Raw genomic sequence first — 60,948 nt, forward strand, 5'->3', positions numbered from 1 at the left:
GTATTCTCCTTGAATGCAAGGCATTCACTGCATGCGTTATGATAACACAAAGAACTGTCTGATGTACGCTTTTTTAGGTTGTTTTAAGTCAAATATTAACGATTTCATCTCTCAGAAGTTCAAAAGGTCCGCGCAACTGTACTAGTTCCGTTGCTTGACTACGTGTGGTGCTGGTGTAGTCTCGCCGTCTACTCCTCTCTAGGAAGAAAGAGACAGCATGGCGGAGTTAAGGATGCAAGGCATTCAATCTTAAAATTGCGTTCGGTGGCAGACGTAGTTCTGAAACCCTCCGAACGATGTCGCTGCAATTGAAACTTGGTCAGAATTTGTCACCCCATACCCGTGCTACCCTCTGCCATCTGTTAGCAACTTGGAGAAAGTCGACATGTTTACAGCGAACGGGACCCACAGATTATCCCCCAGCGAGAACCCAACGTGACGAAACTGACCAATGCCACTGAGGTGACTTTCCTCCAGTGCTTCAGTTGTGGCTAACTAGTGAGTTAATTCATTGTGTGTTTTGCTGATTAGTGAGTTCATTCTGTGTGTGCTGTTCCTGTGCTATTCGTCGCTTTCGGTCTTTTATTATATTTTGCGCTTATTGTGGTATTAACGATGGATGAGTCTAAAACGGATATAATTGTAAATCAGTTTACTGGCCGTTCGTTTGATGAAAAGATTCAAATAGTTCAAGCCGGGAGACCTCTACCTTCCCTCGTATATTTCTTCTTTACCGGGCGAGTTGGCCGTGCGTGTAGAGGCGCGCGGCTGTGAGCTTGCATCCGGGAGATAGTAGGTCCGAATCCCACTATCGGCAGCCCTGAAGATGGTTTTCCGTGGTTTCCCATTTTCACACCAGGCAAATGCTGGGGCTGTACCTTAATTAAGGCCACGGCCGCTTCCTTCCAACTCCTAGGCCTTTCCTATCCCATCGTCGCCATAAGACCTATCTGTGTCGATGCGACGTAAAGCCCGTAGCAAAAAATGTCTTCTTCTCCTTCTTCTTAATCTGCTTACCCTCCAGGGTTGGCTTTTCCCTCGGCTTTTCGGACTCAGCGAGGGATCCCACCTGTATCGCCTCAAGGGCAGTGTCCTGGAGCTTCAGACTCTGCGTCGGGGACAAAACTGGGGAGGATGACCAGTACCTCGCCCAGGCGGCCTCACCTGCTATGCTGAACAGGGGTCTTGCGGGGGATGGGAATATTGGAAGGGATAGACAAGGAAGAGGGAAGGAAGCGGCCGTGGCCTGAAGTTAGGTACCACCCCGGCATTTGCCTGGAGAAGTGGGAAACCACGGAAAACCACTTCCAGAATGGCTGAGGTGGGAATCGAACCCACCTCTACTCAGTTGACCCCCCGAGGCTGAGTGAACCCCGTTCCAGCCCTCGTACCAATTTTCAAATTTCGTGGCAGAGCCGGGAATCGAACCCGGACCTCCGGGGGTGGCAGCTAATCACACTAACCACTACACCACAGAAGCGGACTCTCGCAAATTTAAAAATAGAAAACAAGAATTGTGTACGCACGTTCAATCCAGGAACTTACAGTAAAACTGTTTGGCTCGAGTTCACTTACATGTAATTAGGGTGAGTAGAATTGAAATTTACTTAATATATTGTGTTAACTGCATGGTTACTAGTTGCATGCCTCAGTGGAGATTCCAGGATACGCCACAGTTACTATTATTCCCCACAGTTAAGGAACGTCAGTTTGAATAATCCATCACTCCGCAGTTTCATTTCACGGCGTTATTTTGGCAAATATCAACAAAAGTAGCCCTTAGAATTAATCATTTCCCATTATCGGCAGCCCCAAAAACGGTTTTTCGTAGTTTCCCATTTTCACACCTTAATTAAGGCGACGGCCGCTTCCTTCCCATTCCTAAGCATTTCCTTTCCTATCGTCGCCATAAGACATACTGTATCTGTGTCGGTGCGACGTAAAACAAATACCAAAGATTAATCATTTTTACAGTAGTAGTCAATGTAACATACCCCTTCTTTCCCTAAATTAAGATAAATCGGTAATCATAGTCAATACCAGAACGTCAGCTGGACTTCTCCATCTCTCCGCAGTTTCATTTCATGACATTATTTTGGCCAATATCAACGAAAGTAACCTTTGGGATTAATGATTTTAACAGTATTAACCTATGTAACATTGTCCGTATCTCTAAATTACGATAAATCGGCAATCAAAGTCAATATCTTTTCCATAGAGGAGTATGTATTTCTACCGCAAAAACTTAGGTCGCCAGCGCCACGTGTCGAGCTATGAAACTACTCCGATTACAGTGCTTGGACCTGCGTGGTCAAGATTGTCAGTGCCGGTAAGGAGCTACCTAGAGCTACGCATCAAGTCGGCCGTGGTGCAATCAGCTGTTGTTATGGCGGCAACATCGCTTCGTGAGCCACTGTAGTGTGACCCGTATTACCTCAACACCTCCTGAGTCCTGATCAAAGAGGATAGATTACCTGATTACCTACAGTTCAATCAGTGTGACCAACATTTTGCGCAGCTGTCATGTGCAACCTTTCGGCTGATCCATCTTATACGTTGTAGTTGCATGCTTCAGTAGGGAATCCGGATACGCCACTGTTCACAAGTTAAACACGCCAAAATTATCCAGTGGCACCAGATTGGTTATAAAATCGTTTAAAAAATCTACTTCAGCGCACGATCCTCACTGGGCGTGGAGCCGGTTTAAATTGTTTTGATCCCTCGAATATCAATGATACCCACCGACGTACCATTTCAGTTTAAAATGCTCCAGTTTCCAGTAAAAGTATGTTTTAATATGACCATTGATAAAACACAGGGCCAAACTCTAAACGTTACAGGTCTAATGTATTGTATTTTATTGTATTGTATTGTATTGTATTTCGTCCAACTGATCATACAGTGATATGGGACACGTCAATAATCATATTTACAGTAACAAAGGATAAAACAGTAATATGCATGCCATGATAAATAAAGAGAAATGTACAATGTGGTAAAGAGGCACAGATTTAAAAAAAATGATACATAACTTAATTTTCAAGAGCTAAGTATTCTTCAATAGAATAAAATAATAATAAATAATAATCGTATGGCCTCAGCTACCGTGTGCAGACATTTCGATTTGACGCCATCTGGCTGTCTGCTCGTCAATTTCGACGTTCAGTTTTACTCTAGGCCCACTAGATGGCAGACCGAGTAAACCGGATCTCTCTTGGGCGTCTATGGCTGAGATTTAATGAATTTTGTCGGGTAAATACCAAATGTATCACCAGAGGTCTTTTACATGCCGACATCGTACGACATGTAGTACCTATCGAATGGACTTTTTTCCGCCCTTCAAAAATCCGACTACCTCTGCCGGGTTTGAACCCGCTATCTGATAATTTATTAAATAAATGTACTCCATAACTCAAACTTGATTCATATAGCTTAGTTTTGTGTGGTTCTATGTGCAGACTGTGTCTATTTCTAGTAGTATACCTATGTACATCAGAGTTTATGGTGTAACTGTTTACATTCTCCTTCATATATACAAGTGTATGGAAGATATAAAGGTTAGACAATGGTAAAATAAAATAAAGTTTAAAGTATTTCTTGCAGCTTGTCCTCCTGCCGACACCGGCCATTCCTCGAATTATTTTCTTTTGTAACTTAAAGATTACTTCGCTATATCGTGAATTCCCCCAGTAAATGATTCCATAGGTTAGTATGGGATGGACATATGCAAAATACATAATTTGGCAAGCCTCTAAATTAAAACTATTTTCCAAAGATATTATCATGAAATAAATTCTTCTAAGCTTTTTCCCTATAAACTCTGTATGTTTTTCCCAGGTTAATGATTCATCCATCCACAAGCCAAGAAACTTTGTTGATGATGAGTACTCAATTATGTTCTCTCCAAATGATATTGGACTAATTTCCATATTTAAATTAATCTTATGGTGAAATCTAATCACAGAAGTTTTCTGTTTACTTAAAATTAATTTATTATCTTCATGCCAGCTTAGGATATTACTCACTATATTGCCTGCCTTTAATTATAACCCTTCAGAACTTTCATCAGCTACAAAAACAGTAATATCATCTGCAAACAAAGTTAATTGCACTCCTTGAATATCATTGACAATTTGGACGATATCAATAATAAATACTAAAAATAATAATGGCCCTAAAACTGACCCCTTGGAACACCATGATCTATGTTTCTGCCACAGGAATACACATTCTTAATTATATTTTTGCTCAAATCAGTACCGGTATATGATATTTCAACAATCTGTCTTCTATCCCCTAATAATAACAATAAAGTGTAATTGTGATGTATAGCCGGGCCGAGTGGCTCAGATAGTGGAAGCTCTGGCCTTCTGAATCCAAGCTGACAGCAGGACGAATAGAAGTACATAGTGTGACGACTTCTGCTGTTTGATATGTTCCTACACTACGCGGCGCTGGTGTAGGTAAACAGGGATCAGCTGTCCCTGAACACGTGATTTTAAATGAGATCTGATGTGATTTAATTCGGAATTTATCGTTTAAATAAATTATTCAAAACCGTGTGTTTATTATTGTTATGTTTCAGGAATGTGCATTCTCTTCACTGACCGTTGACTGCGATCTGTGTTTCGTGCAAATTAAGATTATAGTGTTCCTTGTTTTGAAAGTAATATGTGACAAATTCGTAGGAAATATTTTACATTTAGTAATTATTTAATGACATTACTTCTGAAATTGGCTCGTCAGTGTCTTAACGAATATGTCAAACGGGTATGTGTGTATAGAGCTATTTCATTAATTCACCACAAAATGAAACTCAGTGCAATTATCAGCTATAACCTTAAAAAGACACATGTTCGGCTGTTAGTGTACATGCTGCGTAATATAAACACATTAAAACTCTGCAGGCACCCACATGATGTTACGTACCGGTATGTCATACACATGTAATTCCTACATAACTACTTAAGTTAAATTATATATTAACATGCTCAAATTAATGAATCTTATCAGCACTTCACTCCATCAGTTAGTTAACTGGACACCTTGGACATTTTCCGGGTATGTTTTGCGGTCGTACAAGCTTGCATTTCTTTCCATACTTCTCTTGTTCGGAAATAAAATCGGCATCGTATATAATGAAAAAATAATTTTGATACCGGTACCAAGTCCTGAGCATGTTCAGTACAGCACCCAAGTCTATAAGAAACAGTAATTGAAGGTAAACTATCCAGGCATTCTTGAAATATTTCACCCCATATGCTTCTTGTACACTAATATTTCTCACAACTTCCTCTACATGAGAAAACATCAATAATAATTCACTCGATGGACAAATAAGATAGATGCGTTAAAATATTCTCCTAGACTTCTTAGGTCCTCCTCTGTATTGTTTTGCATAGAACCAATACATGCTGTACAGCCTATCACTTCGCTTGCATGTTTAACAATATGCCCACAGAACTTATGAATGACATTAATTTTTGAACTGGTGAAAGGAGCAATTTGTTCATCTTCCCAACTTGATAATGGTGGACCGAGCTAGTTGGCCGTGCGGTTAGGGGCACGCGGCTGTGAGCTTGCATCCGGGAGATAGTGGGTTCGAATCCCACTGTCGGCAGCCCTGAAGATGGTTTTCTGTGGTTTCCCATTTTCACACCAGGCAAATTCTGGGGCCGTACCTTAATTAAGGCCACGGCCGCTTCCTTCCAACTCCTAGGCCTTTCCTATCCTATCGTTGCTATAAGACCTATCTGTGTCGGTGCTACGTAAAGCAACTAGCAAATTAAAAAAAATGTGGCTGATCAAAGGTAAGCGTGCTGTAATTTTTTTCCCTGAGCTGTACTTGTGATTTTGGCATTCTCTTTGACAACCAGCTTTTGTCATGGCTCTAATCTGACTGAAAAATTATGTTAAGGGTACTATCACTTTAAGGCAGATGTTGACGTGGGATAGCCTTCGACCACTTTGAGAACAGAGTGGGATCTTTTGGGGGTGAAACAAAAATGACGCTTATCATTCGAATGTTTATTGTAACCCGAATTACAACCCGGGACATTGCAAGTTGTAGGCATATTCACATGCGGTAGTAAATTGAAGCATAGGGCCTATGCCAAAGTATACGTCCTACTTCTCAAATGCATAACCTTTTTCACTTTTCAGTTCATGAAAAGTTTAATGCCAGCTATTTTGCATTTATACAACTGGAGAATGTATAAAACTACTGAAAAATACCACATACTGTTTGCACACTTCCACAGTAAGCCGACGAAAAGCGCGCGTACTTGGCCCTTTTACCGACAGCAGCGCGGCAGGTGGCGGAGAACATGTACACCGTGTCTGTTAATATGTGATTCAGAGGAAGTCGTCACACTATTCATTTCTATTCGTCCTGCTGACAGGTTTGATCCTGCCTCAATGCAGCGGTATTGGAACGTTTTCAAATTAACCGCCCCGCTTCGTGTCGACAGCTCTGATTTACCGGTAATTACTTCTGAGGGACAACATTCTGGCACTGCGGTGTCTCTGAAAACCGTAGAAGTAATTAGTGCGACACAAAATAAATAACAATATGACTGTGGTCAGCGATTATATACAACGATTTTGGTGATTTTTAATCAATGGTTTGTTGTAGAGATGGGTAGTTCGTGAACGAGCAGTTCAAATTGAACTAGTCACTAAAGTGAAATATTGAACTAGGTCATAATTACATTTGACAGCAGTTCGAAATAAGCTAGAGTTCCTGCCGACTGCTCGTTCTCTCGAACGTAAATAACAAACGAACGAGATTCCACGTTGCGAGTGCAGCGCCTAATAGCGGATGAATGTCGGGACTTGGTCTACAAGAGAATAACAGATGGTACAATTCTGTATTACATTCTATTTTGTATATGCCGTCTACAACTACAGCCTGACAAGAGGAAATAAAGGCAGAATCCACAAATTATGTTTGCTATATGCACAGAAACTCATTTATTTTCTAAAGACTTGCAATACATGTGGATGCTCTGCAGTCGGTACATTCCGTGAATTGAGACCTATACGAACTGTAAAGAAACAGTTCGTAAAGAACTTATTTGCAGTTCAAGTCTTTCGCTTCTGTAAACGAACTGTAATGACAATTCATAAGGAACTATTTTGTTTGCAGTTTAGGTCGTTCAACCTGTTCCCTAAATAATTTATTTTGGCTCATAAAATAAAATAATGCAGTACAATTAACATGCGGATAGGTTTCCATAAATCAAACAGTAGGCCTATGCTTATTTAAATACTTGGAAAGGTATATTAAGCTCACTTTATAAGAGTTTTTAAAAAATTACATACATATACAATATTTACAAAATTAAGCTAAGTATTAAAAATATTACTAAATTTATGATAAACAAGAAATAAGAATATGCCGGCATGGTTGTTAGAAAAAACGTGATGGGCATGTTCATCTTATTATGTGCATTGAAAGCCATCGATGTGTATTGTGAAATAACAATTATGTATTTAGACCTAATCAGTGATTTCGTGTTAAATTTTAGCTGCTGTATATGTAAAGATACACAGTCGAACAAATTATATACATGACACGGCATAAGCCCAAAAGCCTATAATTATCATGTCTATATATACATGTGCATGCGCGAAGTTGGAGGAAATGGAGATGTGAACTAATGAACTAAACGAACTAGTTTTTCGAACTGTTCCTGGCAGTAAACTAGTTCACATTGATCTGATCGCAAGAAAGAACTACTATTCCCATCACTAGTTTGTTGGAAATTGATATATACGCATTGGCAACACTGCTCTTGCCTCACGGAAGTAGCACCCTGGTTTTCGGGATCCCTTTTGTAATTTCTACATTCATTTGTTCCTTCAAGTGTCAGGACTCTGGACAGGTTAGGATTTTTTTTTTCTTTTTTGCTTCAAATTTTTAAATAGCCTGTAGTTTAAAAATGGACCTCGACTTGGAGTTTACTAATCAGTCACAAGGTTTGCCATACATTTCATATTTTAATTTAAATACTGTAATTTCCTTTTTTTTTTTGTATCAAGTCCTTCGAAAACAAATTGCTCCAATGAAAAATAAATACAGAAAATGTAATTTTCTTACAGATATCGACATTTAAGGAATGGAGTCTAAATTATCTGCAAAGTTTGAAACTGTTTGGTGTCCACGGGAGAAAAAAGGCATGGTGAGTGTGAGTTGTTCGTGAAAGTATTATATAGTGTTCCAACGACGTGTTATTGGCTGCAAACTGTCTGACTAGTAGGCACAAAATCTGCTGGATGAATACTCTAATTCCTGATGGTAGTTCTACAGGGAACAAAACTGATCAAACATAATAGCAATACCAAGATTAATCATCTATTTCGTAATTAAGAGCGAGGTTAGGGAATACGTTTTTCACTATAATCGTTCTTGCTGCGGTGATTTGTATTGTGACATATTTATAACAGGGGTTCCAGGCCCCTGATCTATTAAGTTTCCTTAATGGGATTCTTGAAGAGATGGGTTATATAGGTATTTTACTTCAGTTTGCAAACAACCTTGTTGAATGGGTTTGTACCTTTTCAGCTTCTTTTCTTTAACTTTCTTCTAATTTCTTTCCTTAGGCAGTTGTATCAACAGCTCACGTGTGTCCTCATATGCTTTATTGCAGGTATCTTACGTTATACCATAGTTGGCCTACTAGAAGGAGCAGTTGTGAGCAAACATCTGTGAAATTAAATTTCACTGGTATCGGTGCATTTCTGTCACTAAAGTTCAATTACTTTGGCACGTAGTGTGTTCTGTCGTAGATTTCATCTAGAATTTTTGAAGGTTGCAATTATATTATTAGCCTTGTACCGTACTACACCAATACTATTCACACCTTCTTAATGAAACATGAAATATGGAGTGCAAAAAATGGAGGTAAGAGTGTTTTCTCTAAAATCTCCAGTTTGTCCTGTCAATTTAATTTCACTAACAATTTGCTGTAATCATTCGTCATCATCCTTGAGTTATATGATGGGCCTTTGTCAGTCACAGTGTTTGTATGCATTGTGCTGAAACTTCATCACTAACATAGAATCCTGTCAGAGAGAGGGGGGGGGGGTGGAGTATGGAAGGAACCCGTATAATAGGATGAACACAATGGCAGGTCAGTGTGGGAAGAGGGAGCAACAGAAAAAGGAGACGAGGGCAAACATGGAAACATAAGAGGACAAGGACAATTTCCACATCTTCATATGTTACTTACTTACTGGTCGGCACTACAGTCCATGTAGGTCCTACCTCCATTCGTCTTGGTCCTTGGCTTTCCTCCTCCAGCATTTAACTCCCTTCTTTCTAAGGTCATCCTCAACATCATCAATCCATCTCTTCCTGGGCCTTCCTCCCCTCCTCCTTCCTTCTGGTTTTCCTAAAGACTTTTTTGACAGTACGGTTTTCTGCCATTCTCTGCACATGGCCAGCCCACCAAATTCTTCCCTGCTTAATTTTAACAACAAACAATATCTGGCTGCCCAAACAATCCTTGCAGCTCTGCATTTGTCCTCATTCTCCATCCATCCTGGTCTGTAACTGCTCCAAATACCTTTCTCAGTATCTTTTCCCACCGTAACAGCCACTGTTCTTCTCTAGTAGTCATCACCCAGCATTCTGAGCCATACATCACTATAGGTCTTAGTACTGTTGTATATACTTTTATTTTAGTATTCCTACTGAAATTCTTGGATTTAAACATATTTTGCGAAGCGTAAAAGCATCGGTTCCCACTTGTTATCCTTTCCTGTATTTCCAAAGAGGTTTTATTGTCTGCAGTTATTATTGAGCCTAGCTATTTGAAAGATGTAACTCTCTGATATTCCTTCTCATGTATTCTCACTGTGCTCCTTTCTCTTGCTCCCTCTGTCTCTCCCATCTTCATATATTTTGTTTTATTTATTCACTTCTAGCCCGAAGTCCCGTGCTTTCTCTTCTAACACAACGTAGTTCTCTTCAAGAGCTCTTTCGTTTCGTGCAATAATTGCCACATCATCAGCATATGCTATCACTTGTGCTAATCTGTTCATGATGGTTCCTCCTGGGTTGATGGGTAGCTGGCGTATTATTTTTTCCAGTGCTAAATTGAATAGAAGTGTAGAGAGAACATCCCCCTGTCTCAGCCCCTTTTCAAATAAAAATGCCTCTGACAGATCCTGTTCCACTCTCACCTTGCATACTGATGTTTTTAAGCTCATTTCTGCCAACCTAACCAATTTTCTTGGGATTCCAAACACACTCATAATTTTATATATTTTGGCTCTATCTAGACTGTTGTATGCTTGTTTAAAATCAACATACAGCTGGTGAAGCTGCTTGTCATACTCATAAAACTTCTCCAATAATTGTCGCATTATAAAAATCTGATCCTGTGTAGAGCGATTTTTTTGTAAAACCTGCTTGGTAATCCCCTAGTATCCTTTCCATCCATGGTTCCAGTCTTGAGGCTAATATCTTACTGAAAACCTTCCAAGTTCCATCCAGGAAAGTAATCTCTCGGTAATTTCCGCATACTGTCTTATCTCTTTTCTTATGTATTGGACATATTATGCCCAATGTCCAATCCTTGGGCATTTCCTCCTTCACCCAAACCTCCTTTATCAACTCTTGAACAGCCTCTCTATTCCTTCTCCCTCATATCTCAACAATTCTGTCTCCATCCCATCTTCACCTGGGGCTTTGTTATTCTTTAATGCTTTAATTGCTATCCTGACCTCTTCTATATCTGGCTGCTCTATTGACTTCATTCAAATCTCCCTCTTCCCCATCATCACTGATGTTTTCCTCTTCTCTATCATTCTCATTATTTCCATTGAGACCCTTGTAAAAATACTCCTGCCATCTTTCGAGCACTTTGCTTTTGTCATCGATGAGGTTTCCATCCTCGTCCTTAAAAAAGACAGCTCTTGGTTGGAATCCTCTCTCATAAAACTTTCATTCCTCATTCCTATCCTTCATTTCATCCTGTTCTTCGATTCTCTTTCTCTCAAAAGCTCTCTTTTTGAATCTACATATCTTATCGGCTCTTCTCCGCTTCTCTCTGTACTCTTCCACTGCTTGCCTTGTCCTCCTTTGAAGCATTCTTTTCCTAGCTTCATTCCTCTCTTGAATTAGTGTTAAGCATTCTTCATCAAACCATTCTGCTCTCTCTTTACAAGTTCCTTATTCTCCAAAGTATCATCTGCAACTTCACTGATAATTGTTCTCAGTATCTCCCATTTACTTTCACTTCTCCTTTCTCCCATAACTCCTTTCTTATTTCCAAAGATTCTGCTATTTTCTTCTTGTATTTCTCTTGCATTTCCTTGTTTTTCAGACCCTCTACATTATGCTTCGTCTTCTTACTTTTTCCGTCCTTGCCAAGTCTATTTTTTGTCTGTATTTTATTCTTACAAGATAATGGTCTGAATCAGCATCAGCACCTCTACAACTTCTAACATCCATGATGTCTGATGCATGCCACCTGTCTGTGATAACATAGTCTATTTGATTTCTTGTTACACCATCTGGTGATATCCATGTCTCCTTTGTTTTTCCGTGGGTGCCGAGTACTTTTGATTATCATCTGCTTCCCACTCGCAAAGTCAATCAGTCTCAAACCATTATCATTACTGACTTCGTGCAAGCTTTCTTTCCCTACTATGTGTTTATACACCTCTTTTCTTCCAATCTTTGCGTTTAGATCTCCAAGGATTATTTTCACGTCATGTCTTTGAACTTTGTTAATTTCATCCTCCAATTTGGACTAAATACATCTTTTTCCTCCTCTTCTGCCTCTTCTGTAGGGGCATACACACAAAACATTGTAACATTGAAGAACTTTGCTCGAAGTCTCAAAGAGCACATCCTATTGTTGATTGCAGTGAAGTTGATCACACTTTGCTTTACAGACTTTTGTATGAGGAATCCTGTGCCATTACTGCCTTCTTCTCCTCCACTGTACATCAGGATATGTTGACCAGATATTATCATCCCTTGCCCCCTCCATCTTAGCTCCTGCAATGCTGCTATTTTCACTCCATACTTATCCAGTTCATTCCTTAATTCCTTCAACTTGCCAGGTCTCTTTAATGTCCTTATATTCGACGGTGCTACTATGATATAATTTTTCCTTCTCATAAGCCGTTTTTCTCGCCGGGTCGTCACCAAGTTATCCGCTTTTCCTGTAGTATGTCTTAAGGTATCCGTAACATTTGTCTTTTTAAGAGGTAGTACGCCCAACCCCCAACCTGGAGGACCAGGGTATCACTCTTAGTCTGGATCATCACCTTAGACCTGTCCGGCTTGGGTGGCCCTACCAGGAGCATCTGCTCCCGCCGGCATAGCTCTAAGGATCATTTGAACACGCAAGCCTCCATACATCCGGCAAAATGTATCTTACCGGGCGAGTTGACCGTGTGTGTAGAGGCGCACGGCTGTGAGCTTGCATCCGGGAGATAGTAGGTTCGAATCCCACTATCGGCAGCTCTGAAAATGGTTTTCCGTGGTTTCCCATTTTCGTACCAGGCAAATGCTGGGGCTGTATCTTAATTAAGGCCACGGCCGCTTCCTTCCAACTCCTAGGCCTTTCCTATCCCATCATCGCCATAAGACCTATCTGTGTCGGTGCGACGTAAAGCCCCTAGCAACAAAAAAAAAAAAAAGTATTTTGCCTTCGTCAAGATGGTGATACCTTCGGTAGGACATCTTTGTATGTTGCTGTCTTCACATAGATAAGCTCTCTCCTCATCAATTCTATTTCTTCTACATTCATCTCTTCTCAGCCCCTGACAAGTTCCACCTTTTAGGGCTTCCTCTCGCTCTCTTTCCCTCAAAATGCATCTCCATCTGTTTTGGTATTCTTTTCTCCTCCATTCTTTTTACATATCCAGGCCATCTTAGTTTACTTCTATCAAGTGTCTCATTTAGATACACCCACGGTATACCCTACCTGCCGTAAGAGGTGACTAAAAGGGACGACCAAGGGATGATTGTATTAGAACCATGAAACTACTTGTGATTAGTACCACCACGCGGGGAACACCGTGGGTCGCTTTTACTTGCGTGTAGTACAACTGTGTTAGGTACCAAATAGGTTTGTGATTAGTAGCACGCAGGAACACCATGCGGTCAGCCCCCACTTAGAGTGCACTGTCGGCTTTTACAGTACCTGTGATTAGTACCATTATATGAGCAACACCATGGGTTCTGGCTTGCCTATGATTAGTACCCACTATATGAGGAACACCACGGGGTAGTATGAGTCCCTGTGGTTACTACACTTATGTGATGAACACCATTGGTTTGAGTTGCCTGTAAATGGCGCTGCAATGTGCGAAACGCCATAGGTCTGTATTATATGTGCAAATTTCATCACCTGTGAGTAGTACCATAATGTGTGGAATACCGCGAGTACGCTATTTTGGGTTTTTACCGCACCATGACAGATATCATAGTTCTACTTTCCTAGTGATAAGTACCATTATGAGGGGCTGATGACTTCGATTTTGGGCCCCTTTAGACTGCGAGCATCATCGATTCAGCATTGTGCTTTAGAAGCAGTTCCTTGATCAGTAATACCATTGTTTTACGTCGGTTTCTGTGAGTGTGAGGCACTGCGGGTCGGATCCACTGATTGTTTTATATTCATTTGTGTCCATTCATTCTTTGTCCTCAACGTTTGGAATTCTGGTCAGTGGAGGATTTTGGACTTTTAATTTGTCATTACATTTCGTCTCATTTCGTACCATCATGGGCTGATGATCTAGATGTTAGGCCCCTTTAAACAACAAGCATCATCTCATTTAGGTTTTCCATTCCAATATCCTTCTTCAGTTTGTCTTTCCTATCATATTTATTAGGTATTTCATTTTGCTGGCTTGAATTTTACTCTCCTTCCTACCTGCTACTGTCCCGCTCTCATCTCCATTTTGTACATCATCTCTTTACACTTTCCTGGTACTTTGTTATTCCAGATAAGGTTTCTTACACTTTGGTAGAATACATTGCCCTGTTGCACCCTCTTGCTAATCTCCATTTCCAGCCTTGTATTCTGCATTAATTCACTCCCTAGGTATTTAAAACTGTCAACAATTTCAAGGTTTTGACCATCAATTTTCACAGTGCCTTTCCCTTGTCTTTCTCCTCTTGATATCATCATGGTCTTGCTTTTTTCTGTACTGATTTTCATACCATACTTTCCAATTTTCTTGTAAAAGTACAGTTAATAAAATGATCCACTTGACAGTCTGTAGTCGGGTCAAAATCAAAACTGTATTCTGTAGAGGTTTATTACTATCCTAGATAACATCTAAATATTCAAACATGAAGAAAGGATGTTTTTATGAAGTTAGTAAACCAAAGATTTCTGGAATGTACAGCTTGTTAGCAGGAAATTTGCGGTAGTTTCTGCAGTCCAGAGAAATATAGGCAACAAGATCTTACCATCTGTTTACATTAAACATCATGGAGAAGTGGGTGGTTGTCACTGATACAGTTTGGTGTGAAGTTTGCAGGATACAGTTTTATTACGTTGAAGTCTCATTAATGACAGATGTTTTTAATTTGAAGAATTTTAGTTGAATTCAACTCTTGGCTACATTCTCATTGACTGATAATAAATAATGTCATTTTGGCTGCATGCTTCTTTGGAACTCTGTTGGACTTCTCTATTTATTTTCTAAACAGAAGATTCGTCTGAATTTATTCAAAATTTTGAAGTGACTGCAGACAGCTCTTGAAGCACCTTCTGCAAATAAAGGCAGAGGATGACTTTATTCTCCTTCTTCCAATTTATTATGGTATTTCTGTCTTAATGCAGTATGGTAAAACGTCTGTTAACTGAAATAAAGGGGGCTGGGGGCTGATCCCATTTTTTATAAGCAAAATTTTGTATCCTTGGATTCGATTCCTAGCCGGGCCAGGGATTTTATCATTGCCTGGTTATTGCCTTTATAATAATAATAATGTTATTGTTTTTATGTCCCACTAACTTTTTTTTACGGTTCGCGGAGATGCCGAGGTGCTGTAATTTAGTCCTGCAGAAGTTGTTCTACGTGCCATTAAATTTACTGACACTAGGCTGACAGTCGCTTAAGTGCGGCCAGTATTCAGTATTCGGGAGATAGTGGGTTCGAACCCCACTGTCGGCAGCCCTGAAGATGGTTTTCCATGGTTTCCCATTTTCACACCAGGCAAATGCTGGGGCTGTACCTTAATTAAGGCCACGGCCGCTTCCTTCCCAGTCCTAGCCCTTTCCTGTCCCATCATTGCCGTAAGACCTATCTGTGTCGGTGTGACATAAAGCCAATAGCAAACTAGGCTGACATATTTGAGCACCTTCAAATACCACCGGACTGAGCCAGGATCGAACCTGCCAAGCTGTGGTCAGAAGACCAGCGCTTCAACCGTCTGAGTCACTCAGCCCGGTGGTTATTTCCATTAGGTTGGGTGCTCGATGTTTGCACTTGCCTTAATACACATCTTCATTTACATACAACTCATTACACTACAAACCAGCACAGAAACACACAGTAGTGAAATATCCCTCCTCATAGTGTTGGTGTCAGGAAAGGCATCTGGCCAAAAGAATGAGCTAAATCCATACAAAGTGCCAACCCCAGGTAATTGGAAAAAGGCCGGGGGCAGCAGCAGCAGAAGAAGAAGAAGAAGAAGAAGATGAAGAAGAAATGTATACCAACTTCAGAGTTAAAACTTTTAGAAACTGACTTGTGTTTGAAACGTATATATTTTTAAAATGCTGTTGATTTAATGCATGCAGTACAGAATTAAGAAATCTAAAAGTTTATTACTCAAAAAGTCCAAAATTTTCTTTTGGATTTATTTTTGTTCACATATTTTTCTGGTAGCAGTGTCACAACATTATTTAGGAGGACATCTGCTGGTGACTGCTTCTCTCTTTGTTTCACAAAGCAAAGGCAGGGGGAAACCTGGCAGCTATGTGGGAAGCAAGGGATGCGTTTAGCCAGCTTGCGTGAATAATAGCAAGCATTGTTGACCTTGCTTGCATTTCTAACTTGCTTAGTGGCCTTAACTACTTTTCTTCAGAACTGCTTCAATTTTCCCATTATATTTTGCCCATAAAGTATTGAAATTTAAAATAAACATTTTGTATTTCATAAACTCAGTATATAGAATAATATTTATTTTTTAAAATAAGAAAATTAGTTACAGGTTTCAATTAAACCAATTTTTAATTGACAGAGGTTCAGTTAAGGTTTTACTGTAGTTATAGGTGTGCTATAACTGATCCTTGAAAAAGCTGCAATGATGTTTTGGTAGAGGTGGTGGTGCATGTACACTGCTTCTTCTGATGTCATTATGAATTCTTGTTTCCATTCCTACCAACAGACACCTTATCCATTCCTTTCCCTCTCCCTTAGTGTTTGACAATTATACAGTATATTGAACACTGTCTCCTTCCAGCTCTCTTGTAGCTCCTCTTCTTGTTTTCAGCAGCTATAATTCTCTATGCAGGCATTATTTTAGACCTTATATCAGATGTTTTGCATCTTATTCAGCAATTAAATTCCTTATTTCAGATGGTTGCATTATAAGATTTACCATACCAACCCACAAATTTGTGATAATGTTGATTAAAAGTTGAGTTTTTCCTGTCAGATTTTTTTTTTTTTTTTTTAAGTATCTTCATATAACTAAGTACATTTTATAATAAAAAATTTCCTGTATCTTAGGTTTTTATTTGTTGCAGGGTTCAGTGGCAGAAATGGAAACTAATTTGGAGACTGATCCAGCAAGGTTCCTAGATGTTAAAATAGAGCCTCCCGATGAGGATGATATGCAGGTAATAAAAACATTTGGAAATACAAGGTGACTTTTTGATAAGTAATAATTTCTTCCAATGATGATGAATTGTGTTTTCTCATCATCGCTGCATCCTTGCTGAGTGGCATACACTTCGACTATTGTAAAACTATTCTTCCCTAAGTTTACTCTGGCTTTCATTATTCTGTCATTTACAAAGTTAAAATCTGTGACATGTGTGATGTCTTTGTGGAATACCAAACCTACTCCATTTTGTGCTTCCTTTCTATTACTATGCCAGTATAGTTTGTAACCTCCTCTTAATCATTTTGAATTTGTTCCTTTCCATTTTGTCTCGCTGAATCCTAGTATATGAATCTGCCTTCTTTCCATCATATCTATAATCTCTTCACTCTTGCCTGTCAGAGTTATCACGTTTGGAATTCCTATTCTCAGGTTATGTTTGCATTTTAGTCCAGTCTGAGTATTTGGTCTTTCATTGAAATTAACTCCTGTATTCCTAAGTTGTCATTCGTTCCAAGGGTATATGGAGTTTGGCTTAAATTTGGTTTATTCTTCCATCCGAGGCTCGTTCTTAGATTGAAAGCAACACATAATAACACTCTTCTGCTGACGTGCTAAGCTTTTGTTTCCACTTTCCACTGTGGTAACACAACCGGAGAATGTAGTAGGATACATCTCAGTGTCAAGGGGAGAGGGGCCTTCCTTGGCGCAGGTGCAGTAATACTCGCCTAGCTGTTAGAAGAGCTTCAAAGCCTAACCACCGCATGTAGTTGGTAACAGCTTTGACGGTGGCAATCTGCTAAATAGAGTTCTCGCGACACATCCAGACAAAGAAATAAAAATATTAAATGTTGATATTAAAGAATATTTGATTTTTATATTTTCAAACTGTAACAATGGATACTAGCACACCTTTGGTGTGACCATAGAATAATGTTTAATAACCCACTGCTTTGAAATAAAAAGCTTGTACTAACACTGGTTTTATAAAGAGTGCAATCTGTAATAATACTCTGATATTTTTATTGGCCCCGTGCAATGTTTTCATATTTGTTATGTGGTGTTTTTCGCAACTTTCACTGCACTTGTTATTTTATAAACCCCAGCAGAAAAAAATTTAATATTTCTCTCGTGCTTTTCACACCTTTTAATACTTTCCTCTCATCTTTAGATATGGTAGATATAGTTTGCACTACCCATGGATACACGACATAAGGTGCCCTCATGTAGGAAAAACTCTTATTTAGTGTCTCCATATCCCTATTTAGTTTTTATTTGTATATTCAGTAGTACGTTTTTTCGCTTAATAGTTCTCTTTTTTGTTCCCTGCAGAAAAATCTTAACAAGCTTTTACTGTATATGTATCTCTTCCTTATTATCTCCCCTTACCCAAAATCATTGACTCCCAACACATCCAGATACATCCTCCTCAGCCAGTTCAACTTTCTTCCTTCCAGAAGCCCCATTAATACTGACAGCTCCCCATCAAATTCCATTTTGTTCTCCAGGTTGTTTCCAAGGAGTCCCTCGCCTGTCAAATGGGAGTGGAACTCCTTTACTCTCATAGGCCTGAGGCTTGCTTAAAACATTCTGAGCATGCTCAGTGAAAATTCTGTGAAGCAGGATGCTAACCTTACTTACACATAGTCCCAGCGAGTATATTTCCTTTAACGGGTAGGCACCAACGGTGGATTGTATAGTCTTAGCTGCCTGAGCACAAGGAGTATGTCAGAGATGTCCACTCCAATTCCATAGCAACTAGTATCCCGACTCTCAGAACCACTTACAAGGTCTTTCAGCCATTGTGCATGGTTCATGAAGTAGGACGTGACTACAGTAACCTATACTACAAACCACATGATTCAGTACACATACATACATACATACATACATACATACATACATACATATCCCACGTCGTTCCATCTTAAGTGATGGGTCGGTGAACGAGGCTTCTCCACCACCTGTGGTCTCTGAATTTCTCTCCTTCTTCAATGCTTTCCGAAGTATGTCATCGCTGTTGAATGTCAACCTTCACCATGTCCTTGTACCTGAGTCTTGGTTGCCCTCTTGGTCTTTTGTCTTCAAGTTTTAGATCATACATTTGTTTCGATAATCTGTTACCTCCTATGCGTCGCATATGTCCATACCATCTCAGTCGCTGCGCTGTTATTCTGTCCTGCAGTCTTTCAACTTGAGCCTGCTTGTGGATTTCCTCATTACGCACTCTGTCCCTCCATGTTTTACCGATCATGCTACAAACAAATCTCATTTCTGCTGCCTGGATTCTACTAACATCTTTATTTCTCATGGTCCATGTTTCGCAACCATAGGTAAGCATTGGTACGTAATAGGTTTCATATATGACTCTCTTACATTTTGTTGGTATTTTCTTCTTCCATATTATGTCTTTAACTATTTTGTAAAAGTTGCTACCTGCGTGAATTGTGTGGGAAATTTCCTTGTCTATAGAACCAGTATCAGAGATAACACTTCCAAGTTATTTGAATTGATGGTTCATCTGTAGCTGTTTCCCTTCCATTTCAATGTGTCCCATTGGTTGTCTGTATCTCTTCATGACCATAACCTCACTTTCCTCTTGGCTAAAGATGAGTCCATATCCTTTAGCAGCTTCTGTCCAGGAGTTTATTCTGAAGGTCGTCTTTAGAGTCTCCCCACAAGCATAACTATGGGCCGCTGACCTTCGATGTTAGGCCCCTTTAAACAACAAGCAACAAGCAATATAACTATCATTTTCTTATCTCCAATGGTTTGGTGAACTTTTCTCTGAATCTCGTTCATCACAGTGATGAAAAGAAGAGGAAACAAAACACCACCCTGTCTTAACCCAGATTTTATATCAAAGGTTTCAGTCATCCCTACAGGTGTTTTGACTTTACTTCGGGTATCTTCACACAAATTCTTGATCCTGTGTATACCGAGCTCGATAGCTGCAGTCGCTTAAGTGTGGCCAGTATCCAGTATTCGGGAGATAGTAGGTTCAAACCCCACTGTCGTCAGCCCTGAAAATGGTTTTCCGTGGTTTCCCATTTTCACACCAGGCAAATGCTGGGGCTGTACCTTAATTAAGGCCATGGCCGCTTCCTTCCCACTCCTAGCCCTTTCCTGTCCCATCGTCGCCGTAAGACCTATCTGTGTTGGTGCGACGTAAAACAACTAGGAAAAATAAAAGATCCTGTGTATCATGTTGTCCTGTATTCCAATTTTCTTCAATGTTCCCACACCTTCTCTCTGTTCACAGCATCAAATGCTTTCTTGATATTCAGAAAGGCTAACCACACATGATTCAGTAATTGGAGTAAATAATAAACACTGTTCTCATTGCTAGTTTATGATGCAGTCATATAAGTTCTTACTTGCATTTCCAAATATACTCCTTCGAGGCTGGCTTATGAGTTAATAAGAGAGTCTTTCGTTAAAGATGATTTGAGATCCATGGTGATGTTACCGTCTAATTCACAAAGCAAAGCAATATTGTGAGAGATGAAAGAGAAACTCATTTGGTTGGAATTCTATTCTATGGTGGGTATGGCTTCTGTTGAGTGGACACAGTCAAGATTTGAATTGAGACACACTGTAACACGTTTTGCTGTGCATGGATTTCACTGCAGAATTTGTAACAAGAACTTTTATGAACTGTCTACAGAATGTATTTGTGAATAGTGTGAACAATTTTGCGACATTCCACGCATTACAGTTTACAGAGAGGGCATCATCTATTATACAACCATGTAGTGAATGATTCACTTACCCTGTTATGTTAATATTTTCTTTCTTTCTCATATATATGGCCATTGGCTGTAATAAATAAATATATTTTATGTTTGAGTTTGAAATATTCTTCAACATATCAACAAATGTTGAGCAACGCAACTTCAAGTTATAGAAAATACTGGTATATAACATGTAAAATGCACAAGATTCTGTCGAGAAGAGAAAATTCCTTCGATATATTGAAAATTTGAGTTACAGACTGTAATCGTTCTATAGTACGCGAAACTTTTCTTGAGCCCTGAGCTCCATAGTGCAGAATGGGAACTAGGGCTCAAGAAAAGGTTCGCATACTGTACATTATACTCTTATATTCAAGTGTAGATATAATCTTGCTATTGATTGAAGTCTAAAATTAATTATCAAATTGGACTCTTTGTTTTTATTTAGTCCCTTTTCCTGCTGCTCATTTTTAACATATTGTCTGATATGATAAACAACTTTTAATATCCTCTACATTCCTTTCCAATTTGCAGTTTATGAACACAAAATAAATTGTAATTGATTTTCTTCCAGGATGAATTAAAGGTAAAACTTGAATCAGAGGAAGACAGTTTACATCACAAAAATGGCATTGGAATTGAGTAAGTATAATTTCTACCAACTAAAGATATATCTTTCAAGTGTAATGCTAGGATGGACGGATGGATGGACTATAGGAAAAAGGCAAAGGGAAGAAGAGATTTAGAATATTGAAATGCTTGACGAATATAAATTATCATTCAGCAGTCATTCATCAATGCTCTGCATTTAGGGCTGTCGCCCAGGCAGTAGATTCCCTGTCAGTTGTTTACCTAACTTTTTCTTAAATATTTTCAAAGAACTTGGAAATAAATCAATTGTCATCTCCCATGATAAATGATTCCAGCCCCTACTCCTCGTCCTATAAATGAATATTTGCCCCAATTTGTCCTCTTGAATTTCAGTTTTATCTTCATGTTATGATATTTTTAAAAGCTCCCCTCAAGCTTATTCATCTACTAATGTCATTTCATGCCATCTCTCCACTGACAACTTAGAACATACCACTTAGTCGAGCATGTCATCTCCTTACTCCCAGTTTTTCCCAGCCCAAAGTTTGCAATATTTTTGGTAGAGTACCCCATTGTTGGAAATCACCCATAACAAATTGTGCTGCTTTCCTTTGGATCTTTTCCAGTTTTCGTATCAAGTATTCCTGGTGTGGGTCCCATACACTGGAACCATACTCTAATTGGCTTCTTACCAGAGACTTATATGCCCTCTCTTTGACATCCTTACTGCTACCCCTAAATACCTGACAACCATGTGAAGAGATGTCTAGCCTTTCTTTACAACCTTGTTAATGTGATTATCCCAATGAAGATCATTCCTTATATTAACACCTAGGTACTTACAGTGATCCCCACAACGTATTATCTTCCCATCAACATAGTAATTAAAACTGAGAGGACTTCTCCCCTTGGTGAAACTTACAACCTGACTTCTTATCCTGTTCACCATCATATCGTTGTCTGCTGTCCATCTTACAACAGTGTCTAGGTCTTTTTGCAGTCACTCACAATCCTGTAACTTATTTACTACTCTACACAGTATAACATCATCCACAAACAGTCTTATCTGTGATTCCAGTTCTTTACTCGTATCTTTATACAATGGCAGATCAAATATAAACAGGAATGTGAATGTACTGCTGCTGTTAGTAATAATTCTGAGGTGGAGCTTTGCTAGGATGTAGGTGGGGGTGTCTGGAGAAGGGATTTTCATGCACGAACGATGGTGGAGAGCTGGGCTACTTCAGTACGCCATGAGTGAGCAAGAGGTCCACACGTCTGTTGCGCAATGCATCATTATCAATTTTCTCACAAAAAAGGGCACAAAACCTTTCGAAATTTTGAGACTGCTCCGCGCACAGTTTGGGGAAGAAACACTTTCACAGACTCGAGTGTATGAGTGGGCTAAAAAATTTGAGGCAGGAAGAGAAGCTGTGGAAAATGGACCTCATGAAAGGAGATCGTGGACAAGCACCACTGCAGACAACATTGTTGCCATTCATGACATTATTGGTGAAGATCGGCGAATAAAAATTTCGCAAATTGTCTTAGCTATAGGAATAAGTTACAGAAGTGTTCAAACCGTTATCTGAGATGAACTCCATTTCAGAAAATTGTCTGCCAGGTGGGTTCCTCGTCTCCTCAACCAGGAACAAAAAACTTGATGCCAGGAAGTTTGTCAAAGACTCCTGTTTGGTTGCCTGCGTTTCGCCCTCGTGTGCTAAGTAGGGCTCATCAGTTGGTACTTAGCACACCTACCAAGATGCAAGGCGAGTGCAGACCGTGGAGGCCACTGCATAGGCTACTTCAAGCCACCAGCAATGCCAACGCACTATGAGAGACTATGGCTTCAAATAGCTTATTCAGTAGCCTCCACGGTATGCACTCACCTTGCGTCTTGATAGGTGTGCTAAGTACCAACTGATGAGCCCAACTTGGCACACGAGGGCGAAATGCAGGCAACCAAGAATGAGTTAGCTGGAAAATGTATAATGTCCAATAACGGACCATTATATTAGTATTATAAATTTACTCATTCAGGACAAATCTTTCATGTTCCCTATGGGAATCAGCATCTATATCAAAGACTCCTGCATCGCTACAAGGAAGAAGGAGAGGATTTCTTGCATCATATTGTGACTTGTGATGAAACTTGTGTGCATCATTACATCCCTCAGTCAAAGCAAGCAAGCATGGAGTGGCAGCAAAGAGACAAAGCAGGTCTGGTCAACCCCAAAACAGGCATTTTGCTGGTGGATTTTCTTCACAAACAAAGGACAATTAATGCAGCCTATTAATGTCGCCTTTTGGATGAAGCAAAAAGCTGCGTATCGCAACAAGTGGCGTTGGCAACTGATCCGAAACGCCATTCTTCTCCATGACAATGCAAGGCTGCATACTGCCGCTTTAACGTGGGAAAAACTGGATGAAATTCACTGAACACCTTTGGAACAGCCTCTGTACAGTTCAGATTTATTGCCCTGTGACTACCATTTGTTTGGACCAGTCAAATAAGACCTAGGAGGACAGCGGTTCGATGATGATGCAAGTGTAGAAGAGTTCGTGCGCAACTGGCTCCGCACACATCCCTCTTCTTTCTATCAGGACGGCATCAAAAACTCACCAATCTAATGGAGAAAATGTGCACCGTATCCAGGACACTGTAGAAAAGCGATCTCTATATGTGCATTTTCTTAGTTGATGCAATAAATTTTAAAAAATAATTCCCATTCATATTTGATCCGCCCTCAAAGAAAATGTAAAGATCCACTAATACTGCCCTGTGGGACCCCGCTCTTAATCATTACAGGATCAGATAACACTTCACATACTCTAATTCTCTGAATTCTATTTTCCAGAAAGGTAGCCATCAGTAGCATATTTCCCATACATGCGATTGATGTGTTGCATCCCTTGTACTCGTATTTTCAACGAAAAATAAATATTAATTGTTCATTTTTTATATGTCTTTTCACGAGAGTTTAATCCTGATGTAAACATATAGGTGGAGCACATTGCCTTTGCATGTGGACATGGACATAGTTGATTGGAGAAACAACCGTCGCACTCACTCGACTGTATGCGAGCTCGAAGAAAAGTAGTACGTATCATTAATTTTATTTTATTTTAGTTTATTGCATTTAGGGAGTTTGGAAGATTATGTAATCAAATTAAAATATGGTTGTCATATATACTGGTATATATATGTTTTTTAATATAAAATAGTGGTTAAATAACGAGAAATGAAGGCACAAGGCGTGGTGTAATACAGGAAGTCTTCTCGTAGTGAGGGAAAGTCCCAAACTGTACAGCATGGATATAAGGTGTTGCATCTTGCAGCAGCAGCAGCAGCAGCAGCCAGTGTCAGTATTCATAGTGAGAGAAATGGAGCAAGAGGTAGGACCATCGCGTGTAGTGAAACACAAAAGAGGAAAACCGCTCGGAAGTGACCATAGGCAGTGCATTGTGAATATGTTCAATAAACTAAATGAACAGAATCCAGATTTAGTCGTTTATTCAGAAGTTCAGATTTCCGCACTATTATCGTATGCGATGCGCAGCCCTGTACTCCCGAACACGAGACGTTGACGGGGTGGAGGTTGGCACTACACTCTCAGCAAATCACAACTCTGTCTTTGGTGGAGACGTGGACATACCATGTTTACATCAGGATTAAACTCTCATGAAAAGACATATAATGAAAGTTATATAAAATTCAAACGCACAGTTATCGATACTCAGAGATGGTTGAACGAGCGTCGCTGGCTAGTGACTGCTACTAATTGCCAAACTGCTCCAGAGATGGCAGTACCAGCATTGGACCCCTGTTGTTTGTTGATCTCCTTCGTGGGGTTGGAATGCGGAACGAAGAGCCACATCCGTCAAGAGGGTGGTGCGGGATGGAACCATGTACTGTATCGCGTGTGGCCGGGATTTATTTGCTATTTCGTGAAATACTGGAGTTCTTGCTTGTTAGTAGTTCTTTTCTTTTGCTATAAATTATGATACATGGCAAATGTATGTAGTTGTAATATAAATGATCAGTTTCGTGTGCTTGTAGTGTAAATATCAAACAAGGAAAATGCGGGAATTATGCAAATTTAAAATATCACACTGATCAGAGAGTAATTCAGTAGGCATGGATGTAGGAGCGCCAGGGTCACACATTTCTACCGCACATTCCGAATAGAATTCTAACATTTTTGTAATTGAACAATTATTAAGAGAACCATTTAGTATACTTACTTTTACGGAGAAAAGTAGAATTATAAATGGAGGACAACCACGTTCAACTCTGAATGTACCTACACAACTTAAGTCGTAAGTTGTGTGTTCATAGTCTGAGTAGAAATGTTTATGAAACAGACCATTGAATTAGTGGATGCGAGATCTTAAATAAACTTTTCTGTTGGCCTTGTTTGTTGTTTTCTCTTGAAAAATGTGTTTGGCATGACGGTCTGTTTGCGTTGATTTTTAAAACTTTTTTCAGTTACATCCCCTAAACCAGAAGTCAGGAGGCGCCACTGGTGGCCATCCATTTGTCTAGAATGGTAAGGACCCATTTTATTATAATAGGGAAATAGAGAGATCAAGGAGGAGGTGCAGATTAGAAAGAAATAAGAGGAATGGTTGCAGGAGTAAGATTGAAAGAGCTTACTAGGAAATTGAATTTATCAAAAAGTCAGCTGGGAATAACATGAGGGCAAACATAATTTGGCAGCCATACAAATTTTAGGGAGCAATGGATACTTTATATAATGGATAGATTAAGGCAGAAACAGGATCTAAGAATGATATTCCAGGGATCATTAATGAATAAGGGGAGTGTATATGTAGGCAGATGTATACAGTCAGCAGTATGTAAAGGTAGTTGGATATAATATAGACCTTCGTTATAGAAATGCATTGGCATGTTGGCTCCACTGAAATCTATCTAAGGATTAACAATGGTTCCATAGTAAAGGTGTACTCCACTAGCTACTCATTGTATATGATACACCCATTTAGAAGAATACATCATTATGATGACTGCAGACATACCGGGTGTCATATTGAAACTTGATACACTGACTGACAGAGCAAATGCAACACCAAGAAGGAGTGGTCAGAACTTTATGCCAATTGCAGGGTAGACTGACGTCACTGAGGTATGCTCATGATGTGAAATGCGCCGCTGTGCTGCGCACGTAGCGAACGATAAATGGGACGCGGCGTAGGCGAATGGCCCACTTCGTACCGTGATTTCTCAGCCGACAGTCATTGTAGAACGTGTTGTCGTGTGCCACAGGACACGTGTATAGCTAAGAATGCCAGGCCGCCGTCAACGGAGGCATTTCCAGCAGACAGACGACTTTACGAGGGGTATGGTGATCGGGCTCAGAAGGGCAGGTTGCTCGCTTCGTCAAATCGCAGACGATACCCATAGGGATGTGTCCACAGTGCAGCGCCTGTGGCGAAGATGGTTGGCGCAGGGACATGTGGCACGTGCGAGGGCTCCAGGCGCAGCCCGAGTGACGTCAGCACGCGAGGATCGGTGCATCCGCCGCCAAGCGGTGGCAGCCCCGCACGCCACGTCAACCGCCATTCTTCAGCATGTGCAAGACACCCTGGCTGTTCCAATATCGACCAGAACAATTTCCCGTCGATTGGTTGAAGGAGGCCTGCACTCCCGGCGTCCGCTCAGAAGACTGCCATTGACTCCACAGCATAGACGTGCACGCCTGGCATGGTGCCGGGCTAGAGCGACTTGGATGAGGGAATGGCGGAACGTCGTGTTTTCCGATGAGTCACGCTTCTGTTCTGTCAGTGATAGTCACCGCAGACGAGTGTGGTGTCGGCGTGGAGAAAGGTCAAATCCGGCGTAACTGTGGAGCGCCCTACCGCTAGACAACGCGGCATCATGGTTTGGGGCGCTATTGCGTATGATTCCACGTCACCTCTAGTGCGTATTCAAGGCACGTTAAATGCCCACCGCTACGTGCAGCATGTGCTGCGGCCGGTGGCACTCCCGTACCTTCAGGGGCTGCCCAGTGCTCTGTTTCAGCAGGATAATGCCCGCCCACACACTGCTCGCATCTCCCAACAGGCTCTACGAGGTGTACAGATGCTTCCGTGGCCAGCGTACTCTCCGAACACGTGTGGGATCTCATTGGACGCCGTTTGCAAACTCTGCCCCAGCCTCGTACGGACGACCAACTGTGGCAAATGGTTGACAGAGAATGGAGAACCATCCCTCAGGACACCATCCGCACTCTTATTGACTCTGTACCTCGACGTGTTTCTGCGTGCATCGCCGCTCGCGGTGGTCCTGCATCCTACTGAGTCGATGCCGTGCGCATTGTGTAACCTGCATATCGGTTTGAAATAAACATCAATTATTCGTCCGTGCCGTCTCTGTTTTTTCCCCAACTTTCATCCCTTTCGAACCACTCCTTCTTGGTGTTGCATTTGCTCTGTCAGTCAGTGTATTTAAATTAGTTATTTCGAGGTTGCCTCAGAAGTATTTTCTTATGTTCTGTTCATACGTCCTTAAGTTGCAATGCAACATGTAAGGTTGTTTTGTAAAGTTTTGCCTCCTAACTTTAACAATATGTGAGATACGGATACTGGTATAAAAGAAATCTCTGATCAATGACTATCATGATACCTCGTGGTGTACATCTAGATCATGCATTCCTGGAAACGGTGAGAAACGGGTAACGTACATGGACATGAAGTCTAAAGAACATGCTGTTATTGAGTTTGTGGCAAAACCATGTCATCCCTCCGTCACAAGAACATAGAAGGCAGCAGCTGGACCTTGCCACACTAGGCAATGCTGGTGAAAGCATGTAGAGTGCCAGTCATCTTTATGATTTTCCTGGCAGCATAATATAACAAGATGGCTGACACTTAAGATAAAGGTAGTAACCAAATACTTCGAGTGTCTTTCTATGTAATGTTATCTATGGACTTAATTGTAGGTAAAACAATGTAAAGTTCCGTGTAGAATAAAAATACAGTTCTTTTTAATGTTCTGTTTACTGTAACTAGCAAGTCAATAAGTGTAGTGATCCCCACAAGTTCCTTACAACAGAGGGTTGTGTTCCCATGGATATTAATCAAAGAAGGATGGGCGTTGTCTGTGTCAAACATAAGGACCTAAATACTGTGACTTGAGCTGATTTGCAGTAGTCGACGTGTTAAACACAAAGACTTTGCTATAGCAATTGGGATTTCACTTGAGCGAGTCCACCATAAGTTTGATGAATCGTGGATACATCATTATGACCCAGAAAACTAGCAATAGTCAATGGAGTACATACATAGGACTCACCTGACCCCAAAAGATTCAAAGTCACTGATTCAGCAGGGAAAGTATTATGATTATATTCTTGGATTTGGGTGGCATAGCAAAACTTGTTCGACATGAGTGCGAGTCTGTAGACAGTAATGACAGCTACATTGAAAAATAATGACTGTCTGATAGAGGGGATTTTATGGGCTTTAAGCAGACATACAGCTCATGTCAGTATCTCACATATTGTTGAAATTATTGGATTGGAGGCAAAAATTTTAAAAATGCCTTTGTGTAATCATTTACTGTTTTAAAGAACACGTAAAGACAAATTAATTTTGCATACTCCGCACCACACATTTTCTGCCATTTTACCATTTTATCTCTTCTCTGTCTCTTTTCCACCCAAATATAATTTCACTTCACTTCATTGCCCAACATCAGATGAGTGGCAGAATTGTCATTCAGCATGCTTCTTACAGTAGATTTAAAAATTGATTTTGGTTGGCATAATATTATCCAGCTTTTAATGTTTTTGTAACACTGCAAATAGTGGATAGACCGACACAGATCTTTTTATAGAATTTGTTTTACATCGCACCAACACACACAGGTCTTACGGCGACGATGGGACAGGAAAGGGCTTGGAGTGTTAAGAAAGCGGCCTTGGCCTTAAGGTACAGCCCCAGCATTTGCCTGGTGTGAAAATGGGAAAATGTGGAATACCATCTTCAGGGCTGCCAACAGTGGGGTTCGAATCCACTATCTTTCGGACACAAGCATACAGTTGCGCACCCCTAACCACACAGCCAATTCGCCCAGTCGTACCGAGTGTAACCGCCTGCCTGAATATTGGCGAGAAGTAGCTGGGGAGTTAGATAACTTTCTTCTTTAGCATGCCATTCCTCTGGTTCATAAATTTTCTGATACTACTGGTACGTAACACACTGGTTCATCATAGCATTCAATCCCTACACTGAAGCAATGATTGGAATGAGCAGTGTGCATATTTAACGGATTGGTGGTAGAGGAGTATTCACGGCTGTCTGCGGCCTGATCATTCCAGCTCCGGAACTTTGGACTGTTAGATCGGCACCGTAGTACTGTTCGCTCAAAGTGAGAAAATGTTCGGTTTTTCATTTGATCGATTATTTTGTATGATAACATTGTTTTTAATCACTACATTCCTACTGATGTTTTTGTAATGACCTATGCTGACTTCAGTTAGGAAAACCACAAAGTCAGTTTTTCCGAGAATCCCATAGCGAAGCACGGGTACATTAGCTAGTTATACATAAAAATGGAAGAAACAATAAGGAAATGAGTGAGGGCGGGAGACAAGTTGATTCCTCAAAAATGTTAGAAGCTTGATGTGGATTAAAAATGTCCCCCTAAACAGCAAGAGAGTGATATACCAGATGTACTATATCACAAAACTGACATATGCTTCAGAAACTTGGGAAATGAATGAGGGTAAGAGAGAATTAGAGGACCCAAGTCAGCGAGATGAAATTTTTGAGAAGTAGTTTACCCCCCCCCCCCCCGCTCACGGCACTTACGCCTTTCAAAGGGCTTTGGCCTGCGCAGCGACCGCTGCTGAGCCTGAAGGCCTGCAGATTACGAGGGGCCGTGTGGTCAGCATGACACATCCTCTCGTTTGTTATTCTGGGCTTTCGAGGCCGGGGCCGCCATCTCACCATCAGATAGCTCCTCAATTCTAATCATGTAGGCTGAGTGGACCTCAAACCAGCCCTCAGGTCGAGAGAAAAATTCCCAACCTGGCCGGGAATCGAACTCGGCCGAGAGGCAGGCACGCTACCCCTACACCACGGGGCCGGCTCGAGAAGTAGTTTATGAGTAACAAAAATAGATAAGGAAAGGAGAAGGTTAGAAATCTAGTGCTGTACAAGTGGAACCATTGCAGGATAGGGTAGAGGGATCAAGGTTTAGATGCTATGGGCACTTGAAGAGAATGGAGAAGAAAAGGATACCCAGGGAGATGCATGAGATGAAAGTGGAAGGCAGGAGACCAAGAGCAAGACCAAGGGACAGATGTCTGAAAGGAGTAAAGGAGTAGGTGAATCAAATAGGGGAGCTCCGGACCGGTGACAGAAAAATAGATGAGACAGAAGATGATGAAGAGGCTTATATGTGCTTAACAGACTTGGCAGTTGGATGGAACTTGTTCAAGATGATGACATGTAGCAAGATAAGGAGACGTGTCAGAATAAATACAGTGGCAGGTCATTACAGAAGAAGGGACAAGCTTTAAAACACAGAAAGGAAAGGGCAGTCCCTGCATTTTCATATAAAGACATTTCACAACCCTAGTTCTACATCACACATGTCAAACTGAGCCTAGGTGACATTGGCCACAGCCATGGCCAGGCTGTTTTACCGTGGCTGGCTTGTCAGACAGCTAACTTGTCAACAGCACAACTAAGCGAAACGTGCGACAAGGTCGCGTGTTGTGATGCCTGTGTTTTAAACAATATAAAACCAAAGATTCAAAGATTATTGTGAGTCAGAATAATTTTATTTATTATTTATTTATTATGGCTTCTTTCATGTGGCGAAGTTAGGGCACCTGGCTCTCTCTTACACTAAACCACAATACAACAAATAATATTAAGGCTGCCTATTACTAAGTATACTACTTATACTATTTCCTAATTAAGCTTAAGTTACACACCCACACAATATGCAGCTTATTAGCTTGTTAAATCAGTCCTCTTTTCTCTCTCACATAGACACTTGCGCACACACATACTTACAATTTACACACTTATCAACTACCCTTACGTTTACATTATATAAAATTAACAGAACCATTTTTAATTTTTCAATTACCAATCACACGTACATATATACGCTTCAATCGGTTACTCTCAACAGGAAGTCTCGGCAAGTTATTTTAAATTTGAGGAAAGAGTCAATGCCCCTGACACTTAGTGGCAGGGAATTCCAAAGCCTGGAACCGGTTACAATAAAAGAATTATTATACAGAGAAGAGTGGTGAAGAAGAATAGCTGAAGTGGAGCGCGAGCGAGTGTTACGGTTATGGAAGGAAGAGAGGAAATGAAGTTTAGATTAAATATACTGGGGGGAGTTACTATGCAGAAGTTTGTGTATTAAGACAAGTATATGATATTCATGTCTCTTATCAGGTTTTAACCAGTTCATTGCTTGATAGTAAGGAATAATATGCACATCATACCTTAGGTTAAAAATTAATCTAAGGCAACGATTCATAATACACTGCAATGTCCTAGTTTGTTCTTTAGTAGCGTCTACCAACAGTAGTCAAAGATAGGAAGAATTAGGGTCTGTGTTAGTTTTTTTTTTTTGCTAGGGGCTTTACGTCGCACCGACACAGATAGGTCTTATGGCGACGATGGGATAGGAAAGGCCTAGGAGTTGGAAGGAAGCGGCCGTGGCCTTAATTAAGGTACAGCCCCAGCATTTGCCTGGTGTGAAAATGGGAAACCACGGAAAACCATCTTCAGGGCTGCCGATAGTGGGATTCGAACCTACTACCTCCCGGATGCAAGATCACAGCCGCACGCCTCTACGCGCACGGCCAACTCGCCCGGTTGTGTTAGTCTTTGCCACATATTTAGTGGTATAATGTCTCTATTTAATTTCAGTGGGTGTAGAGTAGCAGACACCTTCTGACCTACGTTTTTGATATGTCCTGTCCAATTTAGAGTTTGTCATAGTCACCCCAAGATTTCTCACTGTTTTACTGTACGGGATTGTGCTATTATTTATTTGTAGAGGAGGAATGATTGAATCGTTGATCTTATGTATGAGCTTCTGGGACCGATAATGATAGCCTGCGGTTTTGATGGATTTATGAGAAATCTGTTTGTGAGAGCATAATCACCGAGTTGTTTCATGTCATCATTTGTACATTTTACTGTGTTCGGTAATTTGCTTAAACTGCAATGGTAATAGATTTGGAGATCATTGGCATATAGGTGATAATTACACGTTTTTAGAGAAGATGAAATGTCATTGATATACAATGTAAAAAGCAACGGTCCTAAAATACTACCTTGTGGCATGCCCACTTTCCTTGTACGCAATTCAGAATTTCTTTCGCGAGTTATCACCCGCTGCCTCCGATCTTTCAAATATGACGTAAAAAACTTCGGTACTAAAGGGTCAAACAAGTAAGATTCCATTTTCTTAAATAGTAGCTGTAAGTCTATTGTATCAAATGCACCACTGAAATCCAGTAGCATTAGTACTGTAACTTGTCGTTGTTCCATAGGTAGTCTGATGTCTTCTGTCACTTTAAGGAGAACCGTGGCAGTGCTGTACCCTTTCTTAAAGCCCGATTGTAATGGGTCAACGAGAGAATAGTTATTTAAATATTTCAGTACTCGATCAAACACCAGTCTTTCCAAAGCCTTAGAAAGCACTGGAAGAATAGAAACTGGGCGATAGTCAGAGGTCAGTTTAGGATCGTTTATCTTAGGCACTGGGATGACATTAGCTTGTTTCCAGAGTGCAGGGAAAGTTCCATTTCTGAGACAGTAATTGAATATGTGTGTGTTAATCGGGAGGATAGCGCCTATTATATTATGTACGAAATGCATAGGGATGTCATCTACTCCTACTGCTTTAGATTTAATAGAATATAGTACTTTTTTAATTTGGTTGCTTGTGACCTCTTGGAAGGAAAATTGAGGACGGATAAGTGGAGGGATGGCTGATTGATTCGTATTTAATTCTGCCTGATTGATTGGTTTAAATGTGATTCGTTCTTCAAAGAAATATCTAATAAGCTCTTCTAGGGGAACAGTTGGTTCTCATTGCTGTTGTTAGCCTTTTACAGTACCAAGTGAGCGTAGTTCTTTCCAGGAATTCCTTGCGTTCATTTTACCTGAAAGACAGTTTAAGTACTTAAATTTCTGATTTTTGATTTATTGCTTAATTCTGTTCCTGAGTACCCGATAGTTTTCAAAATCGGATTAATTGCGGGTACGTTTATACCGTCGGAACCATGAATCACGGCGAGCCATTAAATTCTTAATTTCGTCATTTAACTAACCATGGGCAGGGGAGGGGGGGGCACTCGCTTTCACTTGTCATTTGGAAGCATGTTTGTCATATAGGCTAATAATGAGGTTATTTAATTTGTCTATTTTTGCGTCAGTATCATCTAGTAGTAGAATATCATTCCAGGGTAGGTTGTAGGCGTCATACTTCAGGTGAACTGGATTAATATCTCTTATATTCCGACAAGTGGTGAACTTAGGTTTGTATTTGGGTATGCAAAGAGAATAAGATAAATAAACTACGTCTTCTGTTGAGATCGATGGAACAGGAATTTGGCCGTGATTTAAAACTTTCTGTGGATTGTTAGTTATTACTAGATCAATTAGTGAGTGTGAAGTGTGATTATTGCTATATATATATGGTTGGTGGGATTTAATGGGAGAATCGCAAGGTTACACGAAAATAGTACATCAAGTGGTTTGTCCTTCTGAGCTGATTCTTTCAGTAAGTTTATATTTGTCTCTTAACTGTACGATATGTTCGTAAGTTGGTACTAGGTTGAATAAACAAGCTTCCAACTCCATCATGTTCACTATATCTAGAGGTTTATAAACTACGACGAAGAGGACTTTCATCCCTTTAACTGTGATCTCCACGAACATGAACTCTGGTCCTGGCTGAGTGGCTTTTTGTGATGTGCATATTACTCTACCTCTCAAGTCATTTCTGAAATAAAGAGCTACACCGCCTCCTTTCCTACCATCCATTCTGTCACAGTGGATAAGTTCGTAATTATTAATATTTACCATGGCGGAAGGGATGTTAGGCCTTAGTCAAGTTTCACTAATACAAAAAACATGCATGTCATTGTCGTTAACAATTGTACGTATTTCATCTATGTGAGCAGGGAGAGAGAGCGTGTTCACATGGCAATATTGCAAACCCTGTGGCATGTAGGAGAGAGCCTGTCTCAACAAGAGACTGGTTGCGACAGGGGGTTGCGGACCAGAGCCAGACTCAGGTAGCGGGCGTTGAGCTAACGTTACAAGGTGATTATGTTTAACTTTGATTGACAGAAACAATGGGTACTCACCCCTGCCTCCTGCTGAAAGAGAACGCTGACTGTTGCACACACACATTCACACCCACATTTAAAGAAAATATGCACATAACTAACACTATTTGAGTCAAATTTGAAACTCGTGGTAAACAAGAGTCCTATTACATACTTTAAAACTAGCCCTATTATAACACATTCACTCATTGACACTGATTCTGTGCTCCGCTACACTGTCTGATGATAACTATTAGGTCCCTGGAAGTGATCAGGGTGGTTTTCTTGCCATCTGGTGCAATTACAGTCACACGCCCGTTCTGTGTACACACATTTCGCAGTCCAAATGCATCGCATGCCTTATTCAAAATTCCTTTTCTTGTTGTCGTGAGAGATTCCGTGACCATGATGTTAGTGCCCTTCAGTAATTGCTTCGCCCGCCAGACTTGGTCCCGCTGATGGTAACGTAGAAACTTCACAATTATTGGCCTGTTCCCAGTGGCCAATACGTTGGCAGTCGTCCTTCGCTGGCCCCCTAGTCTATGACATCTATCGATACTGTCCATGCCAATATCTAACTTAAGTCGGTTTTTAATGACGTCTATGACAGTCCCATAGGTGTCCTCCTCAGGTGATTCCTTAACCCCATGTATCAGTAGGCAATTTTGCCTACTATACTGGGCTGTTTCATCAGCCATCTCCTCTTGTTTATCCATCCTCTGATGGATCTCCGCAATGGCCTGCTTCATGTCAGCTATCTCAGCACCCATGGAGTTTCGGAAGTTCTTAAAGTTGGAGCTTAGGCTGGTGAGCAGCTCCTGGGGGTTGGCAGCGCTGCTGTCTGCACTGCGGTCGGAAGCAGTCATGGCTTCCTCCAAGCGAGCTTTTAAATTAGTGCAATCACAATACATGCAAGAGAAAGTTAGTTTTGTGTTAATTTTATTTATTTTTTATCCACTTACTTTTGCAAGGCTAACCCTCTCGTGCATGAGGACCTCATATGAGGTCGTTGGAGTTCTCGTTCATTTTTATGCATTACTTATTACGAGGGCAATTTCAAAACTTATGCACAGAATACATGCGCATCCACAACAGTGGAATGATTCCCCGCATGAAGCGTCAGTTGTGAGCCAGACTTTTCAGCTATCACCATGTGTTTTTGTGTTATGATAATTTGTATTTTGAGGAGAAATTCTGATTTGAAATGGATGGAGAAAATGACTTAAGTCAAATCTCACGTTGTGACCACCGATCTTACGTCAAAATTGTAGGTTTGCAGGGAAATTCCCCTACTGAAATTCACAACACTCTAGTTGAAGTTTGTGGGGATAGTGTATTGGATCAAAGCACAGGGTCACAATGGGATTTCCGTTTCTGCAAAGGCCGGACAAGTACTGAAGACAATCCAAAGGGTGGGCAGCCGGTAACTGCAACAGACTACAATTCCACTGTCATTATTAATAACATTTTGCAAGAAGATCGACCCAAAACGTGCGAAGAAATTGCAAGTGAAGCAAGCTTGTAACAAGGGCGATACTACACGAATTTTCTGCGAAATGTTTGCGGCCAAAAATTTGTCAAAGAAGATCATTGTCACAGCTGTCCGGCTCTATGGCTAAATGGTTAGCGTGCTGGCCTTTGGTTACAGGAATCCTGGGTTCGATTCCCGGCAGGGTCGGAATTTTAACCATCATTGGTTAATTTCGCTGGCGCTGGGTGCGTGTGTGTCATCTTCATCATCATTTCATCCTCATCATGACCCGCACGTCGCCTACGGGTGTCAAATCGAAAGACCTGCACCTGGCGAGCCGAACACATCCTCGGACACTCCCAGCACCAAAAGCCATGCCATTTCATTTCATCGTCACAGCTGGAGTGCTCATTCTGCATGATAATGCATGACCGTATACTGCCGAACCAATACGCAGAGTTTTTTAAAAATTATGGATGGGAAATCCTTCCCCATCCGTCCTACAGTCCTGACATGAGCCCACCAACTTTGTTTTGTTTCCAAAACTCAAGAAACCTCTTTGAGGGAAACGTTTTCAAACCATTGAGGAGGCTTCTGATGCAGTGACCTGAAAATCAGACAGATCAAGATAGATGGCGTCCTAATGGGAATGCAAGACTTGCATAAGACCAGTTTCATTGCCAAAATGCTGGGCTGCTGTTATTGAGAAGAATGGAGATTACATTAAAGGCCTGTAAAGTCATTTTGTGATGTAAAAAAATAATTGAACCATAATTTTACGGTACGCAAAATTTTCGAAATGACCTTTGTATTTTATTACATTTTCCCTATCGCCTTTCCATACCTGCCAACTTTTACTGTTTATCCATAAAATTTACAGATATTGCAGCATTTTACGATTTTACGGATGAACGGTGTCATTTTACGACTTCGTGCACAAAAATTTGAAGTGCTAACATTCGAATACCACCCCACTTCCGTATAATCGGTTGTTTCAAATTATTATAATTAATGAACCACCTTTCCAATACACAAAATCCTTACATTTAGGATTAAATGGTTTCATCCTAAATATAAGGATTTTGTGTATTGGAAAGGTGGTTCATTAATTACAATAATTTGATACTCTGAACTCCAATACGGTTGGAAAATGAGATTTATAACTTGTAATAATCGGTTGCTTGCGTGGGTCGAAGGCAAGTCCACAATAGTCGATTCTTTAATGCGATTGGTACTTTTAACCGTGTGATGTTTGTATCGTCATTGGAATTGAATATAAAGCCAAGATAACAGTTCTTTCATGTGAATATTAGGTGTTGACAGGCTCTGCTCTGCAAATTCTTTGTTGTGCTCTGTTCGGTTGTTGTGATTTAACCCATATTTTGACTACGTGAATGTTGTTCTTTGCTCATGAAGTTGGCGTTCCTTGAATGTTTGGGCCTTCTAAGGTTGACATATTTTAACGAAATGTTCAAGTTTTTGTGTTATAACTTCGTGCTTCACAGTTTCCTGTTTTCCTTGGACTAATTATATTCGTTCCACAGATGTGTGTGTGTTTTTTACCATATGTATATGTTTTGTTCACGAAGTTGGCATCGTGTTCATTTCTTTGTGTGCTTTGACATGTTTTAATGAAGTGTTTGACTGCCTTGAGTGCTTTTGTTATAATTTGATGTGACGTTTAGTGATCCAGGTTCCTTTCGATCTTCAGTAGATATCGAGACATTTGTTCTCGGACATTTTTATACGCTATATTCCTGTTGTAGGATTCATGAATAAATCCAACAAGAAACAGTACCTCCAGACATTTAAAGAATCATATTCTGTTGATTTTCCATGCATACTAAAATCAAGAAAGGGAGAAAAATTTGCCTTTTGCATGGTTTGTGGATGTGATATTAATATTGCAAGTGGTGGAAGATACTATTTAAGTAATCATGTGAAGTCCGGTAAACACGTAAGTTATGTTAAATCGAAGGAAGATAACAAGAAAATCAACATTTTTTTTTTTTTGCAAGTCTGGAAACGTTGACAGTGACGTTATTAGGGCTGACTGTAAGTTTACTTCCTTTTTGGTGGAACACAATGCACCCTTAAGTGCGGCTGATCATGCTGGTGCTTTATTTAAGAAGATGTTTTCCACATCAGAAGTTGCAAAGAAATATAGCTGTGGTCACACGAAAACGACCATGCATTGTAAATAAAATGGTAAAAAATGCATCTGAAGTTGTAAAGTGCCTTCTTTGGCAACAGATGGAAGCAATGATATGAAGCCAAGTTGTACCCTATTGTTGTTACATTGTATGATATTCTACGGGAAAAAGTAGTAAGCACTGTGCTATCCATACCAGAGTTAGATAGGGACCCAACAGGGAGAAACATCGGTAACCTGATGTTATCACAGCTGAATTCTCATAACATACCAATTGAAAACTGTGTGGATTTTTTCTCCGACAATGCTCCTGTTATGATAGAACACAAAAAGGGGGTTTCAGCAGTTCTGAGGGAAGTTCAACCAGGTATTGCCATCATAGGTTGCATTTGCTACCTGATCAATCTATCAGCTGAAAAATGTGCTGGAAGATTACCACTGAAAGTGGATGAGATTCTTGTTGGTATATATTATTTCTTAGAGAAGAGTGTCAAAAGTGAAGAATGCCTTCAGAAATTTCAGAACCTGCACAATAAGGAGGCAAAGAAAATTCTGAAGCATGTATGTACTATGTGATTATCTTTAGGCAGATGTTTGGATAGACTACTGGATCAGTGGGATCCGCATCTTTCTTTCTTCAAGGAGTAAGTAAAATATTGAAAATGAAAACCTACAACCTGTTTTCCAGTCATTGACCAGGTCAGGGATGGAATGAATGAATCATATATAGGCTATTAGTACAATGGGGGTCGTCATGAGGATGTAATATTATGTACCCAAAACATTTCCACAAACTTGATATCTTTCAGAATACCTAGAGTTGAACAAAGTGGATCCAAAGAGTATCAGAAGAAGATAATTCTTGGTTCTGCTACTACACAAGTCTCTAAAAGAATAGCATATTCTTCCAAATATGACAAACCCACCCTAAAAAGTAAGACTTCTACTGCAACACATGAGGAAAAATTGTTTATGTTCCTGTCCTCGAACTTGAACAAGGCCTTTTGCACTTTTCTTCATGCGAGTATTCCTGCATTTGACAAATTCAATGTTACCCATCAGACTTCTTCCCCACAAGTTCACTTTTTATTGGAACTTCTAATGGATTTGCGAAAGGTTGTTCACCAGGTTTAAGCCCAAAATTGTCAAAAGCTCCTCAGTGCTTGCAGTTGAGTACAATTTGATTCAAAATCAAATAAGTGAAGATGTATTAGTTATTGGCATTCAGACTTTGAACATAGTGAATAATCTACAGGATACAGATAAAACACCTTTTTCTTTTCATCCTCGGGAAACTACTTTTTTACTGCTTGTGTCTAAATCATCAACATGTTTCCACTCAAGGATGATGTGTTAAAGCATTCTCAAGTTGCTAGGTGAGACAAAATTAAAGATGCACAGTTTTCTTCCATTTGTTTATTTTTTTGTTTATTTGGAAATGTTTCCTATCATGTTTTGCAAGGAAGAGAATGAAACTACAGATGAGGTGGTGAAAGAGGTTCAGAGGCAGTTCACAGCTCCTCAGATAGATGACACTTTAGCTGTAAATCAAGATGCTGCAAGTTGAGTACAAATATCAAGAATTTGTAGAGCCGATGGACTTCTTAAGTATAACTGAATTTCTAGACTAATGCTCTCTATTCTCACCATACCCTATAGCAATGCAGAATGTGAACGTGTTTTCAGCCTTGTGAAGAAAAATAGAACAGAGTTCAGATCATCCATGTCCAATGAATCTCTGGAGTCTTTCTATTTTGAAGACCAGGAGTAATGGTCCATTTTATGACAAAACATTTTCTCAATACTTTTTGCAGGAAGCTAAAAAGGCCACAACTATGACTTTAAAGTTGAACTGGCATGTGATTTGCAGTGTGTATTATATTATTTCTTGCCTGTGTTTCATTAAACAAGTATTATTGTGTAAAGCCTTTTTCAATTATTGCATACCTGCTTAATTTATCAAGGAAGTCCTGTTATGTATGCTCCAAACTAACATTCACCACGCCTGCTGCTGTTTAATATAGATTTCTTCCAGATTGTGATGTTCATCTACAATTCATTGGCCTATGATGTAAGTAGATATAATTTCACTAAAGTATCCTGTTTAAAGCGTGAATTATTGTATATTGTAGCCCAGAAGTATATTATTTTTGTCAAGCTGGGGTATCGCAGTAAATTGAAAATGCCGGGGTATGTCAAAAATCGTCATTTTTTTGTTGCGGGTGAGTTTACTGACAGTCCTTTTCAAAAGTTGGCAGGTACGCTATTGAACTTCACAGTTAATCTAACACATATACAAGTGATTCTTTTTCTTTGTTTTTACATAACAGACTGCAAAACATCCATGCATATCAACCACTGTTTTTTTTCCGTAGGCCCTCCCCATCCACAGGCTTCAGGAGTACCTCTGGCTCAACCTCTTAAGAATTACTGACCTACAGTCTTGCGAGTATATTTGCACCTTGCAATACGTGTCCATGCCCAGTAGGCAGTAATGATTGATCTTTTGAAAGTTAAAAGTTTTGCGTAGGAATTGCAAAAAATTGTATATAAACTGCCTGACAAAAAAATAAAGCACCCAGAAGGAATGGTGAAAGTGTACGAAACAATATTGCTGAAAGACCCTGTTCCTTTATTGAACTGATTACAATATGGGATGAAATAGGCAAGGCTGTTGGCAGTTACAGGTGGAATGTTGGCGCCAGGTCGGTAGGGTGTTGCACCCGCCGCCCTGCACCACCCCCTGGCCGCAATGCATACCGTTCTGCGGTTCAGAATGGTGTCGGACAGCCTTTCGATCCTCTCCTGAGGCGAGTTTGTCCACAGTTGTTGCAGCTGTCCCTCCAGATCCCACAGGGACGGAGTTCCCTTCCAATGTCATCCCACATGTGTTCAATGACAGACAGGTCCAGGGATCTTGCTGGCCATGGGAGGACCTCAACATCCTCTAGGCAGTCCATAGACACACATGCTGTGTGTGGACATGCATTATCTTGTTGGAACACTGTCCCAGGCTGCTGTGCCATAAGGGGTAGGATGTGTGGATGCAGAATGTCTGTGACGTATCACTGTGCCATCAAAGTCTGCCGAAATACTATTAGAAGTGACCTGAATGCATATGCTATGGCTCCCCACACCATAATGCCAGGGATTACGTCTGTGTCTCCACAATATGGGCAGGATCTGCTCTCGACGCCGCCAAACCCCGCACATGATGGTTATTGGAGGTTATGGAGAAGCAAGACTCATCACTGAACATGATGTGATGCCAGTCGTCATCTGTCCACGCCTCCCGGCCAAGGCTCCACTCCAAACGCAGGCGTTGGTATTCTGGTGTCAATGGCACCGACGCATGGGGCGGTAGGACCCCGATCCAACAGATGCAAGTCGTCGAGACACTGTGCGGGAACTCAGGATGTTGCGGAGTCTCCAATGCATGTTTGCTATTGATGGATCCCGAAGTTATGGGATCCCACAATGCTTGGCGCACCATACGACGGTCTTACATGTTTTGCCCTGTTTTTGGGTATCTTCAGCCTATTGTCAATCTTAAGGTCAAGACACAGGTCTTGTCTGAGTGAAACATTTAGAACCAATATCTACAAATATGGCGTTATACTAAGAATCTTCCTATTTTTTACAAAATAAAAAAGGGGGCCTTACTTTAGGTGACATGTACAAAAATTATAAAAATGTGCAACTACAATTAAAACAAAATTTGTTACATAAATAGATTTAAAATTATCTAACGATTTACAAACTGTACAAAGTAACAATTGGATCTCTTCATCATTGGATGAATCGTTAGGTTGGTAGTTTGTAGAAAGTATGTTCGTCCAAGGTTCTTTTTGTTCACATATGCCATTCGTTTGGCAGCAACATAATAGGAACCATAGTTTGTTGTCGTTCTTGCAAAGCTTGAAATATCCCATGAGGAAAGAAGCATAGTAGGTTGTTACTATTATAAGGAATTAAGCAATTTTTGTGGATTAAACTTCATGTATGTTGGAGTACGTTATCCAATGTCATTCAGTAGTTAGCTGTTCCTCTATGAAGTGTTACTTGGATGCTTTCTAGACTAATGTTATCGGTGTTTCATTGTTCTGCCATGGGATTGTTAATGTATATTGTATTTTCAGTTTTTGTTAGCTGGATTCATTTGTTCCAGTTGCGTCTGAACGACTAATTCCTTGTAATAGTAACAACCTACGATGCTTCTTTCCTCATGGGATATTTCAAGCTTTGCAAGAACGACAAGAAACTATGGTTCCTATTATGTTGCTGCCAAATGAACGGCATAGGTGAACAAAAAGAACCTTGGACGAACATACTTTCTACAAACTACCAACCTAACGATTCATCCAATGATGAAGAGATCCAATTGTTGCTTTGTACGGTTTGTAAATTGTTAGATAATTTTAAATCTATTCATGTAACAAATTTTGTTTTAATTGTAGTTGCACATTTCTTATAATTTTTGTACATATCACCTAAAGTAAGGCCCCCTTTTTTTAAATTATTTTGTAAGAAATAGGAAGATTCTTAGTATAAGGTCATATTTGTAGATATTGGTTCCAAATGTTTAACTCAGACAAGACCTGGGTCTTGACCTTAATCCCTTGAGCGCCGCGTCGGTTTTCCTACCACTGAGCGCTAAGGCCAGTTTCTGTTTTTTGCAAGCTTTTGTTTGATCACTCACAGTTCAGCTGTTATTGTAGGTAAAAACTTGAAATTTTTGTTTTTTTACTAATATGATTGCCTATATAAATAAAGCCTTACTCAGTTCATTTATGACCATTAGTAAACACTTGGCAGCCAAAACCCAAAAATATTAATTAAAAATAAAACAAAACAAAAATTTAGCAATAAAATTTAGGTAGAACAAAATTTTTTTATACATCGCGAACATATTATTTATTGAATAGTACAACCTATTATGAAGCTATATTGAAAATTTCATTGATTTTGTGCCTAAGATAAATCTGTAGTAAAAATACTGTAATTAATTTATATATCCAAATACAAGTCTAATTACACTTGTTTCATTTATATATCAGTACTTACTAAATATGGTACAAATGTCTTTTACATAACACTTACTCATCATACTACGAATGATAATAATAATAATAATAATAATAATAATAATAATAAATTCAGTACAAGTATATTTTCCAAGACCTCTTAAACACATTTATGTTTTGTCAAGCACAATGGATATATAATCATTTTCACAGCAATAAATGAACAAGTAAAAGATTGAGAGCAACTAGACACAGAACCGACAAGGTGCACGCACAGCTGCGCCAAGTAAAGCACGCCAATAAATATGCCTGCTGATTGGATTAATATATTGAAAGAATGGTCTTGAAAATATATGAGGCTGTTTATCTAAAAATAGTAATCTTTAACTAACTATATTGGGAAATTCTGAAAGGAAATTACTGTTACTTTTAATAATAAAAAATAAATACTATGCGTCCTTTTGAAAGGACGTTGGCATTTTTCAGATGAAAACCAAAGGGGCTTTCAAAAGGACGTTGGCGCTTAGAGGATTAAGATTGACAATAGGCTGAAGATACCCAAAAACAGGCCAAAACATGTACCTATGTAGTGTATACAAATCACTTAGAATTTAATCACCACAAATTGTGAATTGTATTGAATAGATGGCTACAATAAATTTTATTCTAATAGAATCCTACTTATTGTTATCTTCAATACGGAACAAACATGGGATTAGTTACTTGTAAAATGGTGTTTCTTGTTCGACCCGAACCTGCACAACGTGATTGGGTGCCCTCGTGTAGCCATCGAGTCCGACATTGAGCCAATGTTACATCTGAATGGTCCATATGCCTGGCAGTTGTACAATACGACCAACTACCCTCATGGAGTCCCACCATGCGGCTTCTGTCAAATGCTGACAATTGGTGGATAGGCTGTGTAACGCATCTGCGACGCATCACGGGTGCTTTGTACTGTATGTAGTCCTCTTTGCACGTCTTGCTTAACTGTCTGACTTACAGCAGTTGACTGGTAACAACTTATCAACAAAAGGACGGTGCCATCACGAATGAACTCTGGTGGGCGTTCTACACATTACAGATCCTTGTGAATCTAATCATTTACTCACACATCAATGGTATGCATGTATACCAAAATGGGATAATATTGGACCACTCCTTTCTGGGTTCTTAACTTTTTTTTTTTTTTTTTTTTTTTTTTTTTTTTTTTTTTTTTTTTTTTTTTTTTTTTTGTCAGGAAGTGTATATTCCATTATGGCAAACTACATCACATACCAGTATTTTGGTAAATCTGACACTGAATGCAAGTTGAAGTTTGAAGCTTGAAATTGTCATCACTATGTGCAAATGAAAAATCTGCCTTATTTGTATGATTATTGAAGGCTATTTCTTTATTATTAATTCCTTATTAAGAGAAGAGAAATTAAGAGAAATTCCCCATCTCTTTCTACACAATAGTTTTGAAGTGATTTATTATTTATTTGCATTTGTAATTACTATGAGGAAGAAATATATTCAATAAGGATAGTTGTCATCACAGTTCCCTCCATTATCACATTGTATGAAATCTGTTTAAATGCCAATGAATGCATTGAGAATATATTATTACAGTACATTTCACCGATCAGATTTCTTCACTATATAATTTTATATTTAACTAAAATACATTAATAAATCCTAACATGGACATGGAAGAATGGATTGCTTGCTTGCTTGCTTGCTTCTGCACATTATCAAACAGTCATTTTCTTGTTGTGCCCCTAAATGTCCTTTCACAGGGATGACCCTCCAAAACCTTCTCCAACTCCTTATCAATTCGATACGATTGTCCCATCGAACAAAACTCTTTCTATCTTCTCTATGGACACCAAATCTTAATCTTGGTACAGGCCCCTGAGCTCTGTTTGATTTGGTCTAGATACATTTTGGAAAACATTCCTTTTCTGGGTAATTAAATCTTCTCTCATCTGCTTTACTAATACCCACACCTCAACTCCATTAACACCCACTGCTCGAAGGATAAAAGACCTGCTAGCCAAGAAAGGTTTTGACTGCTACGAAGAGGTGTTTGCTGTTGGCAGTGATGGGTCCTGTGGGCTCAGTGACATCAAATCAAAATCTCTTTATTTGCAAATGAGGTGTCTACCTCGGTGGCAAATAATACACTAAAATACATTATTGTCAAGCATTAAATTTTAGATTAACAAGAGAAGAGAATTTTCCTAGAATACAATATTATACAATTTATGCTAACAATTTTTCTATTAAACACACAGCTCATCCTTAATAAATTTATATTGTTTACAAAATTCTACTTATAATATCTCCTGTACTTAAAAATGTAGTCAACTCATATACAGTATGTGGAATTACTTCAAATAATACTATACAACTGGTATAAGATTAAAATTTATATTGCATTTATTTACTTATTTAGTTTTTACCCATTTTGGAACCTAAGTAGCATAACGACCTGCTGTCTCTTAACCAGAGCCCTTTTTGCCACCACTTTTCAGAGTTCCTGAAGGGCCTTCACAGCTACTGTAGCGGTCCCAGGGCCCTCTAAGTCTCCACTGTACTTCACCCCTACAGGCAGTCCCCTACTTTGGCTGTCCAAACTCCTTAGACGAGGGGATGGAATTCATTTAATTCACAAACATTTTTTATTTACAATAACCTGCACGGGTCGAATGCCCTCTAACATTTCATTTATTTTCTCTGTTGCTGTTTATTCTCTTCTTGAATATCTGTACAGATTTTGGAAAAGGATCAAACACTACCCCTGGTAAACTGTTCCACTCCTTCACACCCTTCCCAAAGAATGAAAATTTACCCCAATTGCTTCTGCTAAAATTCCTTCTAATTTTATACTTCTGGTCAGTCCTGCCGATATAATAATTTTCTAACTGAAGCCTCTCATGGATATCTCCCCATGCTTCCTCTCCTGTATAGGCTCTATATAATCCTATAAGTCTAGTTTTCTCCCTTCTCTTACTTAAAGTTTCCCACCCAAGTTCCTTTAACATTTCTGATACACTACTCTTTCTCCTGAAATCCCCTGTTACAAATCTTGCTGCTTTCCTCTGCACACTATCTATTTCTTTTATTAGGTATTCTTGGTGAGGATCCCAAACACTGTTTGCATATTCCAATAATGGACGAACCATACTTAAGTAACTTTTCTCTTTTATTTCTTTGTTGCATCCTTTAAGTAGCCTCATTATGGCATGTAACGATCTGTATGCTTTCCGAACAATGTCATCCACATAACCTTTCCAGTGCAAATTACTTTCAAATCTCACACCTAAGTATTTGCACTTGCCATCTTTTCGGATAACTACCTCATCCAAAGTATATTCAAATTCAGTTTTAAAATTCCTGTTTGTAAATGTTGTAACAGTTGATTTGTCTTCATTAACCTTCATATTATTTTCTTCACCCCATTGTTGGATACTCTCAAGGTCCCTTTGTAATTCTGAACAATCCTCAGTGTTATTTATTTTCCTATAAACAGTTATATCATCTGCATACAATCTGATTTTTGATGTTATATTATTCCCTAAATCATTTGCGTATGTTAAGAAAAGTAATGGACCGATTATACTACCCTGTGCAATTCCCTTCCTAACTTTCTCTTCCTGCAATACATTATTTCCTACTTTGAACCCTTGATTTTAGAAATGTTTTTATCCAACGTGTAACCCTTACGTCCAATCCTATTCCCTCCAATTTCTTTAATTATATTCAATGTTCCACTCTATCAAAGGCTTTGGAAAGATCTATGGCTATGCAATCTAACTGGCCTCCTGAATCCAACTGATCTGATATGTCCTGCTGAAATCCCACCAGTTGTGCCTCACAAGAAAATTTCTTTCTAAATCCATACTGACATCATGGCATTTAACATGAATGAGTTTCCTAGCCATTATTCTTTCTCAACACCTGGAATAATAATAATCATCATCATCATCATCATCATCCTAAACCATCTCCAGTTTCCCGGGTGTGGTATATGAGCCTCCTCCATCTCATCCTGTCCTTGTACCATTCCTCCTCCACCAACTTGTCCCAATCATGACCTCTCAGCAGTACATCGTTCTTAACTAAATCTATCCATTTCCTTTGTGGCCTTCCCACTGGTCATCTTCCTTCTACTTTTCTGTCAAATTCCTTCCTTGCAGTTCTGTTAACTGGCATCCTCTTCATGTGACCAAACCACTTCAGTCTTGATATCTAAATCTTATTGAGGAGAGAATCATCTATTCCTACTTCTCTAATTTTCTCATTCCTAATCTTGTCTTTCCTGGTTTTCTGGATCATAGTGTGTAGGAATTTCATTTCAGCTGCCTGGAGTTTGGAATTATCTCTATTGGTCAGTGTTGTGGTTTAGAAACTGTATGTAAGAATTGGTGTATAATAGGACTTGTACAATGTCATTTTTATTTTCATAGGTATTTGCTCATCCCACAGCAGGTGTCTTACCTGGTGGTAAAATTGTGTTGCCTTATTGATTCGATTGTTCACCTCATATTTTGCTAGGTTGTCATTTGATAGAACGCTACCCAAGTATTTGAAAACTGGAATGCTGTCCAGTTGGGCTTCATTTAACATGACTGTTGGTTCTGCTCCTTCCTCATACACTTTCATCACTTAAAGGCATGCATAATAATAATTTTGAACCTGAAGCTAATGCTAAGACATCAGAGAATTTGTAGCATACCCCTCACTACAGCGAACATAAGTCCAAGGTGAACACGTAGCAGTATGCAACAAGCTCCCAAACAGAATGTCACCAAACCACAACAACAGCAGTAAGTACAAATTCACTCTCACACACAACTTCAGGCATTCCTTCAAACTTACAACACTTTACTCATATCATTTTATCTTTCACAGATAACTACAGCACCGGTGCACAAATATAGACAAGGAAGAAGTTACTGCCAAAAATCTGTATTCAACCATATCCAAAAAAAACAAGACTTCAACATCTGCTTCTAACTTTTGAAAACAAGTTTACAGCAGAGCCACATATTGTCTCTGTCCACAATATTGGACCATTTAATGACTAGGGTTTTAATTACAAGCATACATGAAGACATCTTTTAGTCAAATAGAACATTCACAAGAACCTACACCACTGTTACGAGCTCGAAATCAATCAACATAAACATAGGTGCACAAGACCCTAACGAGGAAGTCTGAAGAAGGAATACGCAAGACATGAACTTTTAAATTCACCAAGTGTTTTATATACATGTTTTCGGTGTTTTTAATGTGTTTAATGTGCACGTACAATTAGTTTTAAGCTTAGATTAAGTTTTTACTACCATATTTTAATCTCAAGAACAATTTTAATCCCACGGAATCACGAACGAAATGACGATAGCATTCAACTCATGTCCCCATTAGACATCTGGATGTGCTAAAGGATGACATCTTTTTAGATAAGTAACACAAACCAATGCCTAATAGATGTAATATTATGATTTGTCAGCTGATGACCAAATAGAGTCGAAACCTGTACTGATGTAAGTTTACATTTACAATAAATAGTATTGACAGGTGGAATTTCTTTCTTATCCATATACGTGTAATCAGTCAATACGGACATGAAACTCATATATAACAAATATTTAGTCTTTAAAATTTCTTGATTCAAAAGCCTATACAGTATCATGTCTATAGGAAATAATTTCTTTTCCTTTGGCTTGTTCTTTCTTCAGGGGTCTCATATTGACTTCTTTCATTTTCTTGGTTTCTTTAAATATTATATCTACATTTCAGGTCTGAAAAGGAGACTGAAAACTGGGGCTTTGTAGGAAATGACTCAAGTCTCAAATTTTCTCCTACAAGGGTGAAAACTTTCCACAAATGTCCAGAATGCAGCAAGATCTTCAGTCATCGTGGTGACCTTCGTAAGCATTTCTTCATCCACACCGGGGAGCGGCCGTACTCGTGTACTGTCTGCTCCAAGACATTTACGCAGAGCAGTAACCTACGAACACATCTTAGGACTCATTCTAATGTTCAAACCTCTTATAAGTGCCCTCATTGTGGACAGAACTTCTCACAAAATGAGAGCATGCTTGCACACATGTTATTGCACATTGTTCCTACATCTCACAAATGTGCCTACTGCCCAAAAGTGTATTCTCACAGTAGCAAGCTTCGGAGGCATATGCGGTCTCACTCTGAAGTACTGCATAAGTGTGAGATGTGTGGAAAGCGATTCACAGAGCATGAAAGTCTTATTGCTCACAAGAGGTTGCATACTGGGGAGTGTAAGCATAAGTGTGAACAGTGTGGAAAATATTTCACTCATCGTGGGGATTATCGTAAACACCTCTTAACTCACACTGGAGAGCGTCCCCATCCTTGTCCACATTGTCCAAAGAGTTTCTCTCAGCGGAGCAATCTACGAACCCATTTACGAATACACACTGGGGAAAAGCCTCATCAGTGCTCTGAATGCAATCGCGGATTTACTCAACTAGCAAATTTGCGTAAACATGAGAGGACACACATGAAAATCGATCATAGTGTTGTTTCTGTTATGAACTTTACACCTCTTGTTCTTTTGAGAGAAGGTGATTCAGAACTTAGTAGTGAAGAGATATTAGGTCTCAAAGTTGATGATCGAGATACGAAGCATTCTCTTGAAGATGATTGTCCAGAAATTAGGCATTCTAAACCTAATTTAATAAAAGAGGAGCCTCATGAAGTAATTGATTGCCCAGAAACTGGGCATTCTAAACCTAATCTAATAAAAGAGGAGCCTCGTGAAGTAATTGATCAGGAAGATAACTCACAAATAAGTGATAATAATTTGGACAAAGTGAATAACTATTTGACAGTCAAACAGGAAGCTGTGGATTAAAGCAAACTGGATAGTATTTGATGTCTATACTACAGTAAGACCAGAAATGCATTTAGTATGGTGTTCTGTGCTCATGCTTTACGACAGTTTCGGTGGCTACAAGGGATGTTTAGAAATGTAGGATCTTCCTGATCAGCTGCTTTGCTGGAGGTGGTCTCATGTGGTAAGAGAACGAGAAATTTCTCATTTCCTTGAAAAATCATAGCATATTCCTAAGATAATAATAATTTTATGAACTTGTGTTAGGAAGAGTATGTTAATGATGTTTTCATTTTATGCTGAATTATTGTCTGCTTTTATCCTTCCTTATCAGTGGTGATATTTATTTATTTATTTATTTATTTATTTATTTATTTATTTATTTATTTATTTATTTATTTATTTATTTATTTATTCATATATTTATTCATTTATTTATTTATCTGTCCTATCTTTACATTTGGTGCTAGTTTCATGTAGTCACTTTTTGACACATTTAGGTGCTACTTAAAGTTAGTGTGCCTATACATAAGTGAGCTTAGATCTAATTATATCTTATGGTTGTGTTTCCACTATGTCCATATGTTTATATACAAAGTAGGTTGCAATATGCGACACTAGAGGAGCAAAAGACTAACTGTCTTACTAATAAATGGTGTATAACTTTTATACAAGATTTACACACCGTTTACACGAAATTCGTTACTAATAAACCGTGTATAAGCCTCTGTGTATACATCTGTTATAGTTATTCACTGAATTGCTTATACAGTCCAGGACCCTTGTATAAGTGTTGTATAGCAGCGAGTAGCAGAAAAAAGAAATGAGTGAGCAGTTTATTTTCGTGGTATTTATTGTCTACAGTAATATAATCGTTGTGAAATATTCGACTTATCCATTTAACATTGAACACATGTTGAAAGAATGGACGATAACGTTGATGATCTTCACGATATTTTAAACATAGAAGACATACACCATTCAGAGGTTATGGAAGCTAGACATCTTCGTAAAGTAAAACACTTAAAAGAGATGGAATGACAATGAATAACTATAAAAGAAATGATGGTTGAGCGTATTTTTGTGTAATAATGTGTTACAGCTTAATAGACCTTTGATATTGCGAGTTTATTATACACTATCTGCCCCTACAAAGATCTTTCTCAATTGAGTACCTACCGTATAAAAGGGGACATATTCCTCGAGATAAAAAATGGCATAACTTGAAAACCATACGTAATATGATTTCAATACTTTGTAGTTGAATACGCAGAAATATGATGTATAAATGCCTAATAGAAACGTTTTTGATCAAACCTTTCTTTTAAGCTACAAAACAGTTTTTCCTTTCTCCTGAAAAGTAAGGATTTTGGAATGTGTACCCTTTTCAACTCGCCGATTCAATTACAATTGCTTATGTTTTCCGTACTACCCCAGTTAGTAGCTTTTGATATTTTCTTAAGCTTTTCCATTTCTTTTTTGGCGTCCATTACACAAGCAAGCTGAAGAAATGTTGATATCATTATAAGTCAATTTCCAGCTGTCTCACGGAATGACAATGAATAACTATAAATGAAATGATGGTTGGGTGTATGTTTGTGTAATAATGTGTTACTGCTTAATAGACTTTAAATTGCGAGGTTATTATACATTATCTGCCTCTACAAAGATCTTGGATCTCTCTCAAATTTAAGTATAAAAAGGGACATATTCTTTGACATAAAAAATGGTATAACTTGAAAACCGTACGTAATATGTTTTCTACACTTTTTAGTTGAATACGCAGAAATATGATGTATAAATGCCTAACAGAAACTTTTTTGATCAAACCTTTCTTTTAAGCTACAAAACAGTTTTTCCTTTCTCCTGAAAAGTAAGGATTTTGGAATGTGTACACTTTTCAACTCGCCGATTCAATTACAATTGCTTACGTTTTCCATACTATCCCAGTCAGGAGCTATTGATCTTTCCTTAAGCATTTCCATTTTTTTTTGGCGTTCATTACACAAGCAAGCTGAAGAAATGTTGATATCAGTATAAGCCAATTTCCAGCTGTCTCAGTGTTGCCACTGCCTTTTCGATATGCCGTGCCACTGTGCGACTTTCCGGAAAGTTTTGCTTGTAGATAACCAGCAGAAGCGATCATAAAGGCGGTGACCGTGCGAAATACGTCAGTGAACTGCAGGAAGAGATTCCTATGCCTTGGAACGAGTGTATACATGCTGTATAGTAATACAATGTGTATACATCATTTATTAGTAAGAAAAATGTAAAACGCTGTATAACTATACAAGAGTTAAACAGCTGTATAAGGACTTTTTATTAGTAAGACGGTAAGTTTATTCATGTGATTTCAAGCTCAATATTTGCTACATATAGCACACAGTCATTACAGTTTGTATCAGAACAGCATCTTTATAGTTTCACTAAAATCTTCTACCAAATTGTTTTTTATGATCTCACTAGGCTGTTAACTGCGTCTTCACTTGCGTGAATTTCTTAATTTGATCAAAATGTTCCTCCGTACTGCATTAAGACAGTATCCAAAAATCCCTAAAGTATAAAAACTGGGTTTCTTTTACCCCAGAACCTCCTTGTAAACCACATTTGTGGTATTATTGCCTTTTGGGGCCAAGATGACCAGGCTACTGGCAGAGCTAACTCTGGAACATGCGACATAGAACTGTACATGTAGGAAACAGTCCTCTCTCAAGTCGTTAAGAAATACGTGTTTCTTTATTTTTAAAGGAGGTTCCAAATACCTATTTCCACGTCTGTAATATCTTCAATTTTTAAGGTATAAATATCCTCATAAAAAGAATTCAACTCTTTCACTTCTTTTCAACCCCTCCCTACCCCTTAAGTGGATTTTCTGAAAACAAAATAAATGCATGCTTCTTTATTTTTAAAGGAAATTTCAAATACCCATTGTTACATCTGTAACACAGTAAGTTTTTGAGATAGAGCCTGCACTCATTTTTAAAACACCCCCTTTTTTTACTTCTTTTCACCTCCCCTTAAGTGAATTTTCCGAAAACAAAAAATTTTTAAATGAGATTCCATGTAGGCCTACCACTTTTTACGTCTTTAACATCTTCAGTTTTAGAGATATAAGTATCCTCATTTAAAAAAGGATTCAACCCCTTTTTCACTTGTTTTTCCTCCCTGACATAGATTTTCCAAAAATAAAAGAATACGTGTTTATTTTTAAAGGAGATTCCAAATATCAATTTGAGTTCAGTTTTTGAGTTATAGATATACTCATTTTAAAATTCATCCCCCTTGTTCACCCCCTTAGCAATGGAATATCCAATATTCCTTACTTAGTGAGTACCTACATGGTAATATATATGTAACCCCAAAATATCATTTCTTTATGACTGGTAGTTTTGGCTCGGCAATGATGAATCAGTCAGTCAGTCAGGACATGTTATATATATAGATTTATAATTAAACAGTGATTACTAAGGTTTGTAATTGCCTATTGTTAACAATTTATTGAAAGAAATTTTCAAATACCAATTTTTTATCACTACAGAAATCATTAGTTAAAAAAGATGAGACGATAATTTTATATAATTGGCATATTTCACTATGTTCTCTCTTTTCTGCATCATCATCATCATCATCATTTCCCGTTTTCCAGCTGACACCAAGTGGGTGGCAAATATGGTTCGTCTCCACCAATCCTCATCCAACAGTGTGTTCCAGTGCAGGTTCCGTTGTCCTATGCTGTTCTTCACCGAGTCATCCATCGTAATCTTGGTTCCCCTTGTCCTCTCTAACCTGTCATCTGTCTTTCCAATGCTTGTCTTGGTAGTCTTTCTTCTTTCATCTGCTTGACATGTTCAAACCATCTCAGTCTGTTCTGTTCCCATGGGCGCCCATATGACAGTTTGTAGAGGGGGGGCCTAGACCTGGGGGTATGTATTATTTTTAATATTTTGGAAGATGAATGGTGACTTTGTATTCTGCGGTAGAATGACACCCACAGTACCCCCTGCCTGTTGGTGGGGGCGGTACTTCCACGAAATACCGACTTTTAAATCATTTTCTTGAAAGAAAAACACCTGACTACATGAGACTTTTTTCCCTTTTCCTGCGAGCTAGGGAGGGGCCGCGGCCCATCCTTGCCCCCAGGCATGGGCGCCCTTGTCTGTTCCTCATTTAGTTTTTGCACATCTAGCTCTGTTTGTACGCCTTTATTTCTCACTCTATCCCTCTTTGTCTTCTGTACAATAAGTCTCAGGAATTTCATTTCAGCTGCCTGTACTCTACTCTCATCTCTCTGAATCATTGTCCAGGTTTTGCTCATGTCATTATAGGTAGGTAATATCCTTTGTACATTATTTCTTTAGCCTTCATTGGTACATCTTTATTCCATATTAATCCCTGTACCTGGTGGCAATAGGCACTGTCAAGTTGTATCCTACTAATTTCCAAATCCATTCTTCCATTTTCTGTCAGTTCACTTCCGAAGTATTTGAAGTGTTCTACTATTTACAGTTCATTGTCTCTAATTTTGATAGCTCCATTTCCTTCTTTACTTCCTCTACTCATCACCATTGTCTGCTCTTCTCCATGTTGATCCTCAGTCCGCATTGTTCAATCCTTTTATTCAGTACATTCAGCTGTTGTTGTACCTCTTCCTCCTCTTCTCCCCAGATCACACCATCACCTGCAAGCATCATTACATTCATTCTTTCCCTTCTATAATCTTCCTTTGCTGCCTTTAAGATGTCATCCATCACCATTATCAACAACCAAGATTATAACACATTCCCTTGTTTTAGCCCATTGTCAACTCCAAAATCATTCTCTTCTATCCATTATTGTCTTCACACAGCTGTAACAGTTATCATTATTATTAGTTCTTTGGCAGTGCCCCTGTATATCAGGCTTTCCCAAACTTTCGATCTGGGGGTGCTGTCGTATGCCTTTTCTAAGTCTTTAATAGTACATTATGCAACAAGCTTATAACGGCAATAATTAAGACACGAGTATGTTTATAAAACAAGTGAAGCAAGTTTTCTAATTTCCATACAAGTGTCTTAATTACCATTATAGGCGAGTTGCATACGACTGTTTATGCTCGACTATTATTAAAACTCTTATTTTTTTAAAATTTCTGTCGAGATGTTGCTGGACAGTTGAGTTTACTGAACAGGGCACATGCGCTGGGTTATTGATTTGCTGTGAGTGGATCAGAGACCTTGACAATGTCATATGTTTTCAAAGCTTTGATAGAAGGTTATTATAACCTAGCTTTATTTCAAATACAAATTGTTTATTGTACAGTCGGTGAAGTGAATTTGCAGGAATGTGCTGTGTGGTTGTGGAATATTAGAAGTAGAAGGTGCATTGATGTTAATATGTGTGTCCAACATGTTTGATTTTGGAAACAAGTGCGAAGCTAGTGCGTTGAGCGCAGGTGCGATGCTGTCCTTACCTAATTGGTCAGACAGTTGTATCATGATGAAAATCTGAACTCTGATTGGTGGAGAACCTGTATCATAATGAAAATCTGAACTCTGATTGGTGGAGAACTTGTATCATAATGGAACTTGAACTATAATGAGCCTCATTAAGATTCAGTTTTCTGGCATATAATATATTTTGGCATCGTCGAGCATAAGAGTCATTACTATATCTTTCCCAGCTCTTTCCCATATATTGCATTAGGCATGGTGTTGTTAACTTTTCACCAGTCTTGTGGTCTAGGGATCGTGAGCCTGCCCCTTACTGGGAGATCCTAGGTTTGGTTCCCAGCCAGGTCGGACATTTTTACTTGGATGTGAGAGCTGCTTCGAGGACCACTCAGCCTACATGAGAACAGTTAAGGAGCTCACTGATGGTGATCTAGCGGTCTTGGTCTAGAGAGCCAAGAATAATAGCCGAGAGGATTCGTTGCACTGACCCTGTGTGTCTGTCACTTCATAATCTACAGACCTTTGAACTGATTAGCAGTTGATTGGTAGACCAGGCCTCACCAGAGCTGTAGCAGCTTATTTTGTTAACTTTTAAGCAAATCCATATAGAAAACAAAGTTTTTTCCTATGTTTTCCCTATGTATGATCTGTGGAATAAGAGAGCTATACAGACCTGTTCATTCTTCATCCGGCGCCCTGAAAGCTGCCGAGATTATTACCATTTTTACTGACAGACAGGACATCGTGAACTGCTGGAAGGAACACTTCAGTTTGCTCTTAAATTGCAGTTCTTTTGCTGCTGAAGACTTCCTCCAACTTGTGCCACAACATCCTCCACAATCTTTGATGGCAGTCCCACTTATTTCTCAGGAATTTAGAAAGGCTCTTGATAATCTAAAACCAACAAAGGTTCCTGGGCCTGACAACATTCCACATGAGTTCATCCAAAGTGGAGACCTACCTCTGAAAACCAGGCTCCAGGCTTTTATCCCTCATCCTTCTAGTATGGGAATCTTGCTAGGTCTCTGCTGACACGAAGGATTCCACCATTGTCTCCATCTTAAAATAAAATTTTAAAAAAGGCGATCAAAGCATCTGTGGTAATTGTGAAATTGTCTCCAGATAGTCTCTAAGAAGGTACTTCCTGAATCCCAATATGGGTTCCGTTCCTCAAGAGGCACTACTGATATGATTTTATGTGCAAGACAACTCCAAGAAAAGTGCAGAGAACAACTAAATCCTTTGCTTTTTGTGTACTATGACCTAGAAAAGACCTTCGATAGAGTGCCTACATAAACAGTATGGGTGTTTTAAGGCGATTTGGCTGCACAGAACACTTTGTTGGATTGATACAGGCAATCTCAAGATAATATGCTTGGACGAGTGTTATACCAAAATGAAAGTTCAGAAGACTTTCCCATACCTAATGGGCTTAAGCAAGGCTGTGTACTTGCACCAGCACCCTTTGCCCTGTACTTGGCAGCCATACTCTACAAGACATCATCTGAGAACAACGCAGGTGTAGAACTTGAGTATAGACTTGATGGAGGGCTGTTCAATCAGGCCAGACCCTGAACAGAAAAACATACTAGTCTCATCCATGTAACTGAACTGCAGTATGCAGAAGACAATGCTTCTCCAGCTCAAACACCCGACAAGCTGCAAATGTCAGATAACTGTTTCAGTAGGGGGTACAGATGATTTGGCCTAACCATCAACATTCCTAAAACAAAGATACTCGCACAGCCAGCTCCTGGAACTGTCTTTCCAGATTTCAGTATTTCTATCTCTAGTATGCCTCTAGAACAAGTAGATCATTTCCTCTATCTAGGAAGTATTCTCTCTAGTAACTGCTCAGCAGAGGACGTGGAGAATAGAATGTGTGCTGCCCATACATCCTTCGGACGTCTTACATATCAGGTCTTCCTGAATAATTATCTAACAATATATACAAAATTGATTGTGTATTGATTAGTTGTTACCTCCGCCTTGCTCTATGGATGTGAAACCTGGACTTTATATCACCCTGATATAAAGAAACTAGAAGGTTTCCAGTGTCAGAAGTTGATATATTGTGAACATCAAATGGGATGACTATGTTCCAAACACAACCACCTTAGAGAGGGCAAAGGTGAACAGTATAGAGGCCGCTATCGCTGGTCACCAATTCACATGGATTGGACATGTCCAGCGCATGAAAGATGACAGACTTCCTCGAAAAATGCTATGTAGTAAAATCAGTAGAGGCAGGAGACCCCATGGTGCCCCTCTGAAGCACTATAAAGATCAGATTAAGAAGACCTTCAGGTGCACTGACATTGGTTCAAGTACATAGTAGGCCCTATATCATTGCAGAAGACTGCATTAGCTGGTGCACAACTACTGCAGCTGCTGTTGCACAATTTGAGCATGAACATAATAAACAGGAAGCAGAAAAATGTTAACAGGCATAAACAACAGCAAGCTCAATTAAAACCTCCACCCTGTATAAGTTGCAACCAATGTGGTTGTATGTTTCATGCCAGGATTGGTCTCATTAGCCATCAAAGACATCTGCATCCCTGAATTCAAGGATTGGAAGAAACTCAGGAGAAATATGAATACTTGTATATGAGTATCAGCTGACAACAATGTGATCTTTGTATATATCTTTCTGTCCCAGACCATGACCCATAGAAATACCGAACATATCAACATTATGCACTTGTTTGTATGCCTAATGGACCATTGAAACCCAATCTTCATCACTGACATCTGCTTATCTGGGTTGGACATACAGTAATGAACAACCTGTGAAATGTTACATACTATCAGAAAGATCTCAAATCATCATAATCATTTCCTGTTTCCAGCTTCCTGGGTCGCGTTGTGAATCAAGGACCTCCGTCGCTGCCTGTCTGTCTACCACTCTTCTCTTTTTCTAAGTACATATTCTGGTTTTCCTCCCCTCTTCTGTATGCACTCCCACACTGAATCTGTCCACCTCTTTCGGGGTCTTCCTCGTGGTCTCTCTCCTGTTAACATCTCGAAAAAAAGCTTTTTTTTTTTGGCACTCTCTCTTCTCCCATTCTCATCATATGCCCATACCACTTTAGCTTTGTTGCTTCTATCCTGTCTTGAAGTTTCAAGATTCCTGTCCTTTTTCTTATCTCTTCATTTCTAATTCTATCCTTTCTGGTCTTGCCTTCGATACCTGTTAGTATTTCATCTCCTGTATTCTACTCTCCTCTCATTTTGTTGTAGTCCACGATCCAGCTACATAGGTTAGCATGGATCCATAATAGGTTGAATATAATACTTTCTTACATTTCTTCAGGACATCTTGGTTCCACAAAATACCCTTACACTCTGGTAGAAGCTGTTTGCTTGTTGTATTCTTTTCCCAGTTTCCTTGGTTATCTTTCAATCTTCTGTGATCACACTTCCCATACTTGAAACTTTTAACCACTTCCAGAATTTTACCATTCATTATTATGTCTCCTTCCTTCCTTCCTTCCTTCCTTCCTTCCTTCCTTCCTTCCTTCCTTCCTTCCTTCCTTCCTTCCCCTTGTCATCACTATTGTTTTACTTTTCTCTGTGCTTACTTTCATCCCAAATTTTTCTATCTGTTGATTCCATATATCTACTTGTTTTTACACTCCCGTTTCATCCTCACCCCCATATCACTATATCATCTGCAAACAACATGGCTTTTGTTGCCTGTCTTCCCAATCTCTGCTTAATGTTCTTATGAATTTCATCTATGACTATGATGAATAGTATGGGGGATAGTACACTTCCCTGTCGGAGTCCACTTTCAACTTTAAACCATTTGGTTTTCCTATACTAGTCTTCACACTACTAACACAATTTTTTTACATAGCTTTTATCGTTTGCACTTCTACTCTGTTAACTTGTTAACTCTAAAATGTGGGTTTTAAATAGCTCTGAAATGTTCTGGAGGATATAATCTAGTAAATTTATCTTCTATTCATCATATTCGTAAAACAACTTTCTTCTGGGAGCCTATGAAACAAAGATGTTACTCTATTTATCCCCTCCACTTTTTTACTGCCCTATAGAAAACATAGTTTTCATCCCATTCACTCTCGTCTTCATAAACATTATCTAGCATATTTTCCAGCCATTGACTGGACATATTTGGAATATAAGCCTTTCCATTTTCTGCCATTCTATCTGCTCTCTGTCAGCACACTGTTCCATTCTTCTCTACACAGTCCTTTACTCCTTTCAGCCACCTGTCTCTCAGTCTTCCCCTCGGATTCTTGCCACCTACTTCCATCTTCTAGGTATCCTTGAGTTGTCATATATTTGACATATCCACACCATCTAACATAAATTTATCTTCTGTCAGCTCCTATTCTTCTCCTCCTCTTCAAGAATTACATCTTGCTTGCCTCATGATGGCATCGGCAGAAGGAAGGAAGTGCCGTGAAAGCTGTGATAATGAAAGACTCCATAGGCCTTGCAAACTTCATACTGTCAGAGTGAGAAGAGAAAAAGTCATCTGAGGGAAGTTGGATAAGAAAGATGATTGTGAGGAGCCTTGAACAAGTGGAAGTGATGTCAGACTTGGCTAGGGGCTTTGTGGTTGGCATCACAGTTTCCCACCTTGAGAACCCCTAGAGGTTCCCTTTCAGTCACCTCTTACAACACGCAGAGTATATTGGGAGATATATTCTATGCCCCCCAGCCACAGGGAAAATGCTGTGTTTTGTCTGTTTATTGATTTTCTTAAAGCCTTCTTTTTTTTCATTAGGACTGATGACTGATGGTAAGGAATGGTAAAGACCCACCTAATTATAATAGAGAAATAAAGAGACTAAGAAGGAGGTGCAGATTGGAAAGAAATAGTTAGAAATGACTGTGGAAGTAAGGAGAAATTGTAGGAACTTACTAGGAAATTGAATCTAACAAAGAAGTCAGCTAAGGATAACATGATGGCAAGCATAATTGGCAGTCATACAAATTTTAGTGAAAAATGGAAGGGTATGTATAGGTACTTTAAGGCAGAAACAGGTTCCAAGAAGGACATTCCAGGAATCATTAATGAACAAGGGAAGTGTGTATGTGAGGATCTTCAAAAGGCAGAAGTATTCAGTCATCAGTATGTAAAGATTGTTGGTTACAAAGATAATGTATAGATAGAAGAGGTGACTAATGCTAAAGAAGTATTAAAATTTACATATGATAACAATAACATTTACAGTAAGATAAAAAAGATGAAATCTAGAAAATCAGCTGGAATTGATAAGAGTTCTGGGGATATACTAAAGTCAATGGGTTGGGATATATTACCATATCTGAAGTTCCTATTTAATTATTGTTTGTATGAAGGAGCTATACCAAATGAATGGAGAGTTGCTATAGAAGCCCCTGTGTGTAAAGGAAAGGGTGATAGACATAAAGCTGAAAATTACAAGCCAGTAAGTTTGACATGCATTGCTTGTAAGCTTTGGGAAGGCATTCTTTCTTATTATATTAGTCATGTTTGCAAAATTAATAACTAGTTCGATGGAAGGCTGTTCAGGTTTAGGAAAGGTT

At 39.2% G+C, this 60,948-nt stretch overlaps 1 protein-coding gene across 2 annotated transcripts; it reads left to right on the top strand.

Annotated features, from left to right (window-relative positions):
* Positions 1-7,768: 7,768 nt before the first annotated feature.
* LOC136857641 (zinc finger protein 883) lies at positions 7,769-52,381 on the top strand. 2 transcript variants are annotated; one of them, XM_067136450.2, is made up of 5 exons: positions 7,769-7,886; positions 8,104-8,183; positions 16,728-16,820; positions 21,113-21,180; positions 48,904-52,381. In XM_067136450.2, the coding sequence occupies exons 2-5, from the start codon at positions 8,121-8,123 to the stop codon at positions 49,994-49,996; spliced, it is 1,317 nt and encodes a 438-aa protein (XP_066992551.2). In that variant the 5' UTR covers positions 7,769-7,886; positions 8,104-8,120; the 3' UTR covers positions 49,997-52,381. The 2 variants fall into 2 exon arrangements, with proteins under 2 accessions (XP_066992551.2, XP_066992552.2); XM_067136451.2 differs by having other exon boundaries at positions 7,877-7,980.
* The last annotated feature ends 8,567 nt before the right edge of the window (positions 52,382-60,948 follow it).

Source organism: Anabrus simplex, chromosome 1 (assembly GCF_040414725.1).
Source record: "Anabrus simplex isolate iqAnaSimp1 chromosome 1, ASM4041472v1, whole genome shotgun sequence".
Taxonomy (NCBI): domain Eukaryota; kingdom Metazoa; phylum Arthropoda; class Insecta; order Orthoptera; family Tettigoniidae; genus Anabrus; species Anabrus simplex.

Bases quoted from the DNA above. Each gene is read 5' to 3' on its own strand.
- LOC136857641 (XM_067136450.2), top strand. From the start codon at position 8,121: ATGGAGTCTAAATTATCTGCAAAGTTTGAAACTGTTTGGTGTCCACGG. The intron at 16,821-21,112 runs GTAATAAAAACA...ATTTTCTTCCAG, and splicing joins CCGATGAGGATGATATGCAG to GATGAATTAAAGGTAAAACT. The intron at 21,181-48,903 runs GTAAGTATAATT...TCTACATTTCAG, and splicing joins AAAAATGGCATTGGAATTGA to GTCTGAAAAGGAGACTGAAA.